The sequence below is a fragment of the Nannobrachium achirus genome (assembly GCF_963921795.1).
Source record: "Nannobrachium achirus genome assembly, chromosome: 12".
In the NCBI taxonomy this organism is placed as follows: domain Eukaryota; kingdom Metazoa; phylum Chordata; class Actinopteri; order Myctophiformes; family Myctophidae; genus Nannobrachium; species Nannobrachium achirus.
The window spans coordinates 55,838,342-55,910,430 of record NC_137832.1 but is presented as its reverse complement, the minus strand read 5'-3'; the positions used below and the strand labels follow the sequence as shown (position 1 = coordinate 55,910,430).

At 42.9% G+C, this 72,089-nt stretch overlaps 5 protein-coding genes across 5 annotated transcripts; 4 read left to right on the top strand and 1 right to left on the bottom strand.

Moving 5' to 3' along the window:
• The first annotated feature begins 627 nt into the window (after nt 1-627).
• eef2l2 (eukaryotic translation elongation factor 2, like 2) lies at nt 628-17,752 on the top strand. Its single transcript, XM_080739656.1, has 15 exons — nt 628-808; nt 4,394-4,608; nt 6,111-6,292; nt 8,655-8,866; nt 9,547-9,731; nt 10,295-10,400; nt 10,599-10,712; nt 11,445-11,583; nt 11,832-12,027; nt 12,889-13,147; nt 13,838-13,945; nt 14,098-14,451; nt 16,150-16,332; nt 16,559-16,691; nt 17,348-17,752. Exons 1-15 carry the CDS (start codon nt 806-808, stop codon nt 17,539-17,541), a joined length of 2,583 nt encoding a protein of 860 aa, XP_080595782.1. The 5' UTR covers nt 628-805; the 3' UTR covers nt 17,542-17,752.
• A 6,469-nt stretch (nt 17,753-24,221) lies between these two features.
• pias2 (protein inhibitor of activated STAT, 2) lies at nt 24,222-42,569 on the bottom strand (the record flags this gene model as incomplete). The annotated part of the gene is made up of 15 exons (XM_080738999.1): nt 42,534-42,569; nt 40,169-40,255; nt 37,943-38,369; nt 34,540-34,627; nt 34,019-34,069; nt 32,331-32,421; nt 31,951-32,085; nt 31,674-31,779; nt 31,499-31,572; nt 30,948-31,108; nt 30,252-30,385; nt 29,614-29,803; nt 28,521-28,654; nt 25,612-25,649; nt 24,222-24,470 (listed from the first exon to the last, which is right to left on the bottom strand). The coding sequence occupies exons 3-15, from the start codon at nt 38,364-38,366 to the stop codon at nt 24,222-24,224; spliced, it is 1,875 nt and encodes a 624-aa protein (XP_080595125.1). The 5' UTR covers nt 38,367-38,369; nt 40,169-40,255; nt 42,534-42,569.
• Nucleotides 41,696-48,160, top strand: LOC308295733 (centrosomal protein of 95 kDa-like; the record flags this gene model as incomplete). Its single annotated transcript, XM_080738780.1, has 2 exons — nt 41,696-41,722; nt 45,824-48,160. The coding sequence occupies 2 exons, from the start codon at nt 41,696-41,698 to the stop codon at nt 48,158-48,160; spliced, it is 2,364 nt and encodes a 787-aa protein (XP_080594906.1).
• A 2,424-nt stretch (nt 48,161-50,584) lies between these two features.
• Nucleotides 50,585-51,697, top strand: LOC308295732 (kelch domain-containing protein 3-like; the record flags this gene model as incomplete). Its single annotated transcript, XM_080738779.1, has 1 exon — nt 50,585-51,697. One exon carries the CDS (start codon nt 50,585-50,587, stop codon nt 51,695-51,697), a length of 1,113 nt encoding a protein of 370 aa, XP_080594905.1.
• An 18,786-nt stretch (nt 51,698-70,483) lies between these two features.
• On the top strand, nt 70,484-71,644 carry LOC308295731 (UBX domain-containing protein 6-like; the record flags this gene model as incomplete). Its single annotated transcript, XM_080738778.1, has 1 exon — nt 70,484-71,644. The coding sequence occupies one exon, from the start codon at nt 70,484-70,486 to the stop codon at nt 71,642-71,644; it is 1,161 nt and encodes a 386-aa protein (XP_080594904.1).
• Between the last annotated feature and the right edge of the window lie 445 nt (nt 71,645-72,089).

Below are 72,089 nucleotides of genomic sequence, written 5' to 3'. Positions count from 1 at the left end.
CCAAGTAGGCCTATCACAATTCACAAACAGTCATCATCATCATTACATGACAGCCTGTCCCTGTCAGAGAGTCCCTGGGGACACGAGGTTTGGACAGGGGCGTCACAAGGGGGGGAAAAGTGGGACTGAGTTACTAGGGCCCAAGGTGGAGGGGGCCCTAATTATTGTATACTTTAGCTATTGAAAAATAGCAGATATACAAGCTCACAGCGTGGCACCTTGTAGATCTGCTATTTTTTTTTTAAGTCATGAAAATGATTGCAAACCCTGGAAGTAGACCTACATATTTTGAGATGGGGGTCCGTGGCCAAATACACATAATTTTGGGGGTCCTTCACATGAAAATGTTTGAGCAGCACCACTGACTTCGAAACAGATTTTTCAAAAAACCTGAGAAGCATTTTGAAATATTCAAAGACTCAAAATAGCAGATCTACAAGCTCGCGCAGCACTGTGAATTTGATCTGCTATTTTTCAATGGTTAAAGCACAACATGTGAGTGAGTCCTTGTACCCAGGGCCCAGAATTTGGTGCGACACCCCTGGGTTCGGGTCCATATGACCGCGTCCACATGACCCAGCATAACCACCAGGACGACGAGCGTCTCCCCATCCAACATCCGTCCCCCCGTCCCTCCGCAGCATTAAACCGAGACAGTGCGTCATCATCTCTCCCTTTCTCGCCCAGATCCTCCGACGGAGAGGACAGGACCGAGACACACACACAGCACGCACGCACAGACCCTACTTCTGCCGGCCCGCTACAACCCGCATCGAGCCGGGCAACGTAACATCCAACCGCCAAAATGGTGAGATAATAGCATAATATAGCCTGCATTTATTTTTTATTGTGATTATTTAATAGCGGTTATGTTGACTTTATATGTGCGTGTGTGTCTGTGCCGGCGATTAGGCACATTCTTTATCAACAGCAGACAACAAAATCGTGTCTGTGCACTGTACAACACAATTATAGTCTTATTAATAACAAAAACGCTTATAATAAGCGTTTATAATAAGAGAATATGTATTTAGGGCCTTTTTTATAGGCTATTCCACAGCGCGAGAGAGGCGCTTGCCGAAAAGAACTGATCTACAAGCCTAGTTGATCTGATCTAACACCGTTATAGGCTATAGGTAGCCTATTTGATGGGCTATTTATAGGCTATAATATAATATAGGCCTATATAATACAGGCTGATGTAGGGCTTATACTAAGTGCGTAGCCTATACTGTAGCAGTCATATAATCCTTGTAGGGGGGGTGCGCATATTGCAATAACACAACCTTACTCAATGTTATTAATAGAATAGAACGAACACGCCCACTAAAGCCTCAAATGACCCCTGTGCCCATGGATTGGACAAGTAGGCCTAGTCCTGCTTAATATGACAGCAGCATGCATGCATATAATTACTGTATATAAGCCTAGAAGTCATGTGGAATTTATTATTATTATCATTAGGCATATTAATAAGCCTATACTGTTAGGCCTATCTTATTATTTATTATTATTTAATAATAATAATGCATATGGGTCCTGGGACCCCCAGGGAGGTCTCTTACAGCAGTGGTTCTCAAAGTGGATTTCAGGGACTCTCTAGGTTCTTTTATGGGGGTCTAAATGCACCCAATACAAGTACACTGTCAAAGTTAAGAGGACACCTTCGAATTTCAAAAGTTTGAGAACCACTGTCTTACGGTGTAGATCTGGGGGTCCCACCACCGGAGACGGGAACAAACGTGTCAAATGAAGGATTGAAATGGGACAGGTTGAGAATCACTGAATGAAAGTATACAGTATGTGTGAGGCAGCTGTTGTGCAGCCTATATTTCAGTATGGTGCTTGATCACAGTGCATCACTGCACTGCGGCAGCGCTTCCATTTTAACAGCAGGGCAATGTTTAAAAGACTCTCGGCACCTTCTGACTGAATACAGGGAGACAACGTATACTGCATGGGATTCTATTTGACTTAAAGGACGACCTCACCCATATCCAACCGCATGCATATTCATATAACTGGTCCTCCTCGCTAATGCTATTATAATAGATGGCACCATTCTTTTGTCAACTTACTGTCTCAGAGGACTGCTGTGGACAGTTCAGAACCCTGCCTACCAGTGACATCACTGGTAAATGTTCCCGTCATTCGAGGCTAATGACAAATATTAGCCTCGCATATATAGGCATAGCCAGGCAATATCACTGCGCCATTTGCAGTGGCAAATTCTTCTGGCTATGCGAGGCTGGACACATATAACAGACATATTTTATAACTTTATACTTTCAAAAAAGCATTAGTAGTGCAATTACAAGCTCAAAATGGGTCACATTTGAGCTTGTAGTTCGGTTACTTGTACTAGTTCTGAAAATGTTTGAAAATAATATGTTTCAACGTGGAAATGATGCCGACAATTCTTACGATTACGTGAAAACACAGCTTCCACAGCACTCGTATAGGTCCTGGTAAAGACCTCTGTCCAAGACCTGGAACATTTTAACAACTTTAACCATCATTTTATACTTTGCTGCAATTGAAAAATAGCAGATCTACAAGCTCACAGCGCGGCTGCGAGCTTGTAGATCTGTCATTTTTGGAAAATCATGAAAATGTGTGCAAATCTTTTTTTTTTTTTTTTTCAAAGAAAACATTTGCAACTCAAATCTCTGCTTCTGGGGGTCCCTGGAACAACATATTTTGAGGTGGGGTCCCCGGCCATTAATATTTATAATTTTGGGGGTCCTTGACATGAAAAAGTTTGACAACCACTGATTTGGAAGAAGGATTTAGAAGACATTTAGAATCGCATCAACATAATTATTCAAAGCAAAAAATGTCAAGATTTTTCAAAAATAGCAGATCTACAAGCTTGCAGCGTGGCACTTGGTGAGGCGCTGTGAGCTTGTATATGTGTTATTTTTTTTAATAGTTAAAGTATAAAAATATTAAACATTGAATGTCCTTCTTGCCTGAGGTGTAGGGTTGGGATCCAAAATCGGAAGAACCGGGCTCAACATTAAGGACCACCTCACCTCTGGGACAACCAGATCTTATTTTATTGTTGTTTGGGACACGATCAACACAATCCTGAGTGTTCAATCTGTGTTTTTAGATATTTTAGTATTTCAGCATGCTACAACTGGTCATATGATGCATTTTGCATAATATGATGCAATAGATGATGCAATATCATGCTACAAAGCATGACGCTTGGAACCATTTCCGGACCGCTTTGTTTTGTTTTCATCACACTGTCAGAGCTGGTTATGTGACCTTAACGTCTGTTATGCGATTACAATACAAGTCGTTGACACATGCTGGTGTGGTGACAGAACCCAAACGCAGGACGGCCAGGCAGCATAGTGTTCGAAACCCATGACTGGGAATTTAATACAGTGGAACATAAGACGTTATCTAGACAACAATGCAACACAAACAATGACCCGCGATAAGGACAAGGACTGACTCGGGAACAAGACTTATATACACATGAGGGCTAGACAAGACAGGCAAAGTCTGTGACTGTCGTTCTCAAACCTTTTAATTTCAAGGACAGTCATAGCTCTGAGAGTGTACAACAGTTCCATTTGTACACTCTATGAGTTACAGACCTGTAACTGTCCATTTGGAACCCCCTAGGAATTGTTGAAATCTGAGGTGGTGCAAGCGCTGCCTTGCTTTCTTTGCCACAGCCTCTGTGTGCATGCTGTACTCCAAGTCAGGTCTTTGGTGACGTGCACCTCGAGGTACTTGAGGCTGTCCTCTCCAACCTCTCCACCGGTTCTTCGTTGATCAGGAGTGGGCGTCTTAACTTACTTACAGGGGGAAAAAAATGAAATACTAAAAACATCTGCTTTAAGTTTTTTTTGTGAGGGGTCAAACTAGGGTTTTTCATGTTTCTGAATCCATTGCAAGCATTTGTTTTGCACAAAAAACATTCCTTGGGCTAATACAAAACTGTGAAAAGTGATGTCATCACTTGGCCTTGTGCCCCTCAAAAAAATGCCCCAGCTCTTTCTCCTCTTTCTTTCTTGTCAATATGTAGACATTGTCTCTTTCTTGTCATGTAATTCACTGCAGATAATACATATGCACATCCGTAACACTTGTCTCTTTCTTGTCATGTAATTCACTGCAGATAATACATATGCACATCCGTAACACTTAAATTCACTTAAATTAATTATTTAAATGGAATAAAATCGTTTTATTTGATGGCCTTCCTGCCCTGCCATTCAGCCGTTGTGCCCTCAACACCAAAGGCCTGTGGCCTTTCCCCTAAAATGATGAAATGACAGGCCTGGTTCCAACATAATACTTGTTTGGGGGACGCTGGGTAGAAAGTGGTTAAATAAGTAGAGATGTGGCTTCTTCTTCCCCTTCTCCTCAGGTGAACTTTACAGTCGACCAGATCCGGGAGATCATGGACAAGAAGCACAACATCAGGAACATGTCCGTGATCGCCCACGTGGACCACGGCAAGTCCACCCTCACCGACTCGCTGGTCAGCAAGGCCGGCATCATCGCCTCGTCCCGGGCGGGGGAGACCCGCTTCACCGACACCCGGAAGGACGAGCAGGAGAGGTGCATCACCATCAAGTCCACGTAAGAGAGCCCTTACAAAATGGTCATCACACCTGATGATGCACTTCATGGTGTCAGTGGTGGAAAGTAACTAAGTGCCTGTACTCAAATACTTCACGGTACATAATCCATTTAGACGCAAATCTGTGTCAGAGCGGCAAATCTGTGTCAGAGCGGCACTCTGTGCCACGCTGTGAGCTTGTATATCTGCTAATTTTCAATAGTTAAAGCATTGAATAATTCTAGGCCTAAATAGGTTAAAGGGGAATAAGAAACAAGAAAAAAAGCCCCTCTCCCATTGATTGTGGGGTCAAGTGATCAGTGACATCACGAAGATGTATTCTGCAAGCCAAAGAGTACATCTTCATGATGTCACTGATCACATGACCCCACAATCAATCCTCCAGTTCTAGGCAACACAGAAGGGAGTTTTAGCAACAGTAGAAGCCTAGATTGCCAATGTGCATGAAAATGCACATTGGAAACGCGAGCCGTTGTGTGCTTGTAGATCAGCTATTTTCACTATTCTAACGACGTTATGTGTCCCCAGAGAATAGTAGTTTCCATTACGACAGATTGAAAATAACTTCAAACTTGACATTTAACCACTTGAACTGCAGCATCCCTGTCCTGGGGGGGGGGGGGGGGGGGGGGGAAAGGTCACCATCGCCTAAAATAGTAGATCTACAAGTTCACAACGTGTCAGGTTGTGACGCATTTTGAGCTTGTAGATCGCTGGTCCGTCTCACTGAGGCTTTAAGTGGTTAAACTGAAGCGATATTGATGAATTCCAAATATTATCAAAGTATTCTGCGGCACCCTTGGATTTGCGAGCAGTCGAGCACGGCACCCGAGGGCAGTGGTTCTCAAAGTGGATTCCAGGAACTCTGTGGTTTCCTTTAGGGGGGTCTAAATTGACCCATACTGTACAAGTATGTAACTCTGACAGTGTACAAATGGAACCAAATGGTTCCATCTGTACACTTGTCAGAGTTAAGTGGAGACTTTGACATTTTAAAGTTTGAGAAACACTGCCCCAGGGTGCCACGGCACCCACTTTGAGAAACACTGCTCTAAATCAAGGGTCTTCAACAGGGGGTCCGGGACCCCTATTTTCGGCAAAGAGGGGGAAAAAGAGCAGACTAAGTACAGAGTGAAAGGTCAAGTTTATTAAGTATTGACGGTTCAAGTGGTTCAATATCTGCAAACACAAGTTGACATGATCCACTGATGACTGTGCTGTCAAAAGATGAAACTATATGGAATCTGGGGACTGGGGGTCCCTGCTTCATCTCTCTCTCTCAACTAAGGGGTCCTTGGCCTGAAAACGTCGTAGAAGACCCCTGCTCTAAATTGTCGTAAATGTGTTACTTTTCAGTCGGAGAACAAACCGAAATTCCGAGTTCCTCATCCACCACTGATAGCCAACGTGCCTCCACCATGTCTCCAGTGAACTGAAAGGCTGTCATGTCATTGTGTCGCCCTCCTCCTCCTCCTCTTCCTCCTCCTCCTCCCCTTTGCAGCGCTATCTCCCTGTACTATGAGCTCACTGAAAATGACTTGGCCTTCATCAAACAGAACAAGGACGGCGCCGGCTTCCTCATAAACTTGATCGACTCTCCCGGTCACGTCGATTTCTCGTCCGAGGTGACGGCTGCCCTGCGGGTCACGGACGGCGCGCTCGTAGTTGTAGACTGTGTCTCAGGTAACGGTGTTTTTTTGACAGCGTGGCGCTAGGCCCGCTGCACGCTATCACGCTGGCAGGCCCGTACACCGCTACATGCTGCTGCTGCTGCTGCTGTGTGTGCTGTAGTCGTACTAGCTTGTACCGCTTCCAGAAAACAGCTTTTTTTTGGCTTGCAACACGTTAAACAGGGGTCATCAATATGTACCCGTACACCCGTGTCCAGTGGCAAAGACTCAGGCCTTGTCTGTGGCAATTTCCACACCATTATAATGTTATTTATTTTTTATCCTAACACCCAATTACTGAATGTCAAGTCTCCAGGTTTTCTTCAGAATATGTATGACACCGATTTACTGGTACCAGTGGTTCTCAGACATTTTATTCGCAAAAAATGTCCTCCACAAACCAACATGGCGATGACCCCTGAAAATAAGACACTTAGGCCTACTGTACAGACTACTTGAAGACCAGCTGAAATTAAACCGATTGTGTTTTTTCACACTTTTTGGAGCATATCTGTGGCCAATTATAATTGGGACCAATGAGGCACCACTAGAGGGCAGTGTTACTCCGTTGAATGATATCTGCAGCGTCAGACGCAGCGTCAGACGCAGCTATAACGCCAGGGCTCCACTCCAGCCATCAGGTGTCGCGGCGCGTTCGGTTGGACGCCGCCGGAATGTTCCCTTTTCATTGACTTAAAAGGGAACATTCCCTGCGTTGACGATGGCTGCAGTGGAGCCCTGGCGTAACACATACACTGACGTTGGAGTTTGATTCAGCACTGCCTTGTTGCACAATGTCATTTGCCGAATGTAAATTCCATAGCCCGAGGGAAACGGGTCAGTTGTCTGGATTGTGTTTCGCTGTCTGGTTCAGGCAGCTCCTGTTTATACGCCTTGATAATGGTGCCGAAACGCCATTGCAGCTGGTCTTGAAACAATGAACAAACACAGCTACGTGGTGTGAGGACACACTGGAAAATGTTTAGCGGCTGGGTTAATGAGTCCTGGGGCACATTCCTGGTAACATGTCCTTGGTTCGAACTCCCTTTGGTCCGACCACCTAAACCTAATCTTTACCCTAACCTCAGTAAAACTAACGCTGGTGAGTAGCTAACCTGCCGACGGTGTTCGGACCAACGGGAGTTCGAACCATGGGGCAGTCCCCCACATTCCTGAGTGCAAGGGGACTGCAACTTACTATTCATGGGTTTCATTTGTAGTCCTACACAGCCATGTTGAGGACCAACACAGGTCCTTCAATTTGTCTGATTGGCATAGAACTAATGTTCTACACAAATCAGAACACCTGTGTTGGTCCTCAACATGGCCAGTGTAGGACGACAAATGAAATCCATAAATAGAGTATTTTCTTAATTTATACATTTGTTATATATTTTTGAACCTGTTGCCTATAATGACACTCACAAAATACTGTAGGTATCTATTATTCATAGCTTATTTTTTAATAAATTAAATCGATTAGTTCGACTGTAGCACCCCAATATTTGATCTGTGAGTTATTATCAGGCAGGAATGTATGGCCTGCTATTGAGAAGGATAGTGTGCTGTTAAGTTGGGTTATTTTTATGAGTTTTTTCTTTTTTTTTCTCTTTTTGTTCATCATAAAAATACATGTGAAACGCCATAATGCATGCGCATTATTGGTCTGTTAACTGTCCATAGTATTAAAGCTTGTATTATTCCAGTGGACATTACTACATGACTACATCATCATTACTACATTGCCCAGTAGGCCTAGTTATGTGTTGTGTTTGTTTCAGCAAGGGCGATCTCTATTCGTGTCCCCATCCCTGCACATATAGGGGACGCAGGTTAGCATTTCACCAGGTTAACTTTCACCAGTGTCGGCAAGTTAGCCACTCACCAGGTTAACTTTCACCAGCGTCGTCAGGTTAGCATTTCACCAACGTTAGTTTTACTGAGGTTAGGGTTTGGGTTAAGGTTTGGTTTAGGTGCTACCTGGCGGCGCTCTGTCCTCCCGTCCTGTGGGGAGGGGACGGGGACGGAGATTCTCCCGATTCGCGTCCCCATCTCCAGGTGCTACCTGATGGCACTCGGTCCCCACCGTTGGAACGCGTCTCTGGGACTGTGATGCTAAAAGAGATCGCCCACGTTTGTTTGTCTGTGTGAGCAAAAAAAAAAGAAAGAAAGAAAAAAAAGACTCAGTGTTAATGTATCCCCTTGTAACTCTTGAGATGGTAAGAACCTAACCAAACGGACCCATTTGCACCCTCTCAGAGTTACCACACTACTGAGGACTATTGCAGTGCTCCGTTTCAGACCTGACCTAACAGAGTGACCCCTGCTGGTGGCCTTCTGTCTGGTTGCCTCGCTGTGGGGTTTGTTGTTTTCAGGCGTGTGCGTGCAGACGGAGACGGTGCTGCGGCAGGCCATCGCCGAGCGGATCAAGCCGGTCCTGATGATGAACAAGATGGACCGGGCGCTGCTGGAGCTGCAGCTGGAGCCCGACGCGCTCTTCCAGACCTTCCAGCGCATCGTGGAGAATGTCAACGTCATCATCTGCACCTACGGGGAGTCGGAGACGGGCCCCATGGGCAACATCATGGTCAGTGTGGCGCCGCTAGTAGCCCGCTATAGTTCACCGGTATCCCAAACAGTGTGTTGGGGGACCCATCTTTGGGTCACGGACACATGTTTAGGGTAAAAAACATTTTTTTCCCCGGGGCACAGTGGCGCAGTGGTTAGCGCTTTGCCTCACAGCTACAGTAGAAATGTCCTGGGTTCGATTCCCGCCGGGGGACGCTGTGGGCGTGTTCCTCCCTCCGCGTCATCAGCGCCCACACCCTAGGTGGGGTTGGCGATAGGGCCTTTCTGTGTGGAGTTTGCATGTTCTCCCTGTGTCTCCTAGAGTAGATGCCCTCACAAAAACATGCAGTAGTCCTGGTTTCTATACTACCTCCCCCTAGCCAGCCAAGTGCTCCCCAGTTCCCCTGGCGCGGCAGGGGGAGAGCGGAAACCAGGACTACAGGTTAGGAAGTTGGCACTGGGTGAGAAAATGGGTTGCAAAACCGTGGGATAAAAATATAGGAAAAAAAAAAAAGATTATGATTATGGATTATGACAAAATAATTGCGATTATGTCAAATAATTGCGATTAGATGATTATGTAATAATTGTGACAGGCCTAATTGGGAAGTCGTCAAACTCGTCACGTGGCAGAGGATGTTGTTGATGCGTGCTGTGGCCAGCGAGGTGGGATGTTGACCACGTTGTGTCTCTCTGCAGCTGGATCCAGTGGTGGGGACCGTTGGCTTTGGCTCGGGGCTCCACGGCTGGGCGTTCACTCTCAAGCAGTTTGCTGAAATGTACGTGGCCAAGTTCGCAGCCAAGGCCGAAAAGAAGGTGCCGCCGACGCCAGCCGAGCGCGCCAGGAAGGTCGAGGAGATGATGAAGAAGCTGTGGGGAGACAAGTGAGTGTGTGTGTGTGTGTGTGTGTGTGTGTGTGTGTGTGGTTCTGACAAGTGATTTGATTTAGTTTTGGTCAGATTTTTGTCATCTGAAATGTTTTAGTCGACTAGTACGTCCCTAACATTTTAGTCTAGTTTTTATTTTCTGACGTCTTAGTTTTAGTCATCATGGCTTAGTTTCTATTTAGTATTTGTCAGTGAGAGAAAACATTTTTCGTCATACTGTAGTTTTAGACAAAACTAGAAAAGCAGTTCCTGCAGAAACTGCATGGGCTCGCTGAAAAGACGCACAAAGTATATTATTAAGTTCAGTAGAAAATGTACACATCCCTTCACAGACTTTCGATTCATCTCAAGCCCAAGCAGTAATATAAATGGTAAGAAAACATTATTTTCCCAGAGGAAGCTGAACAATTTGAAGTTTTAACAAAATTTGTAGCCAAAAAAATGCCGGAATAAATATAAATGACAACATTGCTAAAGCGAGCCAGGTAGGCCATACACACTGAGATTGCACAGATGTAGATAGAAGTGTCACTGATTGAGGCGTGATGCCATCTCTCCAGGTACTTTGATCCAGCGACTGGTAAATTCAGCAAGACGGCTACCAACGCAGAAGGCGCTAAGATCCCGAGAACATTCTGCCAACTTGTGCTGGACCCCATTTTCAAGGTTAGTGGACCGTGTGTGTCTTTTGTTTTCTGTATGAACACGAGCATTGTCTGAGCACGGCAACACCAGCTGCAGCCACCGAGCAGTGCTGTTCAGTAGCCTGCACTGCTCATTCACACTGGGTGTGATTTTTAAACAAAGTTTGGTCAGCACATTTCAAATGTCACTCGTTAACCATTGGGCTCTGATGTTCACCAGGTTTTCGATGCCATCATGAACTTCAACAAAGAAGAAACGCAGAAGCTGATTCAGAAGCTGGAAGTGAAGCTGGACGCTGAAGACAAAGAGAAAGAAGGCAAACAACTTCTGAAGGTGCTTCGTCTCACCTATAGGACATTTTGGGGTCCCATGGGTTAGGGCAGTTCACAGAAACTAACAATAAAGCGCACACATCCACTCTCTACAACCAGGTGTGGGGCCGAGGTAGAATAAAGAAAGAAAGATAGGGTCTGCACACTGGGAAATGCTCCAAACGTTTTAAATATTTATTTAGGTCCCTTTACAGTTTACACCATATTGGACGTGACATTTCGAGCCTCACGGCTCTTCATCAGACAAGCATACAAAAAGGCACCTACATATGCATGTGATGCCGAGTCAGCTGACTTGCGACACAGCTAGGGCAGTTAACCCCCCTAGAGTTTGTGTTTAACCTCAAATTAAGTTATTTTACACTTGTTATTTTACTGCATATTAATCTTGATTTTAGATCTGGGTTATTCATTCACAATCCATCCATCCGCATCCATCTGTTCACAGTTGACGTGTTACACGCGTCAATGACATGACAAGACATTTTATTTAATTGTTGATATTATTTTAAAAGAATAGCAATAATACTGTACATTTGGTGTAGAGGGTGGGAGGGGGCAGACCATAGTACAGAGCCCTAGCTGGGGACCAGTGAAGTATATAGGCTTTACAAAAGGTTAACTGGGGACCAGTGAAGTATATAGGCTTTACAAGAGGTTAACTGGGGACCAGTGAAGTATATAGGCTTTATAAGAGGTTAACTGCGGATGTCTTTTGCTGCTTGCGCCTCAGGCGGTGATGCGCCGCTGGCTGCCAGCAGGGGACGCTCTGCTCCAGATGATCACCATCCACCTCCCATCCCCGCACACAGCACAGAGGTACCGCTGTGAGCTGCTGTACGAGGGGCCTGGAGATGACGAGGCAGCAATGGGTAAGTTATTTACATACTGGAATAGGGCATAGCAGTGGGCGTGCTTTACTGGTGCCACAAAAGAAATCTCCATGCATTTTCCCCATAGACTTTTACAAAAATATTTATAGCAATTATTTTAAGCGGCACCGAGTGCTATTTTTCAATGGCGGGGAAAGATAGTCTGCTCTGTGACAGACTCGATCATAGTCATTTTTTTGTGACTTCTGTGTTATCAATAATAACAATGTTCTTTACCCCCTCGTCAGGAATCAAGGCTTGTGACCCCAAAGGTCCACTCATGATGTACATCTCCAAGATGGTGCCCACCAGTGACAAGGGACGCTTCTACGCCTTTGGACGCGTGTTCTCCGGCGTGGTGTCCACGGGGCAGAAGGTTCGCATCATGGGCCCCAACTACTCTCCTGGAAAGAAGGACGACCTCTACCTGAAACCCATTCAGAGGTTTGCGCTGCTCAAAGTGACCATAACACATTGACGGACAGAATTCAGAGCCTTTGAAAAATCATAGAATATTCTGTGTCGCCCCGATCTGCCCTCAAAAGACACGCATGGATGTCCTAGATTCGAAGAAAAAAAAAGATCTGAACCATGAGCGACAATCCGTTGTGTAGAGCGCAGTTTTATTACATCGTCCCATAGGAATGAATGTTGCAATGTTTTTCCCCCGGCTTTTTTTTGGTATGATCGACGTCTCACGTGGCGTCCAAAAAGACCTAGAAACAAATGGTGACCCATAGGCCCAAAAAAAATCTAAACTCTGGAATTTGGCAGTCAATCTGTTTTAAGGAGCACTTCCATCTATTTTCAACCATATCTTCGTATACTTGGTCCCCAGTAATGCTCATTATAAGATGGCACAATTTCTGTCTACTCACGCTGTCTCTCATTATTTGGTGGGCTGTGGGGAGTTCAAAAGCTGGCCTACGGTCCAAGCTAATCGAAACTACAGCCTCTCTCTTCCTGGAAAGTTAGCGCACTGAAATAGAAGGCATTGTTTGTACCTTTGTACTTTTACTCAAGTAAATTTTGAATTCTGGACTTTTCCTTGTAAGGGTGCCCTCACACCAAAATACCTATGAGAGTGGAATCCGCCTTCCGCCAATGCATTTCAATGAGAAGGGAGCGTTTTTTGCAGAAATCCTCTGCTGGCATGAAACCGCTTCACTCTCATTGAAATGCATTGGCGGAACGCGGATTCCACTCTCATAAGTACTTTGGTGTGGGGGCACCCTAACAGAGTATGTCTACACAAATGTGACTACTTTTTCGACGACTGACTGCGTCGCCGTTTCCCCCCCGCAGGACCATCCTGATGATGGGACGCTACACGGAGCCCATCGACGACGTGCCCTGCGGCAACATCGTGGGCCTGGTGGGCGTGGACCAGTACCTGGTGAAGACGGGCACCATCACCACCTTCGAGCACGCCCACAACATGCGCGTGATGAAGTTCAGCGTCAGCCCCGTGGTCCGCGTGGCGGTGGAGGCCAAGAACCCCGCCGACCTGCCCAAGCTGGTGGAGGGCCTCAAGCGCCTGGCCAAGTCAGACCCCATGGTTCAGGTACAATGTTCATGTCGTCCACTGAAATGTTTTGTCGACTTACCTTTTTTCACTGATGAAAACTAAATAAAAACAAAATAGGAGCCGGGCTACGATGACTAAAACTATGACTAAATATTTACAATTCACAATTTAAACTTTTAGCAGACGCTCTTAATCCAGAGCGATTTACAATAAGCAAGGTAATACATCAGTACATCAACGTCATCAATACATCAAATAGAAAGAAATAGTTGCTTAATCTAAGAAAAATAGGGAGACCAAGCACCTATTCAGTAAAAACAGACCACGGCAGAAGCTAGGGAGGGAGTGAGTGAGTCTGCAGTTCTAAGTGCAACTGGGAGTTTAGTCCAAGGGCGTACAGGAGTTTGGGGCGAGTGGATCGTTTTCCGTGGGTTTTTTAGAGAATGTTCTGTCAGAATCCCTGACAAGTTAGTCAACAAAAAGTAGGCTAAAATGTTATAGGGAGGGACTAGTGGAGAAGGGATCCAGTAGAACTGAAAGACAAGTAATTTTATTTTTGGTTGTGCTCAGGGGTTACGCTCCGAAAACAGCAGATCTACAAGTAGATCGGTGGAGAGTGAATGGACCGACATAAAAAAAAAATATATATATATATATATTTTTGCAGATGGGTTCCCAGATTTGACAGTTTTTACAGTAACATTCTTGTGACTTTGTGTCCAACAGTGTATCATTGAAGAGTCGGGGGAGCACATTGTGGCTGGAGCTGGAGAGCTGCACCTGGAGATCTGTTTGAAAGATCTGGAGGAGGACCATGCAGGAATCCCCCTGAAGGTACTGTGTGCGCATCCTTAGAATCAACTTCTAATCGCTGCCGAAAATACCCGACAGGACCCGAGACCCGCACGGGTCCCAATTTGTGTTTTAATTTACATGTTCATGTATCGTGCCAAAGATCCGTCCTAATCTCGCCGTCGCTTTGACAGAAATCGGACCCTGTGGTGTCCTACCGCGAGACGGTGACGGAGGAATCCAGCCAGGTGTGCCTGTCCAAGTCTCCCAACAAGCACAACCGGCTGTTCATGAAGGCGCGGCCCTTCCCGGATGGCCTGGCTGAGGACATAGACAAAGGGGACGTGAGCTCCCGCCAGGAGCTCAAGTTGCGGGCGCGCTACCTGACCGAGAAGTACGAGTGGGAGGTGACTGAGGCCCGCAAGATCTGGTGCTTCGGCCCCGACGGCACGGGGCCCAACATGGTCATTGACGTGTCCAAGGGCGTGCAGTACCTCAACGAGATCAAGGACAGCGTCGTGGCCGGCTTCCAGTGGGCCACCAAGGAGGTGAGTGAGCTCCGTCCACACAGTGCTGGGAGAAGAGTTTTGTTTTGTTTTGTTGTATTACTTGCAGAGCGAGCAAGTACTGTGTTTGTAGGTAGGTATGTAGGTAGGTAGGTAGCCATGTGTGTTTAAGCCAGTAGCCCAATCAGGGACCAGCATTTCTGGCAATGGCATCATTAACAGCCAATGAGGGACCAGCATTCCTGGTGATGATATTTTATTTTGCTTGGCTCTATGTGTGGCAGCCATATTGGAAATTTGGGCCTCTCTTCCTTATTTCCAGTGTTGGGTATCGTTACTTTTTAAAGTAACTTGTTAAGTTAAAGCGTTATTGCCATTAAAAAGGAATCTGTTGCGTTACTGTGTTACCCACTGAGAAAAGTAACTTGTTAGCTTACTTTTCCGTTACCGTCCATTAAAACCAACCTGCGAGGAAGTTTGGAACATAAAATATGATCTACTCCTTTCACCAGTAAATCCAAAAATAGTGTGAATCCTTCCACAGCCTTACTAAAGGGCTTCTCTCAAACCCTGCCATGTCACGCGCGACTGTAAATCAATGTAAACAAGACACGCTCACAAATAAGTTCTCCTTATGTCGCCAATAGATGGGCGTGTAACCAATTTCCATCTACTCACGCGTCTCATTGGTGGCGAATAGAAACTACAGTCTTTCTCATCCTGGACATTTTTAATACTGAAATAGAAGCCATTGATAAATAACTGAATACCGATGATGTCACTGGTAGGCAGGTTTCTGAACTGTCTGTCCACAGCCCTCCTCTGAGACGAGTAGACAGAGATGGGGCCATGTTATAATGAGCATTAGTGAGGAGGACCAATTATAAGAAAATAGGTTGAAAATCTGGGAAATGGTCCTTTAAAGGAGTGATGACACCGGCCGAAATGTAACATTATGGTACAGTAGGTCACATGGTCTTTGTTGAAACGGTTTGGAAAGGGGGTGGAGCCGGCTGTTGCTGCCGACAGGCCCATCAACAGTAGCTGTATGGGCCTGTCGGCAGCAACACAGAGCCCCCAGTGATAGGCTGTTGATTGTACTGCATCATTTGATTGGATAATTTAACATGGGGGTACATGACATCATTAAAAAGAAATGCTAATTTGATAGCCATAATTAGCTGTTTTGGCCGTGTCACGCCCCCTTTAAGTAACAGTAGCAATACCACAAAAAAGCACAATGTAGAATAACTTTGGTGGAGTAAAAGGCCTGTTTATCTTTTTACTTGAGTAAAAGCATAAACGTATCCGCAGCAAAATATACGTACAGCATCAAAATGTACTACAACTTTTGAAAATATGTAAAAATAGCGTGTTGCGATACAATGGGTTGTTAACTTGTAGATTGCCTAGTGAAGAGTAGATCTTAAGTAGCCTGGAAACGAATATGCCAGTGCAAAAAGAAAGAAAAGGAAAGAAAAAAGAAAATAGCCCTACGCACTAGTGATATTAGTGTGGCCAAAGTGACTATTAATTAAAGTTTTCAAATAAAATGCAGTGGAATAAAAAGATGTTGTCAGATGTTTTCCTCTGAGTTGTAGTGGAGTAGAAGTTTAAAGTATCAAAACATTTCAATATATACCTCAAAATCATGACTCCTTACTGTTGCTGATGGTCAGGAAACTATGACGAAAGTGCTGTACAGGTAATTTCTTTTTCCTCCCTCCCCGCCACCACCAGGGCACCCTGTGCGAGGAGAACATGAGGGGAGTCCGTTTCGACATCCATGACGTCACCCTCCATGCGGACGCCATCCACAGAGGGGGCGGGCAGATCATTCCCACCGCACGACGCGTCCTCTACGCCTCGGTGCTCACCGCCGCGCCCAGACTCATGGAGCCCGTCTACCTGGTGGAGATCCAGGTACCCAGAATGCATTAGCCACTTAAACCCTTTACTTTTTTTCAAAACCTATATGTTTCTATGATCAGCAGTTCTCAAACCTTTTCATGTCAAGGACCCCCAGAATTATATGTACAGTATTTGGCTCCATGGGGGCTATTGCATATCGAACTGGTGGTCCTAGAAATGAAAACTGTTTGAGAAACGCCATCCTAAAAATGTCTCCTAAACGGTGTCATTGTGACAGTGTCCGGAACAAGTGGTGGGAGGAATCTACGGCGTGCTGAACAGGAAGAGGGGACACGTGTTTGAAGAGTGCCAGGTCCCCGGAACACCCATCTTTATCGTGAAAGCATACCTCCCCGTCAATGAATCCTTTGGTAAGTTCACAAACTCACACAAACACAGCTGTCACCGTGAGACTGTCCGTTGCCAGCCTGTCAACACATTAAAGGACAATTTCGTTTTTTGAGCGGTGGTCACCGTAGAGTGACTGTGTGTGTATGCGTCTATGCATGTGTGTTTGTCTGTACTGTATGTAGCCCGAGTACCGCTGGGTGACCAGAGAGGTGCCGTTGAGCAGCCTTGAAATGTATATGCACACGCACAGACACACACAGAGCCTTGAAATTTATGGACACCGCCGCTCAGTTCACTTTGATTTTTTACGAGGGAAAATATGAGTGTTAAAAAAATATCAAACTGCTACAGTGAAAGGCTGCATTTCATATAAGGTATTTTTGGGCCCTTTTTCATTCTGCCTTCATTGATAGTGACAGTGGAGACTGTTAGGAAACAGGGAGACAGAGAGTGACACGCATAAAGGTCGTCGGGATCGGGCTTTGAACCCCAAACACACGGTCGGTCAGGCAGCAGTAGAGTCTATATGTAGTATGAGCCTGGAATACTTGTTTAGTGGGCGGCGGGGCGGCCCAAGAAGAATTTCATATTTACCTTGCATCGGTGTTGCTGTGACAATAAACTTGATTGATGGGAATGTTCGGTTGATTAAGCTCCCGCCCTTTTCTTCCGGCAGGTTTCACAGCAGACTTGCGGTCCAACACGGGCGGCCAGGCGTTCCCTCAGTGCGTGTTCGACCACTGGCAGGTCCTCCCAGGCGACCCCTTCGACGAGAAGACCCGACCCGCCGAGGTGGTGAAAGAAACCCGCCTACGCAAGGGCCTCAAGGAAGGCATCCCTGCCCTCGACAACTACCTGGACAAACTGTAGCTGCCTTCTGGGCGGCTTTCAGAGTGCAACTGGTCACTCGCTGACGACGCAATACGTACAGAATATCAAATGTAAAATAGCACCTATACACGTGGGTATCACAATGGCGGGATGGGATGAAGTTTGTAGATAGCGGAAAGAATCCATATACATTTGTAATAGTCCTTCCAGTGCCAAGTTGATTCTAACAGCAAATAAAGTATAGCACGTTCTGCTGTGTTTGATGTGGTGGCAAATTTATACAATTTATTTGGGTTATGCTGTCTGACATAAACCTTGCATCTCCATTTTTCAACTCACGGTTTTCTGTAAATTGGTGCCCTGCTTTGTCATACAAGAATGTCATGTAATACTAAAAAAAAAAAGAAAAAGAAGAAAAAAAGCTGATCTACAAGCTCACAATGTTGTGAGTTTGTAGATTTTATTTTTAAGGGTTAGGGTTTTAACATTTTGAAAAGTGAAAATGGTCAACTGTCTGTGGGTTTTTTCTGAATAATTAATGAAACCAATGAAAAGTATTAGCAAGAGCTTGTGACTAAACAACTACACTGACTGGATACATTGGAATGTTTGGATTTTCCTGAAAAGTAACGGTTTTGGACAGGGACGAGCTGGGCCCCTGATTCAGCCCGGGAAAAGGAGTTGGTGAGGCCATAAATACTAACCGAGCGGTTACTGTGATTTTAGGTATCATCGTTTTTCTGGTATAAAGAGAGTCTAATGATGTTGTATGTAGACCATCCAGGAGAAGTCAAGGAAGCTAATGTAGGGACTAGTGGGCCGATATTCAGATGATAGACAAGCCAGTAGGGCCAATGTGATGGCTCTGTGGGCTGCTGCTACTCAGTGCTATAGAGAGAGATCCTTCTCTATAGTGCTGCTGCTAAAGATTGGCCATTTAAAATCATGAGACACAAGCCAGTGGGCTTATAACATGAGTTATATTTACTTTGTGGGCCGGCCATTTTTTGTAATGGCCGGCCTGGACAGGCCTGGAATGGACCGGCCGTTCGGGAGTTGTCCCGCTTTTCCCAATGGCCAGCACGTCCCTGGTTTTGGACATGATTCCACAACAGCCACGATAGAATCAAATTCAAGGCAACACAACAGAAACCCCTTGAATCAACACGTGATATATTTAAAATAACTAATGGAATTGGATATTAACTGACACTTTTCAGTGGTTGCTCAAGTAGGGCCTACTAAACATTAAGTAAATCTTTCTACTAACCATTAACATGCTAGTAGCATTGCCAACATTCTAACATTGCTGCCATGGATTTGGCCGCTACGCCAAAGAATTTTCACTTTACCACTTTGGGCTAGTTCAGTAAACAAGTCTGAATATTTTGACCCGGTTCTATAAATGTCTTCTAAATCCTTCTTCTAAATCAATGGTTCTCAAACTTTTTAAGGTTATATGTATTTGACTGCTGACCCCCCCCATCTCAAAATATTATGTATCAAGGACCCCCCAGAAGTAAATATTTGAGTTACAAATGTTTGCTTAAAAAAGATAGATATAAAGATTTGCAAAAAAATACATTTCTCAAAAATAGCAGATCTACAAGCTCACAGTGCTTGTAAAACTGCTATTTTTTCAGTTAAAGCATCAAATAATGGTTAAAGTAATAATGCGTTTCAGGTCTTAATGGGTAAATACAAATTTCATCCAACCAGGAGAGGGCTACCATTTATCTACCCTCGCATGGCCAGACATCACTGACAATACATTGTGCAATGGTGCTGTACAAAAATAGTGAAAATAGTCAATCTACAAGGTGACGTTCATTTCACCTTTTTTTTTTAAAACAAAAGAAAGACTAATCATTCATCAATCGCAATCGAGGTAATGGTTAATATAATCGTAATATTGATTTTAAGTTATTGCTCAGCCCTAAATTCAAGTCAGTGCAGTTGCAGTCAGTTTCTTTTAGGAGCCAACATCTATTTTCGCCGTGCGTTACCGTTGTATAACATGTTATAAATCGGGCTTCCACGATTACTGGATCTCAGGTGTTTTTTTGTTACCCCATTACACAATGCTACAAACGAAGAAGAAAAAGCAACAAGAGATGACAGAATTTTAAAGATACTTTATAACAAAAGACGGTATCAAAACGAAAGGTAACCAAGAGTTCAACTGAAACGGTACTGACACGTGGCAACCCACAGGCCAGCTCGCTACAACCAACATGCTTGCAACGACAGAGCCACTTGATGGAGCACAGCAATGTAAAAAGTGTACATTTTACCCAAGGGTTTGACCTCAGAGAAGATGGGCATCATGGGTGATGCAGGGGTAAACATTCTGCCCACCACCATGGACACTGCGGTTTGATTCACCTGCTGGTTCTAAGTATCAGTAATTTCCCAGAACTAGGTGACATACCTGTTCCAGTTCATTTTACTAATATTTCATTTGATTGGCTCTGCAGCAGACGTTAACGATAAACGGTTATGATTAGAGATGTTACCGATCAATCGGCAATGGATCGGATCGGGCCGATCAAAGCGTGATCGGCGATAATCGGTGGTTTAGATCAAAAGGTAAATTCACCGATCCGATCGGATCGGTGCATCCGATCAACCAGCCGTTCAGTATGCCCACTTGAGGCCATTTTGGGGTATTGATTTCCACAGTGCTGAAGGAATAATTAGTTACTGCTATGATAATAAATACATAGTAATGCTAGTAAATAACTATAAGGCAAATATATAAATGAATTCATGAGTGAATGAATGAATTAAAGTTAAAACATTAACATCTAGAAAATATAAATAATAACTTGATCGGATCGGTGATTGATCGGGATCAGGTGATCAAACATTTGTGATCGGTGCTCGGTGATCGGTTCCAAAAAACCTGATCGGACCATCCCTAGTTATGATGCGTTAATACCGTTCAAATCTGGTGCCAAGCCAATAAAATGAAAAAAAAGCTGTGGAACAGGGAACGGGCACGCCACCTTCTGGTAACCTGGGACACAACCTGACCCAGAGCCACCGCCCGGCCATGCTTAGAGTGAGTCCGACGTCGGGTGGTGACTCAAAGCGGGGAGCAGAGCTGGTGAAGGATAGCATGTTCCTCCACGTGAGTTTACGTCCTCTCGGTGGAACTCCCGTCAGGTGAAAAGAAGCAGCTGGTGACTCCATCTGGGCCAGATCCCAATACTTAAATTTCTGCCTATAGTGCAGCGGTTCTCAAACGATTTCCATTTCCTGGACCCCCAAAACTAATAATGTATTTGGCAACGAACACAAATCCAGAAAGATTTCGTGCCAGTGACCCCCATGGTTTAAATGTTAACTAAAGTGTTGCAGCGACACGTTGTAAACCTGTAGGTCGGCCATTTTAAAAATCATGGGTTTCATTTGTAGTCTTATACCGGTCATGTTGAGGACCAACACAAGTGTTCTGATTGGCGTAGAAAATTAGTTCAATGACAATCAGACAGATTGAAACACCTGTGTTGGTCCTCAACATGGCTGTGTAGGACTACAAATGAAACCCAAGAATAGCCGATGCAGGGTTATGCTGGAACCCCCTCAAGGACCCCTGGGGGTCCCCGGACCTCACTATTGAGGACCACTGGCATACATTCCCAGTCAGGACCCAGCTGATGGGACGGAGCGCTTTCAAAGTGGCATCAGAGTCCAGCAGGTACAGTAGATTCAAACATTAACTCCATTTAAAATTTCACAATAATTGTACGATTAAAGGCTTTTTTAAGGATCACCCACACCCCCGCATTTTATTAATTTGCAAATATCCGACTTAAAGAAATAGAATTTAAAGGTAGTGTGACATTTTGTTTAGTTATGCTCTACAGTCTGACAGTAATCATTGCTGTAGTGTTTGTTCGGTTAAAAGGGTTCTTCCCCATAGCTTAAGGTCATTATTAAACAGAAAATAAAAGTTCATGTGGCCTGCCAATTTCATCCAATCAGGAGAGACGACACATTAATAAACTTCTACTTTACAGCATCCTGTGTATGAGTGTTCTCTCCCAGGAAGACGTAACTGGTATCCCGACTTGAAAATGCACTATGTTTGTTAAAGAGCTGGGGGAGACCCTTGCTAAAAACAAACAAAAAAACAAAACACTTGTCTATTAGATAGGGATGGGACGATAAACGCTAGTGCATGACGATAGTCCTCCGTCATGCACTGGGATCAATTCACATTTTATTTGCTGGTACCACTTAAACCCTCTATAATTGGGAAGGACCTGTACATAACGTACTTGATTAAGTCTTTTTTTTTTACACTCTACCAAATCTCTTTGCCAAAAATAGCCGATCTACAAGCTCACAACGTGAGCTCTTATCCTCTACATACCCGATGGTACCCTCTCCTTGACTATCCTGAAGTGTTTGTTACTGATGATCTTCTCTCGGCCCACTTCTTCAAGTGCAGGGTCTTTAATCATATTAGAGTTCTCAAATTCTGCCCGAACCCGACCATACCCGATCCTGACCCGGCGTTTTCGGGCCGGGTAGGGCCTAAAATGTATGCTATTTAGTCGGGCCGGGTAGGGCCTCGGGCCAGCCCAGTTAGGGCCCAGTTAGGGCCGGGCCTTAATTTTCAGGCCCGTTGAGAACTCTAAATCGTTTAGTCACATCTCTTTTGTCTTCCAAACTCGTAGTGATCCTCCACGCAATCATGCACTCGGTATGTACACTCGGATCTACAAGCTCACAAGTCACAACACGTTGTAGATCGGCTATTTTTTGGCAAACGTTCCACCTCAGAATAATGGATGGTGGGGACATTTTGATTATCACGATAATATCGTTAATCGCTATTTTGGTGACAATAACAGTGACATGAAATTTTCATATGGTCCCATCCCTAATTAGCAATGATTACTTTTAGAATGCAGAGCTATTTTAACACTCAATTTAACAAAAACAAAATCACTCACAGGACCTTTAAGTTGCTTCGATTTAGCATGAAATGATAGCACAAAATGTTCCTAGATCAGGTGAATTAACCCATTAAAACCGTGAAAGCATCCATTATTTTAGATGTTTTGCGTTGACTATAAAATAGCAGATGTACACGCTCATAGCGTGACACTGTGCGCTGCACTGCGAGCGTGTACATTCGCTATAAAAAAAAAAAAAAAAGTTAAGGTGTGATAACAACAGGTTTGGAAGGCATTCGTAGAACCGTCCTCAAAGTCTTGATGGGTTTTAAGAAAAGGAAAACATAAATAGACCTTTAGTTAATTAGTATAACAAATGAGCTGCCACGCGATTCGACTCCATCGAAGGGGATCGTTCCGACTGACAGCCACCGTGGCCAATGAAAACCACAAAATGTTATTTTCGTCGCCTCCCCCATTTCTCTGTGTCCAAGGGGGAGGCGGAGAGTGGAGAGAGAGAGAGCGGAAGGGAGGGCTGGTTAAAAAGGACACCCGTCCATTAGAGTGAACAATAGCACGGAATCCGGATGATTGAGTGAAAAAAAAAAACACCCGCCCCCTCCACACAGGGTGGGGTGTACTTTACAGTATCAACAGTTTGACGATAGAGAGGTGTTGCTTTGTCTGTTTGGGGGGGGGGGGGGGGGGGGTCCATTTGTACCCCTGGTGGTAACCGGACCCGACTTTGAAAACCAGCGATCCAGAGGGTTAATTTGACCACTAGAGCGTTATTTTAATGGTTTGTTGTACGACGACAGACGCAAACGTATCATGTACTAATGGTAAATAAAATAAGAAAAAATAAAACATATACATATATATTTAATAAAAGCCATGATTCATATGCATTGCACATGACTGGAACTGTATTCAAAAGTATACTTATTAATTACTTTATTTTATTATAACAAAAATGGAAATATTCTGGATGGGAGGGATTTTCTTTGTCCCCAGGAAAAAAAGAAAAATCTAATTCAGTTAAAAGACTAAATTGGCTTGGTGTTTTTTTTTGTAAATTAAATGTACTTACTGTATGTAGTTTCCAAAAAAAAAAAAAAAAAAAAAAAAACCTTAATCAAGTGCAGATACTCATATACTTAATACTTAAATAAAATACTAGAAAAGTATTGGCTTTTATTAAACCCTACTGTATACAATTCGCTGACTGGGGTACCCCAAGGGCGATACATCGGTCACCTCCTTTTTTGCCGTTTCCCTCTACCAAACGAAAAAAAAAAAAGAAAAAAAAAAAAAAAAAAAAATCCCCTGGCCGCCAAACGCAGAAGGTGCTTGGAAATCTCCTAGTTTTGCCCAACATGTCGCCTTTTCTTTTGCTGAATTTCCTCGTATCATGACCATCATCAGTAAGGTCATAATTTGAGACATTATGCCCAGAACATGGTCAGGATTAAGGTCCGTCGGGGAGCCGCGTACCCCCCGTTTGATAAAAAAAAAAAAAAGTTATCCTCTGGGACCGCCAATAACTGGGGGACCCCCTGAACCCCATTGGGATAGGAGGCGTGGCCTGCTTTTTTCCCCCTCTCCCCACTCCTCTGCTCCATTGGTTCTCAAAGTGGATTCCAGGGACTCTGTGGGTTCCTTTAGGCGGGTCTAAATTGACCCATAAAAGTCTGTAACTCTTGACAGCGTACAAATGGAACCAAATGGACCCCAACAGGTCCATTTGGTTCCATTTGCACACTGTCAAGGGGACACCGTGACATTTGTAAAGTTTGAGAAACTCCTCCTCTAGTCCAGCGAGATGATGTCCGAGATGCTGGCGGAGCCGCCGCCGCCGCTGCCCACGGCCTGGCCGCCGCTCCCGGCCCCGCCCCCCGTGATGACGCGGGTCTCGTGGTGGGTGGAGCTAGTGGCGTGGGAGGCAGAGCTCTCGTAGTGGCCGGTGGAGGAGGAGACCAGCGCCGAGCTGGTGGAGGAGGAGGCGGAGCTCTGCAGGCTGCTGGTCAGGTTGTCCAGGAACATGGGCGAGCGGTAATGCTGGAAACGTGGATATAAATGGGAGTTCGATAATGTTATATAAATTAGCACAGATTTTAACCCGTTTAGAACGGGTACACAATATTGTGTATCATTATTTTATGCTTTAACTATTGAAAAATAGCAGATATACTGCGAGCTTGTAGATCTGCCATTTTAAAAAAAAAATTGAAAATTAGAATTTTGACCCGATTCTATAAGTGTCTTTTGAATCCTTCTAAGATCTTTTGAAAAACCTGTTTCTATGTTAGCAATCTGGCCTGGCCAGCCATCGTCAAAGAAAAGGTCCTTTTCACTTAACTGGAGCTCAGTTAGTCTGTTCTTGAGAGACTACTATGCCAGTGGTTCTCAAACCTTTTCATGTCAAGGACCCCCAAAATGATATGTATTTGGCCACGGACCCCCATCTCAAAATATTTAGTTCCAGTGACCCCCCCCCCCCCCCCCCCAGAAGCAAAATTTGAGTTACAAACGTTCGCTTTGAAAATACATATAGTCAAAGATTTGCACACATTTTCAAAAATAGCAGATCTACAAGCTCGAGCTTGTATATCTGCTATTTTTCACTGGTTAAAGCATTCAATAATTCTAGGCCTAAATGGGTTAAATTATAGAAGTTCAACATTATAGTATATATAAGTATGCTGAAATAAATATGAATAAAAATCAATATCAGTTCAATAATATTCATAGTGCACTTTAAACTAATTTGAAACAAGTGATACAGTACATATTTACATTACATCAACTGGTTGTTCAACAAATAACCAAGTAGAAATAAGTAGAATACATGATGTTTTTGCACCATCTCCTGGACATTAAGTGCAAGTGCCCTTGCATTTGTCTTGGGACACAGATGTTATTCAATAATATCCAACTTGAATAGGACCAGTATTTACTATTCCACATCCCAGCACAGCACATTTCTTCCTACGTGTCTATTGTTAGCCTTTGCTTGTTTTGTAAACCAGTTAAACACATGTTCTGACATAGTACTGGTTTGGCTAATGCTATGCTATAACGTTAATACAGACTGTCTTATTTATGGTTGCTCTGTTTGTAGAGCCAACACATTGCAATCCCCGTACCGGCATGAGGTTAAATAATGACAATGTGCTGAATTCAAGACAAAGATTAATACCTGAGAATCTGCTTGAAGAAAGGAAAGCAAATCCAGACCTAAGAGAAACCAAAACACACGTTATGAAATGTTACTCAAAGGTTAAAATAGTCGTTTGACACAGTAGATGTTAACCAGTGATCCTAAGACGTATTACTTTTGATAGATTTGATTGGGGGGGTGTGACAGTGAAGTGACGATTCAATGACTATTTAATACCTCAAAACAATCACGTACATCCCAATAAAAATAACAAAGATTCCCTTTTTATAAAAACTTGCCAAACATTGGCCAACTTGTCAAATAATTTAAGGAGGGCAGGAGGCTAAAATTGTGAAAATAGCCAATCTACAAGCTCACAACGCATCGCAGCGTGAGGGGTTGTGAGCTTGTAGATTTGCCATCTCGGCCTGTAAAGGTTACGGCCTGAAAAGGCTGAGAACCAGTGCTCTATACCAGCGGTTCACAAACGGTTTAGCTCGAGAGCCAAGAGAGATTAGACGTCTGCCCGGGACCCAAACTAGTGAAAACAGCAGATCTAGAAGCGCACAACGCGACGCTTTGCACAGCGCTGTGAGTTTGTAGTGGGATATTTTTTGGGATAATTTATGGAATTTCTTAGATTTTTCATTGATTTCTTTATGAAATTAGTGAAAAAATAGGGATGAGGCCGAATATTCGGCACCGAAAACTTTCGGCCGAAAATGGCTAAAAATGCATTTTCGGTTTTCGGCTGGATAGCTTTTAAAACCGAATAGTTGAGCACCGAATAGTGTGAAGGTCAGGGGTCCTCAATAGGCGGACCGCAGTCCATGTCCGGACCGCGGCACATTTCTGAGAAATCTCCGCACAGTTGTATCTGACGATCGGACTGACTGTGTGTGATGTGTGTTTGTGTGTGCGTGGGTGTGTATGTGCTGATTGTGCTCATTCGCTCAAACACATACACAGGCTCACAAGACACACCCCTACGCCAATTTGCAAGCCCACAAAGCGTCGCGGGTGCAACGTGCTGTGGGCTTGTAGATCAAAGGTTTTCCTTCCCTCCGAGTCTCCGACGCAGTCTGCTCTCCATGCTGCTCCCCCCCCTCCCCTCTCCTCTCCTCTCCACACAATCATGCCGCTCGCTGCCTTAAAAAAAGTTGCTAAAACCTCTTGGAAACCATTGCTCCCACTGGATTAATAACTTAGAGATCTTCTACCTTTGGCTGTTCAATTGGAGAGGACAACAGCAACACATTAATATCCACGATGTAAGGCTCCAACTGCTTGCATTAGACGAGAAATGGTCGCGAAACTCGCGATGCGTGATCATGCGTCGCATATTATTGCCAGCTATCCTAGGGCTGTGTTAGGTTAATAACTATGACTCGTTGACCCTGATTTGACTGGTCATTTGACATAGTCAATCAGCACAGTCAGTCTGGCTTGTGCAGTACGTGTGTCAACTAACTGAATGTCAAGTAATCCTCTCCCCCTCACGCTAAGTTCCACTTTATTTTCCATTCTGAACGACAAGCCTAATATTGCATTTATGCTCTTTAGTTTCCAATAATTAAACTATAAGCCAGTGTTTTATTGCTACACAATAAATGTAAATAATGTAGCCTACTCTACATGCATAAATAATTATCCATTCATCCATCCATCCATCTTCAACCGCTTATCCAGCATCAGGTAGCAGGGGTAACAGTTCCAACTGAGATTTCCAAAGTTCCAAATAATAATAATAATAATTAAAATAAACAATTCTAATGATTATAATAAACATACATACATACAGTACATACTGTATAAATGTATCCGCCTTATTTCGCCTTCGCCTTTTTTTCGGACCTGGACCTGTTTCAAAAAAATATTTCTGGACCTTCAAGATTTGTATTTGAGGACCCCTGGGCCCTAGATCATTTTGCAACATACAGTATGTGCATTTGTTGTTGAAGGCCTGGCTGTTACAGCCCTTGTGTTTACAATAATATTTTGTTGTAGGCCTAGATCATTCTGCAGTTTTAAGCACCTTGTTCTGATGCACTTTTATCTCTGTAGGATACTACAGAAATAGTTGCACTATTTTGACTTTGTTTTATGCTAACATTGCAAAGAGAAAATATTTTATTTTGTTATGTGTGCATTCAAAAGTGAGAAATAAATGTTTTATGGAACCATATGGTGATTATTATTTAAGTTAGGGTTTGCCATAATCAGGTAGCTTTACAACAAAGGTACAGCAATGGTACAAACATTTATTATACAAAATAAATTATATACATGTATTATTCGGCTATTCGGTATTCGGTATTCGGTGGAATGTTTCCAGTATTCGGTATTCGGTTTCGGCCAAGAATTTTGCTTTCGGCCCATCCCTATGAAAAAACATGCATTTTTTTGTTTAATTCATAACAAAAAGTGCTCTACACCAGGGGTTCCCAAACATTTTTGTCTCGGGGCACCCCATAAATATTTTTTTAATCCGAGGCACCCCTACATTATAATTTTCACTCCCGGCCAGCACCTTATATTTATAGCATATCGTTGTTGTCGGGTGGAAACCTTGTATATGTCCATCTAAAATGTACTAAACTAGTTTTGTTCGACAGTCTTGTATGATGAAGCAGGGCTTTGCTTTACCAAAAGATGTACACATTTGAAACTTGGAGATACGAGGTTTCTGCCCGAAAGTGACGATAGTTAAGTGATTATTTTGCGAGGAAAATGTTGAGATAATATAGTCATTTTGGTTAGAACTGACTGAAAATTACTTTGTACTTCAAGTTTAAAATGATACTAAATATTTTTTCCAAGTGTCCAAATATTATCAAATGATCTCGCGGCACCCCTGGACTGCCGTTGCGGCACCACAGGGTGCCCCGTCACCCACTTTGAAAACCCCTGCTCTACACTACAGCACATGAAGTTTTAGTGCCACTCACTCTGCATGTCAGCAGGTATGGTCGCCAGGGTGGAGTGGTGGAAGGGGTAGTCTGACAGCGAGGAGGACAGGTAGGGCGTGTCCAAGGCCTGGACGTTTGGCACTCGCACCGTGGAGGGCTGGTATGTCAGCACCCTGGAGAGACAGACGACAATCCAACAAGCAATAAAGACATTTTTTGTGTGTACAGAAATATGATCCGTTTTAATAATCCATCGTTTGTGCTCGGTGGATTGCACAGACTTCAGAAAATAGAAATCAAGGAAATAATTTAGCTAAAATATTTATGTAACTCGTATGAAGCTGGCTCAACATTGCGACATGCTTTTCTGCACCTGGTATAAATAGAACCACATGCACTTAAGCATTGCTAAGAAATGAATTATAGTTGCAGCTCTAGTGCCAATACTGTAGGAAGGTTTGGAGATAAGTCTAAAGGGAAGCACGCACATCCAAATAAAAATAATAAAGGTTCCCTTTTTTATTGGAGAAATATTCTCCACTTCCACCTTTGGCTTTGCCATAAAAATAATAAAAAATGGATCTGCAAGTCCTTAGTGTGGCACAAGCTAGTGCAACCTGAGCCCAAAGTTGAGGTGGGTGTGGAAGTGGTTAATTACAACAACAGCTGACTTAACTGTGACACTATCTGTATAACATGCCTATCGTGTCAGACCTGAAGAAGACATGGTTCGTTTGAAAGTAACGTTGGTGTATTAAATCAAGATTTTCTACTGGGAGTTGAGATACGACGTGCTTGCTGACTTCCCTTTTTCTTTTCCCAGGTTTGGAGACAAAGAATGGGCGTTAATTTTGACAGTAAATCACGATTTTAGTCGACTAAAGCTACAGTTTATTTTATCGACAAAAATGTATGTTGGTGGGCCTTGGTGTCGTAATGCCTGACTTTACACTTGGTTGCATGCTGAAAACAGCCAATCTAAAAGCTCAGTGCGTCGCGACCACACATAAAATGCCATTTCTACTGGATCTCTTCTCCACCAGTCCCTCCCTAACATTTTAGTCTGCTTTTTATTCGACATAATGAACACTGGAATGGCACAGAGTTGCTGTGTTGTTGTAGGATCACTGACCCCTTGCTGTGGATCTCCTCGGTCTTGGTCATGTAGAGGCAGCGCTTCTTCACGGGCGGGTCGGGCTCCTCGTCCTCGTCCGACGACGAGCTGTCCACCGTCAGGTCGATGACGTCGGCCTTCTTGCCGCCGCCGCCGGATTCGCCCGTGCCGTGCGTTGCCACAGCACACTGACGCACGGGAGCGGATGCTACGGGGGTGATGGGAGTATTCACTTTTTGTACACAGTGTGAAGCATCAACACGGCAATGTTGCAAGTAAATGTCTGGGATTCTAATTTCAAATTAACATTTAGAGTAAAAGTACAATAGAATTCAAAATGTACTTGTGTGAATTAAAGGTATTGGAATCAAAAAGGTACTTACAAGCTTGTACAAAAAGTAGAAAGAAATCATTATGCAGAACATCCCATTTCACAAGTTTTCAAATGCATAAAAATCTTTAAAAAAGCAGATCTAGCTTGTAGATAGTCCATTTTCAAATGGCTGAAATGTATATAGTGTTGAAGTGGTTAATGCATGTTTTGTAATTATAATCAACATCTAGTAACTAAAGTTTTCAAATTACAAAATATAAATAAAAATAAAGTATAAAAGTACAATATTTGCCACTGAGGCAAATTGTATGTTGCAACTTACGCTCTAGTTTTGGAATGGACTGGGAGGACACCTTGACCGCCTCTTTCTTGGGTCTCATGGGACACCAGCTGCCATCCTCCTGGAACTTGATTTCATCCACATCCGAGCACTCATTCAGAATCTCCATGAATAAGCTGAACAGACACACAGTTACAATCAATCGCCTAATAGAGTTAGAACAAAATTAAAATCAATCATCGATTAATAATCTCTATAAGAAGAAATATCGTCACTGTCGGGCAAAAAACAGTAAAGCCATGCTTCATCATACACGACTTGCCGATCTACAATGTGTGGCTTGTAGATTGTCTATTTTCACTATTTTACATATATATTTTTTATGATAAATACAAAACGAATGGTTTTGGACATAAAGGTTTTCCCCGACACCGACAATATATATACATACGTCTAACAAATCTTTGCTTTTGGGGGTCCTTGGCACAGAAGTTTTTGAGATGGGGATTCGGCAGCCAAATACATATGATTTTGACATGAAAAGGTCTAAGAACCACTGCACAAGTTTACCTATTTTGGGCATCTTATAATAGGTGATAATTCGAGCAGCATCTAAAAGTCACATGTTGTAGATCTGCTTTTCTCATCAAATGTTTTCCCCCAATGTTCAGAAAGACAGACGCTGGGGTTTCAAAATGGCCACCACAAGCTTGTAAACGAGCAAACAAGCCCACTCACCCATCGATGATGAGACTCTCATACGCTGCCTTCTTGTCGCACACGGGACATATCCACGTGGGCTTCTTCTCGTTCATTTGCAGGTAGAGGGCGGCGTCGAAGCACTGCAGGTGAGAGCAGGTGACCGCTCTGCATGGCACCGTCAGACGCATCTTACCCAACTTGAGGAGGGACAGGTCACACAGTCAACAGTAATACACAAACACACAAGAAACATAACTTACAACAGTGGTTCTCCGATTTCTCAGGCTGTGAGGCCCCCCAACTCCCCAAAAGAATCATAATAGAACTGGGGACCCACCCACAATGATCATATTTGAACTGGGGACTCTACAGACCAACAAGCTCAGAAGGCCTCGAGTGAGCTTGTTTCTTATTTTATTTGACAATTTGGCAAATGTTTGACCAGTTTGTATACCAACGGTGGTTCCCTATGGAAACACAAAGGAGACTATTGTGTCTTCATAGGGAACCACTGCTGGTCCAATACCCACAGGTTGAGAACCACTGACTTACAGCACCATTTAATTTGTAGAGAATGGTTGGTTTACCGGGCACATGAGCGAGACTCTTAGACTGGTTGTAGCGATCTCACTGTCTGGATCTGCAGTGAGCTTCTCTTTAACTGAAACAAAGTGCAGCATCAATGAGAACAGAATGATAATTAGGCACCCCCTGGTGTCCGTGGCTTAACGTTGAAGAGCATTCTGATTCTGGTTCACTTACTCAGTGCTCTGGAGTGATCAGGGTTTCTGATGCCCTTCATTCTCAGTCTCTGTAGAAGCAGCGGTGACGTCAGCTGTCTCACCAGATATACAGACATGGAATACGTCTGCAATAAATAAAATGTACCATCACAATCTCTCATAATGTCACCATTTCAGGCAACGGAAAGAAAGTCACAAGGTCTTGTTAATTACATTATATAAAAACAGTACACTTTCCCTTTCAGAATTGTTCAACAGTATTTCCCAAGAGAATTTAATGAGTAGCTCGTTTTTACTTTTCCGATTTCAGGTGCCCATGTAACTGAAATCTGATTGGGTACTGCAGACGACAGTCTGACCAATGAGGTGATGTTCAGAGGTCTGCCCGGTCTCTTCTGTTCCACGCCATTTTTAGGAGGCGGTGCGTAACCCTAAAACACACACACACACACACACACACACACACACACACACACACACACACACACACACACACACACACACACACACACACACACACACACACACACACACACACACACACACACACACACACACACACACACACACACACACACACGCGTCTTGACTTCATGTCTCCAATGACAGTATGCATAATCAATAAATGACTCTAAATTAAGTTGAAGCTTTACTAAAGGCCAACGTGAGCACTTACTGGCAAAGGAAAGAGTTTCCCGTTGACTTTTATACACAGACTGTTGGGGTAATTGTCCTCCTGCGGACAACTCGTCTCTGACAAACAAAACCTAAAAATAGAAGAGAAATATGCTCAGCGTTTAAGCAGGTCAAGCAAACAAACACCAACTCATTTACTGCCATTTTGAAACAGCTCCCATCAGGGCTCCCCGCCAGAAGCCTCCATAGACTTCAATGTAATTTATAGTGCACGGATCATGCACGCCCATGCACAGATGATGCACCATGTTTGTGCAGTTTGTTCACAGCTTTCAAACAAAAAAATCTGATTGGAAATCCGTTCAGGCATTCTTGAGATAATAGCCATTATGTTTTACATGTTATGTAATCAAAAATGGCCGCCCTGTTTGAAAGATGGGGTTGTATGGGGGTTGAACATGCAAAATCGCGATTGAAATCATGCTTACTAGATTTGATGGGGTCCAAAAATAATTTTTCAAAAAGATTTTTTTTTTTTTTTTTTACAAACTCGTCATACTAGTCATAGGCAGAGTGGACACACTTATATAACTCGTCAAACTAGTCATAGGCAGTAAATGAGTTAACCACATAAACCCTATACTTTGTAGACCCATACTAGGTCTGTCCTCTCTCTACACCAAATATCAGCAGAACATACTGTAGCCTAGGGTTATTTTAACATTTTCAAATGTTCTCCAAAAACAGACATGTCTAAAATAGGGACCCCAGTTTAAAAGTGTCTGTAAACCGGTACTGTAATTGGTGGTACAGATTCACTAAATTAAAAAAAGGCAAATAATGGCCAACATAACCAATATATGGTTGGGTCTGTTGTTTCACACCCAGAGCTATGAATCCATGCATTTGGGTCATCACTCATCATCACGCCTGCATCATTGTAATTCTTATCACCCGTCTCAGTAAATCATCCTTGAACCGCTTTGCAACTTGATCAAAATGCTGCTGCCAGGCTACTGACCAGGTCCAGGAGATGTTACCCCCATCCTGCCGTCCTTGAACTGGCTCCCAAATTCCCAATACATTTTAGTATCAAGCTCAAGTTTCTAGTAATCACCTACAGCAGTGGCTCTCAATCAGTGGTCGGGGACCACCATTGGTCCTTGAGGGGGTTCCAGGTGGTCACCAGCTAAATGATGGAGAGTTAGTTGGTAATGGTAACCAAATGGACCCTTATACTGTAGATCTTTAACTCGAGTGTAAAATGAAACCTTTTACTGTCAGTGAAACACTGAGTCTATAGTTTTAGTCGACAGAATAAACACAAAGCGAGCCTTTGAATGTTTTGCCCCTGGGCTTTGGAACAATGTTCTCTTGGAGCTAACAGCTGCGTCTCCTGTTGACAGTTTTTAAAAAGCCTGTTAAAGACTCAACTGGTTTGACAGGCTTTTCCATGGTTGTGTTTTCTTAGAATATATCCTTTTGTGTATTTTAAACCTATGAAGCACTTTGTATTTTACTCAATTATTTACTTAAATGGGTCTGGCTGTAATACATACAATGTCAGTTTCAGGACAACAATGTCAAATATCGCCATTATGCAAATGTAACAGAGCTAACCCCTAACCCCCCAGAGGTCTGTGTAAATATTGACAATATGGAAGTGGTGCAAAAGAAAGGCTGGTGATCCTGGTACGAAACAGCTGTCAACATTTCACACATTCTTACCGCATTTGAATTTGAACCATGTAGTCCCTCCTGCCTCCAGGTAGGAAGTCTCTGAAAAATTAAAGAAAAACAGCATTCAGACTTCGCCCTCCATAATGAGTAGAGCTGCAACTACTGTATCTTATTAGTGATTATTTTATAAATTACTTTATCAATTGAATAAGCATGAAGCGCATTTTGGGGAGATTGTTTTCTTTGTGCATTAATGAATCAATACAGAAAGATTCTAATGGATATATTATAACTGACTACAGTATGTCAATTAGTCTAATTATCCACTTAAACCCTTCTTTATACATCTTTGTGAAAAGGGTGTGAAGAAATATCAAAAACGGCAGATCTATAAGTGCACAACACGTCGAATCCCGATTTGTTGTGAGCTTGTAGATGGGCAATTCTTTTTAATTCACTATTTTATTGATAATAGTATTTTATAATGAATGAAATCGACTAGTTCAATTGACTTGTCTAGTAATGACATTATTAGTTAAGTGGTGTTAATTAGGAAATTACTCTTATACCTGGATATGCATACTTCTCGAACTTGTTGGGGCGTCAGTGCAAAGATGAAGTACTTTTCTTGGTGATATCTCTGAACTTGGCTTGCTCCTGAAAAACAGTCAATAGTTGCTCCTGAAAAACAGTCGACAGTCTCAGTGTCAATCACACTGACCAGGTCTGCTTAACAGGTTTCATTCCATTAGCAACATCATCTCAGAAATAGCCTTTCCCTATGACATGACACAGATATATAATACTGAAAATTCACCTTGGTTTTCCAAAATGTAGGTTTTCTTGTTTGGAACAGATTAAGCTCTTTCATACAATGCTAGACATATTATGAAATCAGACATCAATATGTTTTTCAAAATGTGAAAAGATTGGTGATGACATGAGAATTTGTAATAATATATTCTATAATTAAAAGGAGCTATAGTCACCTTTTTCTTGAAAAAACAGATGCTAAAATAAAAATGTTTCGAAAATATTTTATGAAAAAATAAGCTTTATATATGTGTTTCAATTAAAAGAATGACCACAAAAAGTGTAAAATAATGATGTTTACATCCTAGTCTAACACTATCAAAGAATAGACTAGAATGTAAACATTGCCGGTCCGACAATGGCCAAAATGATTATTTTATCATTATTTTACGCTTTTTGTGGTCATTTTTGAATTGAAACACATATACGAAGCTTATTTTTTTTATAAAATATTTTTGAAACATTATTTTTTATTTTAGCATCCGTTTTTCAAGAAAAAGTTGACTATAGCTCCTTTAATGATGCTTAACCACTTGAACCCTATACATTTCGTTGGCCACTATTGCTCTATGCTTGGCCCCTCCTTTTTCACACTCCATACCAAAATGTCTTTGCCAAAGATAGCTCACAAGGTGCCGTGAAGTGTTGTGAGCTTACAGATCGTCTATAATTCCAAAATGTTTGACCCAAGAATAGGCCAAGCCTAATTTGCAGCAAACGCTGAGCCAATCAAACAAAGCTATGGGACACTGGACTGTAACAGGAAATGGGTATGCCAAATTCTGGGTAAACCAGGACAACAGTTATGCCTATTGGGTCACTAAGGTTATTAGGTTAAAAACAATTGCTGCAGACTGTTGCTTATTTGATTGACACAAACTTTCTACATGGCCAAGGGACAGGTCTCAGAAAAATAAGAATTTTAGAAATGATAGGAAAGTCAAAACTGCCGTGACATCCACGTTCTTTACGTAAGTGTGTGTGTGTGTGTGTGTGTGTGTTAACTTTTGATGACAACTGTGTATGTATTTGGCCACGGACCCCCATCTCAATATATTTTGTTCCAGGGACCTCTAGAAGTATATATATTCAAACATTTGCACAAATGTTCATGACTTTTCAAAAATAGCAGATCTACAAGCTCATGTCTCCTCCTCAGGAGACTTGGCTCAAACCGTTACCTGAACCCATTTGATTTGGCGATTAGGAACCCGCCCTGGCTGACGTCAAGCCCAGGCAGGGTTCCAACCCATGACCATTCTCACAAAAGATGTGAGCTGTGAGCCAACCGCTACACTAGGTCGGCCCTCCAGCACAACTGGTTAATAATAATATAGCATGAAACTCAGTCTGTTATACTTTATCGTTATCATATTTTTACTTATACGTTATCATTAGGCCTGGGGCGGTATGGACATTTTGTTACCGCGATTACCGTCTTCCCATTTACCGTCGGTACTGCGGTAATTACCGCACCCCCGTATCTATTAATTAAGGTTCGGCGATAAGCCAAAATATTGCAATCATCTTCCCAAAAGTCGCCTCTCCACAGCATAGAGTATAATAGCTCCACAGCCTGACTGCCCGAGTTATACTTCTCCGTACAGCACAGCGGGTATGGCTTTCAAAGGAGCAGATCTACAAGCTCACAACACATCGCATCTGCGACGCGTTCTGAGCGTTTAGATCTGCACTGTCGGGTTACCATAGTAACGTAGGCTAGCTGCCTACTTGGGCTTTTCAGACACAAACAGCTGTGTGAACAAACCAGAGGAGGACGGGTAGTCAGATCGTGTACAGTGATTCTGTAAACTCACGTCACGTCTCAACTCTCAAATCGCAGTGATTGAGTGCTGCTATATACAGGTTTTAGTTACAAGACTTGACAGAAAAGGTTATAAAATCGCCGACGCGACGGACGGGGGCACAACGTGCGACGCGATGGAAAAAGTAAAATAGTTTCACTTCCGGTTTTAGTCCACGCGGCCCGCGCTCAGCCAGTAATCCGTATGAATAAAAAAATATATGCCACAACACAAGATATACATTAACATCCTTGTGTCGAGTGGATTACAGAAAGTTTATGCTGCTCCGTCATAAGAGTTGTGCTCCGTACTCTCCTGCCCTGCATGTGCACTGTGTGCAGGGTCTGTGACTGAGTGACGTATGTGGCTTCCAACGTGTGGTACACGGCCCAGAGCAGAGCGGCATGGAGCGCATGCGGTCCTCGCTTCTCCCCCGTTTTAAAACTCGCTTGTTTTCCAATAAAAAATAGACTTTTTTTTTTGTCTTTTTACCGCGGTAAGCACACTGACACCGCGGTAGACCTCGGTATACCGCGGTACGGCGGTTACCGCCTCCAACCCTAGTTATCATATTTGAAAACTGCCACTCTATAAGCTCATAACGCGTGATGATGAGACACGTCGTGAGCTTGTAGTCCTGCAACAAAATTGTGAATGGTTGAATACGTCTGAAAGGATATGGGGGCGGCATAGCTCAGGGGTAGAGAAACCGTTATTAGAGCACGAAGGGTTCCCGAAGGGTTCCCCCTGAGTTAATGTCGTAGAGTCCTTGAGCAAGACACTGAACCCCTAGTTGCTCCCGGTGAGCAAGTTGGTGCCTTGCATGGTTTCCTCCGCCACTGGTGTATGAATGTGTGCGTGAATGGGTGAATGTAATGCACAATCCATGTAAAGCGCCTTCGATAAAAGCGCTATATAAATGCACCATTTACCATTTAACATAAAAAACAAAAACATACAACACAAATCTTCTGGCATAGAATCTTTGGGCATCCGTGGCAACGAATACCAGTCCCCTCGCCCAATTTCACACTCGCCTTGGACGTCAAGCCGAAGGAACGGTAGAACGGTCTCTGCCTGGTATTCCTAAACGTAACATGGGTCAACCAACCTTATTCCTAACCTTAACCTCGGTAAAGTGGTGCCAAAACCTAACCCTATTCCTAATATTAACCTCAGTAAAACTAGGTACAACTCTAAACTTATTTATAACTTAATCATAAAAGAACCGCCCCACCGAGTGGTCGGCGGAAAAGATTAGGGCGAGTGTGAATTAGGGTGAGTGGAGTGGTTACCGTGGCAACATACAAATCACTTTGAGGGTTCTTGAGTGAATGTGTGAAACACTACTGACCTAGGCTTGAAGGTTTGATGAGAACATCCAGGACGTCATAAAAAGGCAGCGATTTCATCTGGACGTCCGGGTGGACCGGCGGGATCAGCGGCGCGGGCTGCTGCAGATTCATGCTGAACTTGGACTCGTGGAAGACGAGCGGTCTCCCAATTCTAGACGGGATGTCGGCGTTCGCCACGCTTCCACCGCCCTCCGCAGCCAACAGCAACGACTTGATGGCGGCCAAGTCGGGGATGCAAGCGTCTAGGATCCTGGGGTAGCGGTGTCGATACAGCTCCCTGATTTTGCCTCGCACCACGGGGCTGCAGTCGCTCTTCAACAAATGCAACGCCCTCAGCAGGAGCTCCTCCTTACGCCCACTTTTGTTGTGCCCGGCGAAGCCCAGTAACACTTGTAATTCGGACACTCTGAAACTTGATACCATACTCTGGAGGGGAGGAAAAGATTATTCGACAGAATTACTAAGTACAGCGAAAGCGTGCGGCAATTCTATGATTAAAAAACAACTGCTGAAATACTACAGAAAAGTGCAAGAAGCTACAGCAACAAAACAAAAACAAAAAAGCTTCAGCAGCACCCACACCAAGTTAAAAGTTTAGTCCAAGCTTACTTTTTAGAATGTGCCAAAATACTCAGGTTATTATGATAGCAAGCCAATTAAAAAGCAACAAATCAATAGCAAAAATGAATATAACATATACATATTGTCAGTCATACATAAACCTTCTATCACCCCACCCGCACTGGAGAAAATATGGTTTATTGTCCTATATATAGGATATAGAGTATCCTATGTATATTATATTAACATTCCTGGTATCCATAATTTGGATTGGCCTTCTTGTAATGACACATTCTAAAAGCATTTTTTTTTTTTAAATGTTGCTTCCATTGTTTTGCTCCTTATGTCATCTTTGGATTAGTCTCACTTGTCACATGATCAGAGATCTCCCCCAACTGATATGTCTGGGGAAATCTAAATGCAGCTTCACAGAACCTATCCACCCGTTTCAGCGAGAATTTACAGTAGCATTATTTGCAGGACACTTCCGGTTAACAGCAGACATACAAGCTCACATCGCGTCGCAGATGCAACCGTTGTGAGCTTGTAGATCACTCTCGGCTGCGGCGCCGGAAGCTGCCTGCACATTCTGTGCAATGCACGATGGGATGTTGGAAAGTTGTGGATACAAACTTCAAAGACATTGGGGTAGATTTGTTAGCGCTGGGTTCTTTCTTTGCCGTCCAAGCCCATTCAATGAATCTAGATTTCCCCAGATGCATCAGTAAGGTGGAGATCTCTGATAAGTCTGACTATGTGAGACTATCATCACTTGGATTGGAAAATATGTAACAAATCTCAAATTATGCCATAAAGGTTTCTGCAGGAAAGCAATGACTGATGACCTGATGAAAGAAAACAATGTCAGTTAACATTATATTATATACATCAGCAAGAGTTAAGCAAAACATCTCATGCAATTGAATGTACTAAGCAATATTTGGTTAACACCAGTGGTGGAAAGTAAATAAGAAAATGTACTACATGTTTTGGTACTTTTACTTTACTGGAGTATTTCCAATGTTCAATACTTGTACTTTTACTCCACTAAAACTTTAATTACCAGCTACTTTGTAGATTTTGATTATTATTATTATCAAACCAGGTCAGACCTATATACTTTGGCAATTTGAAAATAGACAATCTACGAGCTCAATGCTGTAAAGGGACATTCTGCATAATGAGTTCCTTTCTACTTTTGATACTTAAAGGACCAGGTCACCTCTGGGACAACCAGATCTTATTTTATTGTTGTGTGGGACACAATCAACACAATCCTGAGTTATTGTTTGTGTTCAATCTGTGTTTTTAGATATTTTAGTATTTCAGCATGCTACAACTGGTCATATGATGCAAAATGCATCATATGACCAGTTGTAGCATGCTGAAATACTAACATATCTAAAAACACAGATTGAACACAAAACATTATTCAGGATTGTGTTGATCGTGTGACCTGGTCCTTTAAAGTACTTTTTGATTCCAATACTTGTGTACTTTTACTCAAATACCAAACTTGTACTTATAACAGACTATTTCTACAATTGGGTATATTGATGCTTTTACTTTAAGTAAAAAAAAGTTAGTACTTTTTCCACCACTGGTCAACACCCTCCCACAAAAAGACCAACCCCAGAGAAAGGTAAGAAAACCCCAGAACTGACCCTTCAGAATATGGTCCATGCTGGATTGGTCTTACGTGTATAATCCTTTTCTCTTACAAATCCTTAACATATGTGATCGTTACGAATCTAAAAATGTATGAGAATAATTTCAAGACCCATTAGATAAAAACATGGAGAGCATGGACAAGGCAGATAAATGATGAGCAGTGGAGCAGCTTAACTTGGGAATGAAAATAATTCAATATCATGGTTACAGGCAAGCGAAAAGAAACGGGCATAGTATGTAACTTTTCCCTATGTTTACGTAAGAAAACAATAAGAGTACCGAAGTTCTGATGTCACTCATTCATCCCGTGGGTTGAGGAAATAACTTCTCTATGGAGAATAACATTTTTTTACAAACCATTACCCTCTATACTAGCTATCAGAAAAAACATTGCCCTCACGCTTTTGGTGTTTACACCATTTGTTTTGGTACTCTGGGATGTTTTAGACAGTGACCGCAATCACACATAAGCGTGAGACAATTCATTCTCAAACGATACGGATGCCAGTCTGCCATTAACGCGGATACCGATATATAACAATATTTTGCCAGTAACGGCAGCCAATACCGATACTGTTACCGGTCTATTGAAAACACCAAAATACTTCAGGTAAACACCACCACACTACTCCAGTGGCTTCTGAGGTTAATGTAAACACAGGGCAAAGTTACATACTATGCCTGCCTTTAAATAACAGTGTATGGAATCATTATGGTGCCTGCAAAGGTTTCCAGCTAGTCACACAATATAAACAGTGCCTTCTAGAACAGGGGAATAATACTACTGAATTGTCATGACACTAATGATGGTTTAAGACAAATCGGTAAATATTTGTGCACCTGGAACATTCCTGAAATACAGGAAGGAATGGCTAAGCATTAACTTCCACCTGTGTTGTTCACTGAGATGACAGCCTTTCTGGCAGAGTTACTGCTTTGCTAATTTGAGTTCCCAGAAGTTTCTTTTTTTTTTTTTTTTACTGCTTTGCAGGTTTTCCTTTGCCCCATTAAAATCTTTTTAGGCCCAAGCTAAGTGTAATACATCCAGCAGCTATAAGTTTAAATCTGTGGCTTCTGACATGAGACATTAGCCTATTATTTAAATGTTGATTAGTGTGCCAGCTTAAATGGATGACAACTTGTTACATCAAAAGGAACCGAGCTTTCTTGGTGTAGTTAGCAGCAACATTTAATATCATATGGCAGCGGTTAGCTTAAAGGTCAATGTCATGCTTGTCATCAACAGAAATAAAATATATAAAATATGGAAATAAATTAGGATAAGCCAGTGATGTCATAATTTCATTGTCAAAGAGGAGTCAGAGGAGGGGGGGGGGGGTTTCAAGGGTCCCAGCTAAATCTGGAATAGTTAACCTGAACAATTTTTAGCCATCTGAATAATAGCTAAAATAGCTGCTGATCAAGTTCAGATGTTTTAGCCATTTCTAAAACGTTTTTTTTTTTTTTTTTTTTTGCCAATGACATGCCCAAAACAGGAACACCAACAGGTTTAACGTGGAATGGATCTTTCAGGAGCTAGAAGCCAGGTAACATGATTTTAACATGCATGGTATATCTAATCAGTAATCACGTATACTTCACATTCTTTAAAATTTTGGAAGAAATAGCCAATTTATCATCGAGGTGCCCACAAGCCCTTCCTAGTGCCCAACTGCTCATGCAGTCAGATCAAAGCTTTCTCGCTTTTATTCACTTCCAGGTTTTAATTGTACAATTCTGTACTAATTTTCCCGTAATGGGATTCCCTTGCAATTCATATTTTCTCATAGGGGTCCGCAGAATCGGCGCAGATTAATACATATCAATTACGCGGTTCCTGGCGTGAAAATGGTTGCGAAATCACGGTTCCTATTCAAACAAGTAACGGCGCCACTTTAGCTTCACGTGAGTTTGAAACGCTTCAGCTGAGCTATATATGACGCTTGGTTGTGACATCACTGTCGAATCCTTCAGTACATGTACCGTTATGTTCCACATTTCAAACATCTCTGCAACACAACTAACTGTAGCCTAGTCTCTGCAACGACGTTTTAACTATCATTAGTTTGATGGCGCAAAACACGCGTGCAAATATAGCAACGACAGCAACAAAAAGCAGCTATAACCTCAGCTCGGTTGCTAGCAGGTTAGCTGGTGGCTTGGAACTTAATTGGAATATTGTTAGCACAACAACAGCTAAGGCGCCAGCGGTCGTCCGGGTTGAACGTGCATTTACATGAACGTTTAGGGCTGTTTAAAACGTGCCACGCGTTACTTTATCTGTCACAATGTTCGCGGTTTAAGGGCCGTGGCGCGAGCAGAACGGTGTGACAGTCTTTTGTTGTTCTTTTCTCCTACCCGAAGCTCCTCAAAATCCGCCATCTTCTCGTCGCGGTCATCGTCGTTTGAGTGACGTGCGCAGTGCGCCACTTGTTGTACAAGTCGCATAGGGTGATTTTGGGCCTTTGACAAAAAAATCACAAGATGCAATCTTGCACAGGGCACTGTCATTCCCCAGATGACAGTGAGTGAAATGACAATTTATGGACTTTTAAGACATGTTGAATACATTAAAAATAATGAATAAATAAATAAATAAAAATAGACCATTTGGCCAACTGCAAGTTACTGCATCATAAGTAATGAACAAACTTTGGTCAAACATTGTGTGTGTGTGTCTGTGTGTGTGTGTGTGTGTGTGTGGGGGGGGGGGGTTCTCAGTTCACAGTCTGAAAAGATTGAGAGCCACTGGCAGGGCATTCTTTTCAAGTCAAGTACCCCCAAATTAACATATCTGCCAGGGACCCCCAAAATTGGTGTTTTAATTTTTTTGGGGAAAATACGTTTTTCAAACAACTTTCAAGATTTTTTTGAAAATAGCAAATAGCCAATGTATCGATACTAGGGTCAAAGTGGTTGGAGTGATTTATAATTAATTTAGCTGAGGACCCACTGGAAGCCCTGACACACTTTGAGAACCACTGGCATGGGGTAATTTCTGCCTTTCACAATCTTGGGCAGTGCATCACTTCTTATATTACAAGCCGCATAGAGTAATATGTTTTGCCTTTCTTTAACAACCTTGTGCAGGAACTTTTTTGAAGCCTATTGTGAAATACCCGCACACACACACAGAGACAGGCACTCATCCCTTTACTTTTTTCTGCTATCATCTGGGTTGGTTTTATTACAAGAACTGGGTCTCGTACATTTCACAGCCTAGCTCTTTAGGCAGTAGTATTAGTAGGCCTACTGTAGGCTACATTTACTCAAGTATTGTACTTCAAATGTTGATGATGACATTATGCTGCTGGTCCCTGACTAAAGGCTTAAACACACACAGCTACCTATACGCAGCCGGACGCAGTATTTGCGCGCTCTAGTAATAACTAGAAAGATGCAATTGGAAATTGCAAGTGTGGTTGGTTGCCTATGTATTGTCTGGGTAGCCAAATTCACCCTTTGTCAAGTCCCGCCCGTTGTCCCGTCCCTCTTCACACCCATTGGTTGCTGTGTCTTGGTGGGACACTCGGTGGGACACTCCATCCACTACCAGTTTAATTAAGTTGCTTCATATTGTTATTCTGTGTTATTCTAAAATTATGTTTTAGCAAATGCAACATAAAAATCACACCCGTGTGAACTGAGCGGTGGTTTACCCACCTAGTCTCAACAGCACCCTCTTACCCACCAACCCCTCCCCCCTTCCCCCCTGTGTGTGTGTGTGTGTGTGTGTGTGTGTGTGTGTGTGTGCGTGCGTGTGCGTGTGTGTGTGTGCCTGGCCTGGCCTGGCCTGAAAACAGCGCCCCTCCCTTAACATGTGTGGTCAAAAAAGGTACTACACCACAGGCTTCAGGCTACATACAGACCCACCCACCCACCCACATACAAACATACCTACACACACGGCCACGCTATGGAGACGGTGTGACCACCGCTCAAAAAGGCAGAACCAGGGCGGGAGAAGGCAGATAGAGCCTGCCTGCTGGTCAGTCAGGGACCAACCAGAAGGCTAACAAAGGGTGAATTCAGGCTTTTGCAAATCCCGCCCCATTCTGCCCTGTTACTATGGTGGGGCATTTGACCCTGGGCAGATTGTTTTTATAGTGGCAGTGAATAATGGGATTCTTTTTATTTTTTCATAGCCTCATTACAGCTATATAAAGTACCAAAGGAAAAACATCTAGGTGATATTAATAAAAAGGGAAGACAAAGGTACAGTAGTTACATTGCAAAACAGGGGGTTTCCCCGAAAATACATGTTTTAATTTGTTTAATCCAGTGGGACAGAATCATCCATTGCAGATTCTTTTATAGCCTAGTGGAAGTGGATGGGATTTTTTTATTTTTTCATAGCCTCATTACAGCTATATAAAGTACCCAAAAAAAAAACACATCTACGTGATATTAATAAAAAGGGAAGAAAAAGGTACAGTAATTACATAGCAAAACAGTCGTTTTCCCCAAAAAATATATGTTTTAATTAGTTTAATCCTCTGGATCAGAGAGAGAATAGAAAGAGAAAGCGCATTGCATCTTGGGTAGGAAGAGGAGAGCCAGATTATAGTTCTCCTCACATAATAGGCTGGCTTTTCGTAATTCTGCCCATTTAAAATATATGTACCCAATCGTAACTAGTTAGACCATTGATAAGGTCCATGTGAACTAGTTTGTTGAAGCTTATTCATTATGATGAGCGAGATCGCTATCACCGCCCGCGGCCGTACTGGACGAATGCCGTGTCGCGCAGAGCGGACAGTTTTTGAAAGCCTGAAGCAACATTCTCCACTGCACAAACTCCACCCCCGATAGCAAAAAGTGAATGGTTTTTTCTGGTTGGCCAGTCAGGGAGTCTCAGGGACCAATCAGAAGGCTGACAAACGGTGAATTGTCATGTGAAGCGTGACCAATCCTCAAGCTATAGCACCACTCCCCCATTGAACTCAATGGACTTACTCTACTGTATATTGGTGACGTCAACGAGAATGCTGATCGACCACTCCTCGCTAGCACCACATTGAACTCAACTACAATCAGCTTCAATGACATCACTGATGACATCAGATTGTGTATCCGGAATACTATGAACAATGGTCCAGAACTGCTTTTAGCCAATGAGGAAAGGTGGATAAAGGTGACATCACGAGAATGCTGGTTCCTCATTGGCTAAATGTTACTCCGTAAACTCATGCTGAAAACAATAATGTGTTGCCCTTCGGGCAACCACAATAATTATGGTTGGACCACCCAGACCTTGCGCAGGTATGGCGTCACACATCATAGACATGTCATAGACGGCTGACATCATGCACGCGCCTCATGAAGTCAGAGAACCACATTGGACCTACACCATAATTCTAGAGAATTAGGTCTTCCCTACTATATCTAAACTAAAACTAATAATTTCAAGAATGAAAGCTGAGAAAAATGAACTATTATTCGAAGATATATTTTAGCTTTACTAAATATGAATTGAGTTGGAGCCTTGACCGCCTCTTGTCGACAGCTGTCTAATGGAAACGCAAGAGGCAGATAGGGATTGGGTGGATGTGGCAAATGGCCTACTAAGCAGGTGTCACTTGCACCATCTATGGGTGAGAAGGTTGACGGACTGTGATTCCCAAGTGTTTGTTTCTTTGTATGAGAAGATCTTCAAGGGGGCAGTTCCAGATTACATTGCTGTCCCCGCCAGTCAGGAGGACCATGCACACAACGTTCAATCTGTCATCGACTCCCTGGCTCTCGACTTCCTTGAGACCAGCCTGTCACACATCACAGGGGAAAATATTGTCAGAGGGGACATGCAGTCCATCAGGAACCTCTTGGAGATCTTCGATGGCCTGTGGGAATTTCTCAATGAGTTAAGTGACAGGGAGACAAATGACGAGACGAGTGAGTACTTACCGGAGGATCCCAGCTTGAGGGTGGACAGTTGGCTGTCACAGAATGGACTGTCTACTGGAGAACTGGGGTCAAGAGAGGAATCACTAAAAGACCCCAGTTCTCCAGTGAACAGTCCGCCATCACAGAATGGAGAACAATTCTGTGACAGCTGTCTGTCCGGCGGAAAAATGGGGTCTTCCAGTAGACAGTCCGCTGGCTATTCCCAGCATTCATGGAACACAGAAGACATGGGATCATTCGATGAACTCGTTAGTAACCCAGCTGCTATGCCTTCACAGCCCCCTTACCAGACCTCCACGCCCAACAGATCCGACGCAGCCCCATACTCCCCTAGCCAGTACGGGCTCAGTCATGGACACTCAGAGGAGGAAGCCACTCCTGTCACTACAGCGAGGACAAGGCAAATGGCCGACACACTTTATACAAGTGGACAACTGTCTCCTATCATGTGCAACTCACCTGTTCCGAGTGAGCGTTTTCTCTCCGGTCAAGAGAGGACCAGGGCAATGGAGGAGGGCGAGCAACTAGAGCCAACTAGTGGTGGTCCCAGGAGGGTCCTCTTCAGCCAGTCAGACGTGCACTTCCCCACCCTTCAGGACGACATGGAGCCCACGGTGCAAAGCTTGGCCATGTATGAGGCAGAGGAGGAGAATCCAAGGCCCTCACTATACCAGCAGGACAGCTGGACACCTTACGCGGAAAGGAGTGGTCTCTACAGTAGCAGGGCAGAGGAGGATGGTCACAGGGAGCCTCTGTCGGAGCAGGAGCTGCACGACATGTCTGATGAACTAACTAGAAGGCTGGACAACCTTGACAGGATGGTAAATCGAGCGCTGAGTGAGAAGGAGGAGCGGTCCCACCACAGTGACATGGAGTTGCACAGGAGCCCCAGACCACACGCAGGTACATCTCAGCTTCAAGCCACTCACCGCTCACCGTCTCCACTATGGGCCCATGGTTCCCTGAAGGGACAGCTGGAGGATGTCGCGAGGGAGACGCTGAGCCCGGATGACAGGAGACAACGAGCCGACCTGGCCACGTCTGCTCACATGAGGCGACAAGAGCCACGGACACACATAGACAGTCACACAAGATACAGTGCGCCGGTGAGTACGGCCTACGAGGAGGAGCTGGAAAGGCTTGAGAATAGGGAAAGGGCAGACTTGGACAGGGAGCAACTCAGAGCCCTGACAACCGGGCGGTGTAAAAGACGAAGTCGTCGGTTTCCACACACCAGGCAGGCCACACAGGATCACGGGCAATACACCTACCCCAAAAAGACTCAACCAATGAAGGTGAAGGAACATGATCTACTCCTATCCCTACTGAAGGAATCCCCCCGTCTCCACATCTCACCCCATACCCTGGGCAATATGTGGGAACAGCAGGTGAAGCAGGTGGACAGACTCCATGCCATTTCGTCCCCCCACAGACACCATCGCAGCATACGGGACTTGGAAGAAGCGCAGAAGAGAAATTACCTTATTGAAGAAATAAACCGCAAAGAACAAGAACACGGCAGGCGCCATAGGGACTTTAAACAGTGTTTCCAGCAGCAGAAATCAGCACAGAACAAACTTAAAGAACAGAAGCAGCAGGATATCAGAGCCAAGAAGTACCACGGGCAATTCCACATGCAGTTCCGCGCACACCTCGTACGGGAACGCATGAGGGAGGAGAGCATGTTTCGCAAGGTGTTTGAGGAAGGCCTGAAGCTGCAGAAGGCTCAACTGAGGGAGAGGAGGGCCCACGAAAAGGACCTACAGCTGCAGCACCGGCAGCGACACCAGGACAAGATCATGTCCATGGAAACCTACTACAAGGACCGGCTCTCGCTATTGGCTGAATCACTTGCACAAGAAAGGCGGGATATCGACATTAGGAAAAAGGTCCAAGAAAAGACCCTCTTCAAGATGAAGCGTGAGCTTCGTTCGAGGATGGAGCAGGAGATCGGCGAGCTGCAGAAGATCATGATTCCGAACGACGAGGAAGACTATGTCCGAGACATGGAGGTCCAGAGGCTCCGTGGCCGCGTTCAGGCAGCCTCCTTTCAGTTCAACCACATCACAGGTCTGCACTGAGCACTGACCCTACGGGGGCTGCCTTGCATTGGTGTGTGTGTGTGTGTGTGTGTGTGTGTGTGTGCGCGTGTGCGCGTGTGCGTGCATGTGTGCGTGCGCGTGGCAGCTAATCTCAGCCACTGCTGGACAGATCAGTATGAAACTTTGGGCACACTTGTTCCAAGGCCAAGGAAGAACTTCCACCCCATATTTTTCAATTGGCCTCATGGTGGAGCTATAACAGGCCTATTTCAGGTTTTGGCCTATAACTCCAACTTCTGGCTTCGTCCCAGACAGTGTCCCAAAACGTGGCCTAAATCTTGGCACAAAGTGCTCAAAGTTTGTTGTACGCCCAGGGTCACATATTGGTCAAGCTTCACGGGACGCTTGAAGAAATTAACTCATAAATAGCACCTCTCACTTCACACTAGGTGTGATTTTTGTTACTACTTTTGCCGTGTCGTTTTGTCATCATCATATAATAATCAATAAGTAAAAGTCTGATTTTTCATATTCCACTCCGATTGGCTGAGCTTGGCTTTCAAAATTTGCGGGAGCTAGGGCATTTTAAACCACAAAAATGGGGAGCCTCAAATGCTATAGTACAAATATCACTGTTGCAGAGGTTAGGCAAAAATGCTCTCGTGTTTTAACGAAATTCAAACATGGTTTTTATACTCCATACTGTTTGCCCATAATTAGACTGTGGGTGGGACCTATTTCTCATAAGAAAGGCATATATCACAATTGTGGGAAAAAAATGCCACAAAACAAATGAGCATAGCATCTGATCTGGCCCAAATTCTAAACACACGTTGAGCACCCTCTAAACCAGGGGTCCTCAAATGCAAATCCACAAAGGAATTCTTCAAAAGACGAAGGTCCCAAAGGTCAGTCATCAAGACGCATAAACAAATAAATGTATATATTTATACTACAACTAACATAAATAACTGTTGTATATACATATATATATGCACTATATACTGTACATTTTAGGTTGATTTATTAATGTGGTTGCCAAAGGCAACAAACTATAGTACTCGCCAAACTTTATTCCTTTATATGGGGTAACTTTTAGCCGATGAGAGAGCAGTGTTCTCAGCTTCGTCACCGAGAATGTGTGGTTTTAAAGGGTGTAGAACTATAGTGTCTAGGCAACACACTATAGTTCTTGTCCAACTCTATAGAGTAACCCCAAAAGTCCAATGAGTTCAATGGAGGAGTGATGCAGCTTGAGGATTGGTCAAGCTTCACGTGACATCACATATAACCTATAAATAGGCAACCACACCTTTCTAGTTTAATTCTATTCCCTTTAGACATTTGTCTTTTTTTGTAAAATTTTTGAGCGGTGCAAACCGCTCAAAATTTTCACTTTACTGTGTAGCCGTTCAACCTGTATAACTATTTGACTCAGAAAGTTAACAAAACGCAGGTCCACTTTACTGGGAAAGAATTCTCTGACTGAATACAATAGTGTGTTACACTAATATAGGCTACATTTAAAAAAGAGGTAAAAAATAAATAAATAATAATAATCTCCCCGAGATAAAAAAAAAAAAAAAAAAAAAAAGGGAAAAGAGTATCAAATGGGCTTCCGTGGCCTAATGCATATCAAACTATCCTTGAAATTAAATGTTAAGGTTGAGAATCATTGCTCTAACTGTCTGTCACACACTTGGGTTGTCACTTTTTTTGTTTGTTTGTGAAAGGACCATAACGGTCACCTATTTCTGCCATTTCTTTTTCTTTCTTTTTTTTTTACATGAAGGTTTATGGGACTATACTGCCCTACAAAGGCAGAGTGCAGTAATTACGTTTTCAGACACATGATATTAGGGGATGAACAATTAGCTCAAGAACAGATATACAATCGGTGTAATATCACTTGTATACCTTTATCTCATTTGTCTGATCAGTTGTAATAATATATATAATATTATTTGTGTTCGTAGTTACTGCACTCTGCTTTTGTAGGGCAGTATAGTATCTCCTGAGCAGGGCCCCCTTTAGGTTCTGAGAACCATATCTGAAACTGAGCCATGGTGATGTGTGGAAACTAGAAGGTGGGGTTTCCTATTTATTGTCTGGATAGCCATATTGTCATGTGAAGCTTGACCAATCCTCAAGCTTGCACCACTCCCCCATTGAACTCAATGGACTTACTCTATAATGTAAAAACCCATTCACAAAAAAAGTTTATCTAGAAAAATAAAGTTTCCTCAGGAGTACAGTGTATTGCCCTGTTGGGCAACCACACTAACAAATCCAGAACCTGTGATTAACCAACCCAATTGACTTCACAGACTAGCCAATCATCTTTTTCGTGACATTTGTGCCACTGTATCGATATAAAATGGTTGTGAGTGGAATCTAACTCCATTATTTTACAAAGCAACACTCACCCATCTGTGTTCAGTCACACCAGTGCTTGAATCCGTGATGTTGCGCTGGGTGGTGCATCTCAAAGGAAGACCGAAGAGAGAGCACCATGCTGCTGTGGCAGTGGGGCACAAGGTGTATTCCTTTGGAGGCTTCCATTACGGGGAGACCTACAGACAGGATGGTCAGATCGAGATGCACATCTTCAACACAGTGTCTTTGCGCTGGGTCAAGTTGCCACCTGTGACAAACGGAAGGGGGGAACATCCCCTCGATGTTCCCTCCATGCGCTACGGCCACACAGCTGTGCTTATAGAAGACATCATCTACATCTGGGGGGGCTTCACTTACATGGGAGAGTACTGCAACATGCTTTATGCAATCGATGTCCATACCCACGGGTGGTTCAAGCTAAGGATCTCTGGGTCTGTTCCAGAGGCGAGACGGGGCCACTCAGCCTGTGTCTTGGGGAAGGTCATGTATATCTTTGGAGGATTCAACATGCTGACCAGATACACTAATGACATCCACACGTTGGACACCGCAACGATGGCGTGGACTTTAATTAACGCCCGAGGCACACCTGCACCGGCGTCAACGTGTCACTCTGCCACCATTGTCGGGACAAAGATGTTTGTGTTTGGGGGCCGAGGGGACCAGTTCAATTACAACAAGAACGCCAGGGTGTTTGACACAGAAACCGGCTGTTGGCTGAGCACGCCTCCTGTACAGCTTCTCCCAAAAGGACGCGGTGCACATTCGGCCTTTGCTTACGACACAGAGCTGTACATATTCGGTGGCCGTAACTTTCTTCTGGACCAGAGCTTCAACGATTTGTGGAAATTCAACACGGAGACCTTCTCCTGGATGAAGGTTGAGCCCAAGGGGAAAGGCCCATGTTGGATGTCTAGGATGTGCTGTTGCATGGTGGGAGATCGTATCATCCTCTTTGGAGGATACCGATACAGATACACCCCTATTCAAGTGGAAGATCTCGAAGACGAAGATGATGTGTCTGACATGTACATCTTAGACTTAAGTCCCAGTCTGAAGACGCTGTGCAAACTAGCAATTATTCACTACGGTCTGGAGCAGTCAGGACTCCCACACGACATCAGGTGGGAACTGGCAGCCATGTCTACCAACACGAACAGAAAAGAAAGATGGTTATGACAGAGCCTCCAAGCTCCAAACAAGGAGCAGACAAGAGAAAGACGAGGGGATCGCCACCCTTAAAAAAGGATCCTTTTATTCAGATGTGAAAGAAAGCAGAGCACAGGAATGGGCTCGGTTGATGTCAGCCAGGAACTCAATAGCTGCAAAGAAGAACAGACAGTTATGGAAGAGAGTTCCGCGAACAAAGTTAAACCTTTGTGAGTTTTTTTTGTGTTTATTCTTTTATTAATTTATAAGGGGAGAGAGAGAGAGAATATATAGGAATATACAGGTTGGGGCGGGGATTGCTATTTGAGAATGTGTTGCAGAATGTGTGTGTGTGTTTGCATGCATTTTGCACGTGCACAGCTGTTCAGGTCTGCATGAAGTCACATTTTATGGCCATGTCTGGCCATAACCTAAAATGGGTTTGACACCCCAGTATAGGTATCTAATAATTAGATAGCACTGTACTGTATATAGACCGATTTCCTGAGTGACACCCTGTAGAGGGCGCCGCCCGCCATTTTTGCAGTGTAAACAGTAGTGTAAAGTATCGAAGCCTACATTTACCTTAGTACTGTACTTAACAAGTTTGGGTATTTGTACTTCACTTGAGTATTTCCCATTTTTAATCATTTTACTTCTACTCCACCACTGGCTGCGGTTTACGCCGCAGAAATGGCGGCGGCGCTCTCCACAGGGTAGCGCTCAGGAAAACGGTCTATAGAGAGCTTCTCAACGCACACACACCAAAATCCATCTGAACACAATAAACACTTGTTCAAAATGGTAGATGACAATGCAGAGAGACTTTTGAGGTTTAACACATAATGATAATCTGGGCCATATTATCTATTGCAGGGGTGCCCAAAAGGTAGATCGTGATAAGGGTGTGCAGGTAGACCACATGACATGCCTCTAAAAATATATAGCCAAATTAAAAAAAGAATATGTCAATATGACATCAAGAAGGGCCTGTCAGCTCCCTTCATGACTTCTAAAGTAGGCAAACCTCCAAAGCAATACTTTGTTCAAGAGTCAGTAGCATTACAAAGAACCCCAAACCTACCACTTCCATACAGAATGGGATGAAGACATTCCCACCAGTATTTCTCATTTATTTCCCCCTTACAGTAAGTGTGTTTGTCTGAAATGTAACGCCAGTGCTGCTATTCCAAAGCCTCCCTCGGGCCCTCAGCAAAAACATTTTGGATGGGTAGATCATGTTGAGCTAGTCATTTTAAAAGTAGATCTCAAGTCAAAAATGTGTGGGCGACCCTGATCTATTGTATCAAGTGAGGTGAGTGTCCATTTTTCACACCAGCTCGTTTGCCAAGCTGGGAGACATTGCTGGAGGAAGGCTGGTTCTTTGCATGCCTAAAATATGTAAATTTCCCTGTCTCCTGACATCGATTATTATCAACCCATTAAGACCTGAGGTCGATTCTACAAAATGCCTTCTAAATCAGTGGTGCTCATTTTCGTGCCAAGGACGGGTGGACCCCAAAATGATTTATAATTGGTCGCGCACAACCCCATCTGAAATTGGTCGCGCACAACCCCATCTGAAATGGGGGCATAAGGGATCTGTGTTAAACATTTCAAAGTAACTTTACATAGATTTAGATTTCTTCATTTAGATATTTGACATAACATTTCAAGGTAGATACCGGTACATTTACTTTACTTGATATTATTTGATATTTTATACTACTCCACCAAACCTTCAGAGGCAAATATTGTACCTTTTGCTCCACCACAATAATTTGCAAGCTTAAATACTACAGTTACTAATTTAGATTATTAGAAACCCATATTGTATACTTTGGCTATTTGAAAATAGCATATCCACAAGCTCACAATGCATCGCATTGCTACACGACACAACACAACACAACACGTTTCAAAAAGCTTGATACATTTAGAAAACTTAGTACTTTTACTTTGTGTGAATATTTTTCCAATCATTTTGTATAAAATTATGCAAAGTTTTGAGTAGAGGCGTTTTACTTGAAACAGAGTATTATATTGCAGTATTACTGCTTTTACTTAAATAAAAAATAATAATCTGAGCATTTTTCACCAATGGTTCTCATAAGTTTTTCAGAGCTAGTTTTGTTTGCAGCAGACACCTTATTTAACCTTTGTTTTCAAGGGCGCACAACCATCGTTCAACAGTAGATGACAGTGCTGAGTTTGTGTTTTATTTCCCACAATGAACAATGGGATCTGTCTGTTCATGACATTTACAAACTGTAAATGCAATTTGACTTCATTTGACATGATTGTCCGTCCCCTGTCCCCTGCTTTCACAAATTATCAACTGCACTGATAAAATCTCAAGAAATGTGAATGCAAAATGCAGACTGTGTCTTTCTGAAGTGTGTAGTGAATAGTTAAACTCCTGACTCATTGGTTATATCATCAATAAATCTAATCTCACCCCAGGTGCTGGACAAACAATGATCAACAGATTTAGAAAACATTACAACAGTACAAAAATGAAGTCTGCAACATTGGTATCTCAGCTCCACGTTTTATTGCTCAATCAACATTTCGATCCTGCCCGATCTTCTTCGGGAATTTACTGATTTATTAATTTCTTATATCATCATCATCATCATCATCATCATCATCATCATATCGTCACTGTCGGGCAGAAACTCTCCAAGTTTCAAAATAGTATGTTCATTCGTAAATGAAAGCCATAAAAACAAATGACAGAAGAGATCAAAGCTGATTTGATGTTAAATCCTGGTTGTTGATGCAAGGCTTGAGGTCGAGGAGGAGGTCTGAGGATTTCTGCGCTTCCTGCTCCTGTGAAAAGACCATACAGGAAATGGTTGGACACCGCTATAGCCTATGTTTAACCATATGAAGGCCCAATTCCAATCCGCTGATTTACTGACTCACTGACTTAGCTTAAGTTAGTTAGTTAGTTTAATTTATTTGAAAACTTTAGTTACTTTGTAGATTATTAGGATATCAAAAAACATGCCTAACCACTTCACCCCTATACATTTTCAAAAGATTGTTATACATTCGAATAGCGTGCGCATGTGTGACTGGAAATTCACCTTTGTTGACTTTCTAAAAATGTGCGAATGATCTTCTTGATCCATGGAGACTCTGGGTCAACGCAAACGGAGAAGTTGTCTTTCTTGGTGATTCTGTGAAGAGAAAATACAAAAGAAATCACACCATTGTGAAGTGAGCTGTGCTATTTATGTAGGCCTACAACTCTAAATAAAACATCAGACTCCTCATTTTGCTACCCCACTTTGAGAAGCAGTCATAGACTCAATAAAAACTGACCTGAGTACTTGGTGCATTCCTTTTCGGTCTACACCAAATCTCTTTGCCAAAAATAGCAAATCTGCAAGCTCACAACATGTCGAGTTGCAACACATTGTAGGCTTGTAGATCAGCAATTTTTGGTGAATGTTCCACCCCAGAATAGGGATGCCGGGGATCAAGTGGTTGACACTGGATCCCTCTAATCCTCATTCTAACTGCAATTAGCTCTTTGTCTATTAAATAGTTGTCCCCCATTACATTTTATCAAGCACCATTTCACTTTGCAAAGATGTAGATTTGGTGTGGCAACGAATAGATATAACCTTATATACGATATGATTAGAACTCGGTCGAGGTCCACAAAACTGGAAATTTGAATTAATCAAAAACAGTGGGTCAAAAAGGTCATGATGATGTGAACCTTTGGACAGTTACACAGCTATATGAATGCAGATACTGATCAAAATCGAATGAGTAGGCCTATCACTTTATTACATAATCATCTAATCGCAATTATTTGACATAATCACAATTATTTGACATAATCACAATTATTTGACATAATCTACAAGTAGATCGGCTATTTCCACTATCAGTGTTCTTTTTAAAGTATAAAGTTGTCAAAATATGTCAGTCATTTCTTTGTATATTTAGGATGTGTCATATCGGCCATGCATGTGCAACTTCAAAGCCTACAAGCCAAACAGAAATGTAATTGTCAACGACAAAAACACAATTAAATAATTAATCGCAATTGTTTGAGTGACAATCAATTGTCATAATCGTGACAGCCCTACTATCGTAACGAGTGAAAACACTGACATGATCTCGGTGAGTCGACAGTTGGCTCCCGCCGGCAGGATCTCCACCTTCTTGAAGAATCGAGGAGCGATGTAGTCTGAGGAGGTCTGGATGCACCTGCACTTCTGGGGAAGTCCGATGCCATCGGCTGCAAGCAACGGTGTAAAGTAAGTACATCTACACACAATCTTGAGCTACTTTTTACTTTACTGGAGTCTGGAGTATTTCCAATTTTCAATGCTTGATAACTGAAAAATACTTACTCCACTATGATTATTTGAAAACATTATGGTTTCCAGTTACTTTGCAGATATAAATTATTGTATTATAAAACACACCTTAAAGGAGTAGTTCACCCCCAAAATGACTTTTTTTCTATTGATTAGTCACGCCATGGAGACTAGAGTTCAATAATATTTTTAGATTTTTGTCGCATTCCTAAGACAAAAATGTGATAACAATAAATGTACCCCCATTCGTTCCGGATGGGGACCCGTTTCGAAACGGGTCCCCATCCGGAATCAATGGGGGTAAATTTACCCGAATCAAATTTTTGTCTTAGGAATGCGACAAAAACCAAAAAATATTATAACCAAAAAAAAGTCATTTTGGGGGTGAACTACTCCTTTAAGCACTACAGCCCTATTTTATTCATAGGTCATTTGAAAATAGCTGATAAGCTCACAAGTCACAGCATGTCGCATCGCGAGGCGTTGTGAGCTTGTAGATCTGCTATTTACAAAAATGTTACTCAAGTAACATTATGAACATAGGTATTTTACTTGCAACAGATTATGTCTATATTGTGGTACAAAGAAATGAGCAGACAAAATTGGAATTGAGTGTTAACTCTATTCTATAGCAATGATCACTATCAGACTATAATGCTTTAAACCTTTTTACAAAAATCTCTTTGATTTAACGCAAAAATATCACCTTTAAGTACGGCACTTATAAGTAAAATGTTACAGTAATATTTACATTTTTCGATAGATACTTCTACTCCACTATCTCTAAGTATCTCCTCAGGCAAATATTGCACTATTTACTCCGCTACAATTATGTGAAAACTTTAGTTACTAATTACTTTGCAGATTTGTCAATAATCTCATAATGCATAATGCACGTTTATTTTATTTCTTCTACCACTGGCTGATAACAAAAGTCTAGTTCACCCCCAAAATAACTTTTTTTTTCTATTGATTTTCTAACCCCACGGAGACTTGAGTTCAATACGATTAAAATGTTTTTTTGTCGCATTCTAAGACAATAATTTGATAAATGTACCCCTGTTGATTCCGGATGGAGTGTCTCCTTCCGGAATCAATGGGGGTACATTTATTATAATCAAATTATTGTCTTTAGAATGCAACAAAAATTAAAGAAATATATTATTAAACATTGTTTTGTAAAAATATCGAATGAACTTCCATAATAATAATAATCTAACCAGAAATGTGACACGGTAAATGTACTAAAAAGACAATCTCACCATGTAGGGCGACCATGCAGCACACCATCAGAGCCATCAACACTTGCTTTGGTTTCAGCAGCACCATCTTGAGGGGAATTCTGAGGAGGATCGAGGGAAGATGAAACTAACTCTGCCACAGACTCTGTGAAGCAACGAGGTCCTCATGGTTTATAAAGCTGCCAGCCAGGAAGTACCCTATTCTCTTCCCACACACACGTTCACAGACACGTTTTCAGAATTTTGCCATATTCTTTCGCAATTAGCCAAAGTATAAAATAGGGCTTTTAGTCGGGGGCCCCAGGGCAATAAAAGGACCGTTTGGTTCAGATTCTCGCAAATTTGGCACAGATGTTGTCCATAACATACTTAATCATTTTAAGATGGGTGCCAAGATGGGCACCCCATGGTACTGCCATATTGCGCAATCCAATTGGTGTCCCATTAACTTCTAACATCTTAAAATGATTAAGTATGTTATGGACAACATCTGTGCCAAATTTGCGAGAATCTGAACCACCAGTAAGACTCCCTAATCGGGAGATAAGCGACCGTAGGTGGCTTATCTCCACAAATAGGGCAAAAATTTGTTTTTCCAAAATCTTCCTGATCCATGTTGATGACATGAGTGTAGACATGCTGTGTAGTGATATTCAAAAACTGTAGGAGCAGTGTCCAAAAATGTGTTTTAAAAATCGGCCTGAAGGTGGCGCTAGAATAGGGCCATGTGAGAAATGAGGGGTGGGGTCTCCGCGTTGCCTTGGCGGACGAATAGGTACCGGCCCCGGCTCTCCCGGACGTTCCTAGCCCGAGTTACGGCATTTTATGTGCGCTGCAGTGGCAGGGGGTCCTCCACTGGGGGCGCCACCACTTTTGCATCCGTTCTGGAGCACCAGGAGTCGGTGGTCCCCGGGAATTCCCAGTGAGCAGCCCCGTTGGGATGGTCATTTGGTCATTTTTGCACATTTGGTCATTTTTTACATCTGGGGGTCCCCCAGGGACCTGGGAGTCCCTGGAGCTCCGGGGGTCCTTGGAGGTTGTAGTTTGGCAGGCAAGGAGTGTGTGTGTAAAATCTGGCATGGATTGGGTCAACGGGTGCGGAGATATAAGCAGGGAAAAAGTGTGACGTGTGACGTGTGAGCACATTTGGTCATTTTTTACATCTGGGGGTCCCCCAGGGACCTGGGGGTCCCTGGGGCTCTGGGGGTCCTTGGAGGTTGTAGTTTGGCAGTCAAGGAGTGTGTGTGCAAAATTTGGCATGGATGGGGGCAACGGTTGTGGAGATATGAGCAGGGCAAAAGTGTGACGGACTCACTGACTGACTGACTCACTCACAGACAGCCTGTGGAGGTTTTGGTAGTAAATGCGACCTACGGTCGCAAAAATATCCCTGGGGCCCCCGACTATTATGAAATTATTTGGGATATTGACACATTGGACCCCCTAAAGGAATCATATTTGATTTTGAACTGGAGACTCCCCACCCTGATAAGGACTTGGAATTTTAGATGAATATTGTGAAAATAGTAGATATAAGCTCACATACTCTGTACAAACCACTGCAGTATCCACTATAGGCCTACTGCATTAGTAGAGTACTTTTCCCACCACAGTTGCATCATTGCAGATTGGAGCCTGACTGATGCCAGATTTCTGGGTCCGATGTCGTTTGACTTTGATGTCTTGACCCATATATTTTTCAAAAGTGCTCATTAAAGTAAAGATTAAAGCACAACAAAAATGATGATCTTTGCTCACTATGTGTGACGTTGCGATGGGTTGTGACTCGTGTCGTGAGCTTGCACTAGAGATGCTATTTTCGAAAAAGACGGTACTTTTGTATTTGGGCAGGGACCCGAGAACAGACTTTTCCAAACATCTTCAAAAATAGCAGATGTACAAGCTGAATTGCAGCACGAAGTGAGGCTCTATGAGCTTGTAGATCTGCTATTTTTGAATAGCCAATTAATTGGATGAAGTGATTCAAATGATTATGACTTTGTTAACTACTTTGACCTCACTTCGAGAACCAATGATGTAAAGAAGTGGTTCCCAAACTTTTCAGATCATGACCCAAAAGAGAAATTAGATGTTTGCCCATGGATTAAGTGAAAACTATTTGCACTAGTTTGGATCAATAACCCTTAATAATTATTATTTTATATTCATGCCATTTCTTAGATGTGTTTAATTGTTTGTTTGTTTGCTCTAAAACGTATACTGTATATATTTATAAAAATAAATCTCATTTTTAATTTTACACACACTCTGTTGCAATGAATTTGTACCAACATCCATGATGAGAGTCATAATGTGGTCTACAAAGGAAGCTGACAGACAGAAGAGAAATGAAAGTAAAGCTGGCACCAGAAACAAAAATTGCAATATGTGCAAAACATATAATGGCTGTTGTCTAATTTGCATAGTGCTTACTGTATGTACCGTAAACATAATTTCCCCTCTGGGTGTGTGTGTGTGTGTGTGTGTGTGTGTGCGTGCGTGCGTGCGTGCGTGCGTGCGTGCGTGCGTGCGTGCGTGCGTGCGTGCGTGCGTGCGTGAGTGTAGACATCACAGGTGATATCAAAAGGTGCCCATATATGAAGATCCCTGATGTCATCGATATACATCACTGGCCAGATGGCCAAGACGTGGCCCATATTTGTGTGGCTGGTTCAGATAGGGATCTCCATGTATGGGCATAAAAGGGATTGTATGTTGTGATGTCATGGGAACCACTCTAACAGAATCCATTTTAAGCCCATATATGGAGATCCCTGATGTCATCAATATTAAGCCCATATCTAACAGGACTTCATATGGGAAAGGCGGAAAGCCCATATATGGAGACAGACCATATTTGTGTGGCTGGTTCAGACATGGATCTCCATGTATGGGCATAAAAGGGATGTACCATATACAGTACATGGATCTCCATATGGGTACCAGAGGTCTCCATATATGGGTAACTGGTCCGATATACATCACTGCCAGATGGCCAAGAATTGGCCTCTATGGCGAGGTTGCATGTCGCCCTGAGGCGTCTTACTAGTTTACTGTATATCAGGTCCACTTGTTGGTGGTGACATCACCAATAGACTTTTACCCATGGGATCCAAAGTGAAAACTATTTGCACTAGTTTGGATCAATAATGTGTTTGTTTGTTTGTTTGTTTGTTTGTTTGTTTGCTCTAAAATTCGATACCAGCTGATCTAAGGTTTGTTACAACAGTGTCTTCTTTTAAAAGCAAACTAAAGACCTACCTATTCTCACAAGCTTTTACCTAGGTTTGGAATGTATCGCTTAAACTGTTATTTAATCATATGTATGTTCACTTTGTGTCAATATGTATGTTTTTATCTGTTTTTATTTTTGATTACATTTTTTGTTTTTATTGTCATTTTCTTGGAAGCACATTGAGCTTGCGCCTGTCGTATGAAATGTGCTATATAAATAAATGTGACTTGACTAAAATGTATATATTATTTCTAAAAATAAAGATATGTTTTTAAATGCAGGAAAAGAAAATGTGATTTTTACTCAAGTCGTGACCCATAGTGATGTAAAGTAAACCTATACAGGAACGTTCTAACATGCACATTATCAGAGTGTGTCCCTTTGAACTTTGTACCAACATCCATGATGAGAGGCATTTAGTGGTTTGTGGTCTACCAAGGAAGCTGACAGACAGAAGAGAAATGAAAGTAAAGCTGGCACCAGAAAGGAGAATTGCAACATGTGCAAAACACATAATGGCTGTTGTCTAATTTGCATAGTGCTTACTGTAATATGTAAACATAATTTCCCGTCTGTGTGTGTGTGTGTGCGTGCGTGCGTGCGCGCGTGCGTGCGTGCATACGTGTCTGTCTGTCTGTCTGTCTGACTGTCTGTCTGTCTGTCTGTCCAGAGCTAATTTCTCAAATTGCTTGACCGGTCAGTGGCAAACTTTGTACGGTATGCACGCTGCCAGTGGAGTACTTCTGTACTGACACAATGGTGCCAGGAGAACAACCTGGCCCTCAATGTCTGCAAGACCTAAAGAGCGAACCGTAGACTACAGAGAGTCACCTTCATCTCCAGAATGCTTTGTGCATGCTCATAACACGGCTATTTTCATAATAGGCCTGCGGCTATTTTCATAGTGCGGCTATTTTCATAATACGGCTATTTTCGGTGACTGCATGTTCCCCATACTTTCACCCACAGATTCACATACCAACGGCAGAGGAAAACCATTGAAAGGCCAACCTGTTCATCAGGAGCAGTTTGGGGTTCAGTGTCTTGCTCAAGGACACTTCGACACTCACCCAGGGGGAGCCAGCGATCTAACTGGGAACCGTTTCCCAAGCCGCTCTACCTCCTGACCCACTGCCGTAACCTTACCTTTGCTACCTTAAGTATATAACCTATATCTATTTATTTATTTACCTTTTGAATGCAGCACTTTTCTTTTTACATTGTGGTCGTATTATTGATACTACTGACTGAGTACTTCTCCAACCACTGAAAAGAAGAACATAATATCAGTGGTATTTCCATCTATAAATAAAGGTACCAAGCAGACACTCACAGGACATCACCCCCAAAAACGCTGACCTAAACACTTCCTCAAGACAGGAATCCCATCACGGCTTTACTATTATTAACATGTCTGAGGAGGAAACAGTGGCGTCAGTTCAGAAAAAGGTAAGGTATGGCAACATGACTGGTGTCTTGCACGCGCGCGAAGACACCAGTCATGTTCTATTTTTTCCCAAAAAAATGTATATGGTTTCTTGGGCTGGATATGGCAGCCTACAGTTGTTCAAGTGTGGCTAAACTTGCCGCAAACGTGCCACAATTAACAATAATGAATTGCACCTGTTTAGCTGACCTGTGGAGCCTGTAGTGTAGCCTATAGACTACTATTCTGTCAAGATGGGGAGAATAAAGTGTGGAGAATATAATTATAATACCATTTGTAGTTATTTTACTGTAATTTAACAACATAACCAGCACAGATAGACAAAGAGACATTCATGGATTAATATTTTAAAGAAACTTGTATTCTCCCCCCTGGACCCAGGGTATGGCAGCTGCATACCCCCGCCATACCCAATTGACGCCACTGGGAGGAAACTGCTCCATCTACCAATAAAGGAAACCACTATGTTGGCATTTCCCGCATGCAGGCATCAGAATAGAAAGTTAACGTCCGAAAGAGAAGTTATTGAGAGTGCTCCACTGTTGAGCTTGTGCCATCACCTTTGTACTTTTGCTCAAGTAACATTTTTAATGCAGGACTTTTACTTGTAACAGGGTATTTTCTACATTGTGGTATTGCAGTTTCTTTCTTAAAGGGGCCTAGGCCTATATTATTGATATTTTCTTTATTTTCCCCTTTCTTTAAGAATACACATACATTTATTGTTCCCTTTCATGTCTAGTCTATTTTATGGGACACTTTTTGTGCTGACATCTTGGCCAGGACTTCCCTGTAAAAGAAATTCTGAATCTCAGTGGGAATACTCCTGTAAAATAAAGGTGAGATAGATAAGATAGACTACAATTATTTGAAAACTTGTGTAGCTATACAGATTTCGATTATTTCTGCAAAATCTACATCAAGACTTAATAGTCTGGTAGGAAGATAGGCCTCCCGCGCACCCGAGAGATATATTTTTCTAACCTACCTTTTTAGAATCCTTAAGGTGTCTAGTTAATGAATTTTGATGTTCCCAGATCCAATTATTGTCCCATATATGTTTTTTTTAACCATGTTGTGTCCGTCCTGGATTTTTGGCTGTGAAAACGAATGACTTTAAATCAACATAGCTCCTGAACCATACATCCGACAGAAACCATTCACCCCATGTTATGTTCGTCTTTGCAAGATGAATTGATTGATATGAAGATTTGCCATGGTTCCATCATGTTTAGTGCATTAAAACCCAAATAAACACAAAAAGGTTAAAATTCGCCTAAACTGGATCACAACAACTCCTCCCCCATGCACCCAAATGATATATTTTTTCTAACATTTGCATTTTTACAATCTTCAAGATGTGTAGTAAACAAATGTTGATGTTCCCCACTTGAAATATTGACACATGTATGTTTATTCTGGCATAGTGTTTGCTATAGTGAATCTTTGCAAATGCAAAAAAGAGAATGTAAAATCTACATAAGGTCTTAACTATACATTATTCTGAGACAAATGTCCAATTTGTCTGTTTCATTTTGGCATGAGGCATTAAGGGAGATGGCTAGTGACATAATATGTACATGTATGGATCATCAATGCTCAAATAAATGCTAAAATGCAGACAATTCAATAGGCGGATTTACATAAGGTCTTAACTATACATTATTCTGAGACAAATGTCCAAGTGGTCTGTTTCATTTTGGCATGAGGCATTGAGGGAGATGGCTAGTGACATAATATGTACATTTATGGATCATCAATACTCAAATAAATCCTAAAATGCAGACAATTCAATAGGCGGAATTGGGACAGAGGACATTTACCAATACAAATGAAGGAGTTTATGTTTATTTTTTCATTTTTTTTAAAAATTGTTATAAATATGAATGCTTTAGGTGCTTGATACACATATCCCATCGCCAATTCAAAATATAGTGCTAGGTTTTAATTTTGCCTATCTGCAAACATTTAAAATATACATGTCTTAATTAATGATATGCATAGACAAATTACCCTATTTTGTTTTATTTTGGCATGACATGTCATGCCAAAATACCATTTCATGCCAAGATTTGATTCTAGACAACCTCAGGTTTCCAATGGAACCAACCTTGTCATGCTACCTTGTCTGGCAGGGGGGGGTAAATGCCTAATGATTCAAAGATAGACAACATTTTGGTAAGGGATAAACGGCCATCACCAATTTTCAAAAGGACCCTTGAGCTTTCGAGTAGATTCATGTGAATGGAAACGTGTGAAGGCCTCCCCTGTACAGACATGCCAAATTTAGGACAATCTAATGCTGTGTTGGGTAAGAACCATGCAGTTTTTTGTATTCAGTACAAATATGTAATTTACGCCTATTGTAAATCTGTTTATGAACACATACATTAACTACTGTACTTTCTTTACAGGGGCGGCATAGCTGAATGGTTGTCCCAGGTTCGATTCCAGGCAAGGGTAGCAATGTTGATCTGTGTGGAGGAAAATAGGTATCTATCTATCTATATACCACTGCACTGCATCTCAACTCAATTAAAAGCACATTTAACATGACCACATTGACCAGGTCATCCATATGCTGTACAAAAAACATAACAATGCAGTATAAATAGATATTAGCCTGGCATAAAATACCAATGAATACCAAAAGCAAAACATTAGCATGTAAAGGAAAATCATGGACCGCCAGGGAGGTCTTTAATAAAGATAAAATATCAGTCGACTGGGCAGCTCTGATGTGTAGGGGCAAGCTGTTACAGAGCCTTGGGGCCCGAGGCTGTCCTGCATAGATCACAGTAGTGCATCTGTTGACCACTGTACTACATCTATAGACACTACATTGGTCTACAGATGCATTCAAGGGGTTTACAGATGCACTCGAGTAGTCTACAGATGCACTAATGTGATCAACAGATAGTGGTCTGCAGTTGAGCTAAAGTGGTTCATAGATGCAATAGAGTGGTCTATATATCACAATATTGGTCTGCAGATGTGCTAAAGTCACGTACAGATGAAATACAGTGGCCTGTAGGGCAAGCTGTTACAGGGCCTGGGGCCCCAGGCTGTCCTGCATAGACCACAGTAGTGCATCTGTTGACCACTGTACTACATCTACAGACACTATATTGGTCAACAGATGCATTTGAGTAGTCTACAGATGCACTAATGTGGTAAACAGAATACAACACACAGTTGCACTAGAATGGTCTACAGATCACAACAGTGGTCTACAAATGTATTACAGTGGTCTATAGATGTAGTACAATGGTCTATAGATGTAGTACAGCGGTCAAAAGATACACTACTGTGGTCTATGCAGGACAGCCTGGGGCCCCTCAGGCTCTGTAATAGCTTGCCCCTACACATCAGAGCTGCAGTCTTTATTAAAGACCTGCCTGATCTTTAGCTGAGACTGGCAGTCCATGATCTTCCTTTACTGATGCTAATGTTTTGCTTTTGTTTATTTTGATATTCTATGCTATTTATATTGCATTGTTATGTCTTTTCTATTATTGTTTTTAATTGTACAGCACTTTGGGTGACCTGGTCATGTTAAATGTGCTTTAGAAATGTGCTTTTAATTGTGTTGAGGTGAGATGCAGTGCAGTTGTCTATATAGATAGATAGATAGATAGATAGATATTTTCCTCCACACACATCGACATTGCAACCCTTGCCTGGAATCGAACCTGGGACAACCAGGGGCTCTGGTTCCCCAGGCGGGCTCCCCAACTATTCAGCTATGTTGCCCCTATAAAGACACTACAGTAGTTAATGTATGTGGTCTAAAACAGATATACATTTTTACATATTTTACTGGATTAAAAAACGGCATGGTTCTTACCCAACACTGCATGGGATTGTCCTAAATTTGGCATGTCAGTACAGGGAAGGCTTTCACACATTTCCGTTCACATAAATCGAGGTGAAAGCTCCATTTGGAAATTGGTGATGGCCGTGGCTGAAAATGTTGTCTATCTTTGAATCATTAGGCATTTACCTGCATGGCAAGGTTGGCTCCATTGGAAACCTGAGGTTGTCTAGAATCAAATCTTGGTATGAAATTTTGGCATGACATGTCATGCCAAAATAGAACAAGATAGGGTAATTTGTCTATGTGTAACCCTGGGTTCGAACCCGGGCCTCGCACGTGAAGTCCAATATCTTAACCATCGCTCCAAAGGGATATCCCTATGGAACAAGGGAGATACTAGACTTTTGAGGCTTCAAGGCTGGGGCTGCGACTCTCTCCGCCACAATCACCCCCCTTTAGACCTCCTCCTATGGGGAAGACCGATCCGGGACACGGCACCATTGTGCCACCCCACCCGGGCTTCGAACCTGGGCCTCCCACGCGAAAGTCCAATATCTTAATCATTGCTCCAAAGAGCTATATCTATGGAACAAGGGAGATACTAGACCTTTGAGGCTTCAAGGCTGGGGCTGCGACTCTCTCCGCCACGTATGCATATCATTTAATTAAGATGTCACGTATATTTGATATTGTTTGCAGATATCCAAGACTGTAGGCAAAATTAAAACCTGGCACTATTTTGAATTGAGGATGGGATGTGTCTATCAAGCACCTAAAGCAAAGCATTCATATTAACAATTTGAAGAAAGAAAATGCCTATGTCCTCTGGCCAAATTCCGCCTATTGAATTGTCTGCATTTTAGTTTGAGTATTGATGATCCATCACTAGCCATCTCCCTCAATGCCTCATGCAAAAATGAAACAGACAAATTGGACATTTGTCTCAGAAAAATGTATAGTTAAGACCTTATATAAATCCGCCTATTGAATTGTTTGCATTTTAGCATTTATTTGAGTATTGATGATCCATAAATGTACATATTATGTCACTAGCCATCTCCCTTAATGCCTCATGCCGAAATGAAACAGACAAATTGGACATTTGTCTCAGAATAATGTATAGTTAAGACCTTATGTAGAATTTACATTCTCTTTTTTACATTTGCAAAGATTCACTATAACAAACACTATGCCAGAATAAACATACATGTGTCAATATTTCAAGTGGGGAACATCAACATTTGTTTACTACACATCTTGAAGATTGTAAAAATGCAAATGTTAGAAAAAATATATAATTTGGGTGCATGGGGGAGGAGTTGTTGTGATCCAGTTTAGGCGAATTTGAACTTTTTTTGTGTTTATTTGGGTTTTAATGCACTAAACATGATGGAACCATGGAAAATCTTCATATCAATCAATTCATCTTGCAAGGACGAACATAAAATGGGGTGAATGGTTTCTGTCGGATGTATGGTTCAGGAGCTATGTTGATTTAAAGTTATTCGTTTTCACAGCCAAAAATCCAGGACGGACACAACATATGGTTAAAAAAAACATATATGGGACAATAATTGGATCTGGGAACATCAAAATTCATTAACTAGACACCTTAAGGATTCTAAAAAGGTAGGTTAGAAAAATATATCTCTCGGGTGCGCGGGAGGCCTATCTTCCTACCAGACTATAAGCAGCGTTTTATACTTTGACTATTCACACATATCCTATCTACAAGCTTTGTGACATTCTGCTTGATGTAGGTATTTAGCTTGTTTTCAAGCTAGTGGTCAACAAATAATACAGGATGCGGTGATGCTGTCAATGGAAATTAGTAGACATGCAACTGAAACCATCTAGCATGCATGCTGTGTGCTTTCCGCTCTGGAAATGAACGGGTATGTAGCCTGCTGCATCTCCTGCATGGAAACCCACAACCACATAATATATAAGACATATGAAACTGTCGCCCCAATCTGTGAGTTTGTACAGTTGATGTCGTTAATGAAGGGAAAGGTTGAGTCAGCAGACAAGAATGAGTGTGTTTCCCAAACGTGTGTCGGGACCCATATGTGGGTTGCAGACCAATTATGGGACTTGGCGACTCGGGAGTAAATACCCCATCAGGTTTTTTTGTTTCCTCCTTTTCTTTTCATTATTATCACTTCGATAATTATCCCTCCACCTTACATACAGTATTGCGCTGGCCACCACTGATAAAACATGTTCAGCAGAGTGCTACACACACAGAGTCCTCAAAGTCCTCGTCATTGTTGTTCATCATGCCTATGATGTCTTTGTCTTCATTATTCTTCTGCTGCTCAGCAGAGAGAAATGTTTGTGACAAAAGCCTCCTCCTTTTCTCTGATTAGGGTGTGTGTTATCAACAATGAGTCTAACATGGTTCACAGGGACTTTGAAGTTGCATGGGCATATACAGGAGTGGCCAGTGTCTGATCAAATGAATATCAAATATCTAGATATCGAATCAAGCAACTTTAAGGTACTGTATGTAGCCCTCTGGATGGCAACGTTGTTCAGCCTAAAGTCTATGTAGAGTCAGGTTTCATGCAACCATGCAACTAATAAAAAACTAGACTGCACTCTGTCAAGGTGCCAATACTTGCTTCTTGTGCACTCGTGGTCATGTTATGCCCTACTTGTGCGCCAGCAGAGCGCACAAGTACTGCGATCGGTGCTGTTCGGTGTGGTCCGTAATGTGGATGGGCAAATTGGCACTCTGCCGAGGTGCCAACTTGCGCCTTGTTATTACGACCAAGTTAACTATGAAACCCGGCACATCTTTCTGTAGTCTGTAGTGGCGAAAAAAAGGACTTCTGGGAAATCAGATTAGTCTGTCTTTAACGCCTGACAATGTGGTTCCCCTGACACATGATTGTGACACAGATACTCAGAGCAGGGATCTCCATATATGGGCATACAATGGATTGTGATGTCATGGGAACCACTCTAACAGAATCCCTTTTATGTGTATATCTAACAGGACTTCATATGGGAATGTCCATATATGGAGGAAGACCACCCATATACTTGATATCAGATGTGATAGACGTCATAGGATTTTCACATAACGAATAACTGAGTAAAAATCAAACCTCGGTTCGAAGTGAAGCGGTGGATTAAGGGCACTTCTAATAGCACATGAAACCAAGTCATTTGATGAGATGATCAAATTGTACATGTTCCTCTCCATGCTGACTATAGCAAAGTTAATAATTATTTAGTATATAAACCATGCTATTATCTATAGGGTTGAATTGTCATGTGAAGCTTCACCAATTCAATGCAATAGGTGAGACCTATTGCATGTACAAGACAGATAAACCCTGAAGGCCAAATTATCATGTGAAGCTTGACCAATCCTCAAAGTATCCATTCATCTAACCGGGAGGGACACCGCACACATATTCTAGATGTACAGGACATATAAAGCCTACTGAAATGACCATATATGGACATGGGACACACATTTTGCTTTTTGAAAAAGCCTATTCATTCTGGACTGATATTTTACACGTACGGGACAGGAAAAACCTGTTCATTCTGGCCTGGAGTGACCATATATGGACATAAGGTAACATACATTGTGTTTTTGAAAAACCCTGTTCATTCTGGACTGAGATGAACTGAAATGACCATATATGGACATGGGACACACATTTTGCTTTTTGAAAAAGCCTATTCATTCTGGACTGATATTTTACACGTACGAGACAGGAAAAACCTGTTCATTCTGGCCTAGAGTGACCATATATGGACATAAGGTAACATACATTGTGTTTTTGAAAAACCCTGTTCATTCTGGACTGGGATCACCATATATGGTAATTAAACGGACATTCTGTGGTACAGGAAAAACCTGTTCATTCTGGCCTGGAGTGACCATATATGGACATAAGGTAACATACATTGTGTTTTTGAAAAACCCTGTTCATTCTGGACTGAGATCACCATATATGGTAATTAAACGGACATTCTGCTTTTGAAAAAGCCTGTTCATTCTGGACTGAAATGACCATATATGGGCGTGATACACACAAAGCCATTCATTGGAAGCGGTTTTCACAGCTTCAAAAATGTTTGGGGTCTCACAGCATATCTCCATATACAGTACATGGATCTCCATGGGTACCTGGTCCGATGTGGCGGAGAGAGTCGCAGCCCCAGCCTAAAGCCTCAAAAGTCTAGTATCTGGGGGGTATCCCTTTGGAGTGATGGTTAAGATATTGGACTTTCACGCGGGAGACCCGGGTTCGAAGCCGGGTGGGGAGGTTCGGATCACCTCCGTTACATATACATCACTGGACAGACAGCCAAGATGTGTGTCTGTATTGTTAGAGGCAACGGTTTAGTTTGTGTGTGACGTCATACCAACGGATATATAATGGGGTCTACTAGGACAATCTAGGCTAAAGATAAAAAAATTCAAGGACACTGCTGTTGCTGTCAACGTAGGAAGAAGAATGCGGAAGAGCAAAGCTGATAGGAAAAGAGAGAAGAGGGAGAGAAGGGAGGAGAAGAAGGAGGAGAAGGAGGAGAAGAGGGAGAGAAGGGAACAGGAGAGGGCCCAATTCGCCTCCTTCTGGAGGAAGAGTCGTGAGGAGAATTGTGAGGATTCGGACCGTCCAAATGCACTTGACCGCATAAATGCATTTGACTGCCCTGGTAAGAAACTTTCTGACACCACCAGCCCAGCGCCTGAAGAGGACGCCAGGATGGCAGCAGCAGAGGCGGCGCTGGCCAGGATTGGACTTCAACAACATCCAACGTTCCACATCAGATACCAGGTGAAAAGAGAACTGGAAGCAGAGGCTGCTGGTGATGAAAAGGACAAGACGGCCGCATTAGCAGGGGAGGGATTAGCAGAGGAGGTACCAGTGGGGGAGGTTTCTTCTCTCTCTCTGCGCTTCACCTGTCCACTGACCGGCGCCACCTTAACTAAAAGCAACAGAGAGTCACGCCTCAAAGAGGCCATTCTCAAGAGGTTCGAGCAAGACCCGGTGGAGGCTTCTGTCATGATGATGCACACCTTCAACAGAGACAGAGACCGAGTGAAGGCCGCCGTGGACGTCATAAGCAAGTACGTCGACAACGTGTGCAAGCAGCCAGCGGAAGAGAAGTACAGGAGAATCAAAGTCAACAACAAGGTCTTCCAGGAAAAGGTGCACTGCGTCGAGGGGAGCAGAGAGTTCCTGCAGGCCCTGGGCTTCCAGAGCATCAGGGTCCCCGCGGAGGGGGAAGGGGAAGACGAGGAGTTCCTGGTGCTGCCGGAGCAGAGCACCGACGCCCTGGAGCTGATGGCGGAGAGGAGGGATCGACTCCGGAGACGGGAGCCGCTTACGGCTCGGCTGGCCAGGCGGCCCCAGGCCTTCAGGGCCTCCCTCAACGCCGGCCGCTTCGAGCTGCCGCCCGAGTTCGTCAACCTGACGGCGGAGGAACTCGCAAGGGAGCAGCAGCAGATGAGCGAGCTGGTGGAGAAGATCGGCGGGTTCACCATGATGCGCACCAAGGCGATGCGAGAGAAGCAGGAGCAGAGAGCGAGGAGAAGATACAACTACGCCGTGCTGAGGATCAGGCTGCCCGACGGAATCCTGCTACAAGGGACGTTCTATGCCTGGGACCGGATGCCGGTGCTGTTCAGCTTTGTGCGGGAGTCCCTGGTGGACGGCTGGCAGCCCTTCGAGCTCTTCGCTCTCGGAGCTCGCAAGCTGCAGGAGTCCGAAGAGGTCGCTCTCGCCGAATGTAACCTGGTCCCCACAGCTCTGCTGACGTTTAAATGGAATCCAGGCGTGCAGGTGGATGTCATAGGTACCACTGGGAAAAGCCCTGCCCTTCTCAAACCCCAGCTACTGGACAGCATTCAGACCCTTGATTAGCTGTGAGTAGAACTCCCCATTATCATGTGGTTAGAGTTGTTGCCAACTTGCGCCATGTATGGCCTGCTTGAGCGCTAGCAGAGCGTGCACTGTTATTGCAGGTCGCACTTGTTGATGGTGATGTCACCAAGAATGCTGGTCCCTGATTGACTACGCAGACATTTACGCAAACAGACATGCCATATACAAAATCACGAACACAGTAGTTGCATACCCTGCTGGTGCAAGTATTAAGAAGTACTCAACCCTGAGTCAAAGTATAGATATTCCTGCATGGTCAAATATTACTCAACTACAAGTGAAAGATTGTACTTCAGATAAATACTGAAGACATCTGTCTATAGTTTGCATATCTTGAGAACCATCCGACCGACGACTTCAAACTCACGTGCGCGTCACAGACAACTTGAGGGAGTGCCGCAGCTGGCGTCGAGTCGGTTGAATA

Bases quoted from the DNA above. Each gene is read 5' to 3' on its own strand.
- eef2l2 (XM_080739656.1), top strand. The intron at 10,401-10,598 runs GTTAGTGGACCG...GATGTTCACCAG, and splicing joins TGCTGGACCCCATTTTCAAG to GTTTTCGATGCCATCATGAA. The intron at 16,333-16,558 runs GTACCCAGAATG...TCATTGTGACAG, and splicing joins TCTACCTGGTGGAGATCCAG to TGTCCGGAACAAGTGGTGGG.